Source organism: Oryx dammah, unplaced genomic scaffold (genome assembly GCF_014754425.2).
Source record: "Oryx dammah isolate SB20612 unplaced genomic scaffold, SCBI_Odam_1.1 HiC_scaffold_11077, whole genome shotgun sequence".
Taxonomy (NCBI): domain Eukaryota; kingdom Metazoa; phylum Chordata; class Mammalia; order Artiodactyla; family Bovidae; genus Oryx; species Oryx dammah.
Window position 1 is genome coordinate 4,316,424 of NW_024080471.1, and position 72,089 is coordinate 4,388,512.

The following is a 72,089-nucleotide window of genomic DNA, read 5'->3' on the forward strand; positions in this document are numbered from 1 at the left end:
ACTGAATCATACCATATATCATGAACCTACTAACTGGACACAAGTGATGGATGCCAGGATAGGCCCCTGAATCAAAGACTCTCCAACTTTGAGATGAGACTGTAATAAACTAGACTTGGTTTTTCTGCTCCCTTCAACAGAGCTGTTAACATCAGAGCTGTGTGATAAAGCCACTTTCTACCACATGGACTGAGAAAGACAGAAATAAAGTTGTGCTTCATAGCTTTAAGTAGCTTTACTACTTAAACACTTCTAATTTTGTTATCTTTTAGTTGTCTTCTAGCCAAGTAATGTCCATTTAGAAATGTACAATGTATAAATATTAGTATAAGCATCATTCTTTAGTGAGCAAGCAGTTCAGCATTGCCCTATTGGATATTGTAGAATAAACTAAAGTTATAGTCTTATATTGACCATTTGGCATAGCTCAGACATTGATAGGTCCCAAAGGACACTGACTCTAAAGATCCAGTGCCCTCACACTTATCCATGCTAGTTCAACAGCAGCCCCTATGAGCTGTATATTTTTCTTCTTTTATTGAAAATGGAACAAAAGGATGAGCAGCATTATTCCAGCTCAGTGATAAGCTGTGCTTAGATTTGCAAGTTATTCAGTGTGAGGTGGTGGGTTTTGTTTCTTCATTTTTAGTTTCACTCCTGCTTTTAAAAGGTTGGTTCTGTGTGGAATTCAGTGTGTAAAACAGTGATCAAGCTACTGAAGAAATAAGAAAAATATGAGAGACAAATTTTATTATCCTCAAGGAATTTACACCTTAATGAGGGAAATCAACAAGTAATTCAACCATAAATTAGAACAAAATAAAGGCTAAGGCTGTACAAGGAAACTTTACATATTTGGTACTGGTGATTTGATTCTAGTAAATAATTTAAATTAATTATGCCATGTTCTATTGCACCAATGAAATTAACCAACCTTGTTTGATTTGCTGAACTGTGTAAGAGATAAAATGTAGAATAAATATTTGATAAGGAAGACTATATAGCTTTCTGATTTCTGCCTTTTTGAGTCATGCATACTTTATGAAGGTAAACCTTCTGGGTAGTCAAAATACAGTGTTGAAAGATTTCAATATGACAGAGTATACTAGACTACTCAAAATTTAGTCTGTTTTGTTAGGAAACTCTGAATAGGCATTTACTGCAAAGAATCAGCCACCTAAGAAGCCTCCTGCAATGAAATTTAGGTCTGTGTAGGAAGCCTAATTAGAGTTAATGAGGCTTGATTTCATTATGTGCTGACATTCTTCAAGAATCTACAATTTTAAACTTTCTAGTTCTGCAAGCTTGGCATATTTTGTCCCTGCTTTGCTTTGTTTTTTAACACATAATCCATTTTACAATTTGAGAGTAGTAGGGCCATTTTTTAGTAGTAAATGTCATTGTCCCAAAGTTATGCAGAAAACTGAATTTATCTACAAATTTACACTTGTTCTTATAATTGATGTATTATTTTTTAATTGGTGGAAGATGTACCATTCAGTTTTTCCCCAAATAGTAGCAGTTGCTATTCACTTACAAGGACATAAGAGTGAATTTATCCTATTTCCTATTCACAGGGAATCTGGAGAATGATAAATTCTAGGAAAATGTTCAAGAATAACATGAAAACTCTACAAAATTCTGAAATGTAAGTTTCTGAACAGAGGTACCACTTTTCACTCCTCTTTTGAAGGCCAGTCCCAGTTTTGTTTTTCTGGCCTGGTATGTTAGAAATAGTTTTGGCTAGAAATGACTGACATTTTCAAATCGTGTGTCTCATGTAAGATACAAACATAGTTATCACTCTTACAAAAGTCTGGTTGGGCAAAACAGAGCTGGTTTAGCTATTGGTGATTTCAAAGGCATAGGGTGTTTTTGTTTTGTTTTTAGTTATCATAAGTTTAATTATGGTGTGCCTTAGTAGGATTTCTTTGAGTTAATCTTTTCTGATTGAAGATAACTTAACTTTTTGGATGTGTAGGTTTGTATCTTTCATAAAGATGAACATCTTTCAGTTATTAATTCCTCAAATATTTTTATTTTTTCTTTCTTCTCTCCTTCTGGAATGCTAGTGTTAACAATATTGGATATTTTATTACTGTCCAAGAGATGCCTGAAGCTCTATTTATTTTTTTAAGTTTCTTTTTTCCTATTTTTTTATTTTTTGAACTTTTGCACACCATTTTTTTAACATGTTCTGATAATTTGAGGGATTTGAAGAACCTGACATTTAAACTCCTAGTAATCTCTGAAAAATGCTGTCAGCAAATTAGGTTTTCTTCCTAATAATTGTTAATAGTCCTATGAAACAATGTTATAACTCAATAGCCACAAATTTTAAAATTCTAAATCACATTTAAGAGGTAATTCATTAACCAAAACAATGATTCCAAGGTCACTGTCTTTTTCTAATGTTGTTATGTTTGGGCAGAGCATGAAATATAGCTTCTAATATTTAAAATACCACATATCTTGTTTAACAATACTTTTGAAGAATAAATCAGATTTCACACATTTCAGTTTGCTAGAAATGCTCATTCTCAAAGCAGTAGTGTCATTTCCTCTGAGGTTTGTTTCAGAACTCTGATGTCTTCCATAAAATCATTTGAAATCAGTCTTGTGTATTGGGAAATAATTAAATCAACTACCAAGAGATGGGTGACTTTGTACTTTATAGTAATAAAAAATGTTATATCTCAATAATTCGACAACTACTGGTAGCTATTTTTTCCTGAATCACTTAATATAAGTATATATTTTGATCCACTTAATTTGTAACAAACATTTTATTTTGAAATAATTTTAGCTTTACAGAAAAGTACCAGAGATAGTGCAGCTAGATCTCACTCAGTTCTGATCATCCAGGTAGTTTCCCTTAATGTTTATACCTTACGTGTCCTTGTTACATTTGTCAAACTAAGAACTTGATATTGGTACTTTAGCTAAACTACAGACTTTATTTGGATTTCATTAATTTTTATAATGCCTTTTTTTCTATTCTAGGCCCAAGAAGGATACCATATTGCTTTTAATTGCTACAGCTTCTGTGGTCCATGACAGTTTCTCAGTCTTTCCTCATTTTTCATGACCTTAAAAGTACCAGTCAGGTGTTTTGCAGAAATTCATTTAATCTGACTTTTTCTAATACTTTCTCATGATTAGATTGAGTTTTGAGAAAAATTAACAGAGAGGCTAGATATCTCATTATCATATCACATCCAGGGTGTGTAATGTCATGATGACATCTTTCTAATGCTGATTTTGATATTTCATTAAGGCAGTGCTTGTCAAATTTCTCCACATTAAAGTTGCTGTTTCCTTCCCTTTCTATATTCTATTGTTTAGAAGTAAGCCACTAAATACAGCATATACTTGAAGGGTGCAAGAGAGTGGATTAAGCTCTCCATCTCAGAGAAGGGTATCTGTATATATTAACTGGAATTCTAATTTAAGGAAAATTTGTTTGTTTTCTCTCTTTCATTTATTTATTTAATCATTTTTTTTTCAGTATGGACTCATGTATATTTTATGTTTTGAGTTATAACATTTTGTTACCCAAATTGCCTAGGTTTGATTATTGGAACCTTTTTTAATTTGTCTGTGGCCTTTCCAAGATTCCTTTTGTTGCACAATGGTATTTAAGATCAAGACCTAGATGCCACTTGTGCTTATTACTGAGGTGTAATTTCTTCTAAACACTCTCGGTGTAAATTTCTGACATTATTTCTCTAAATATTTCTTCTGTCCTACTCTCATTTTTCTCATTCTGAGAGTCCAATTATATTCCTGTTAGAATGTTTAATATCACCCGCAGGTCTTGAATGCTCTGGTCTCTTTCCTTCCACTTCCCCCCACCATTTCTCTCTTTGTAATTTCTTTCAGCTTATCTTCAAATTAATTCATTCTTTCCTTGGCAATGTCTACTGATGTGCTTGTCAAAAACAGTCTTCATTTCTGAAGAATGTTGTTCAGTTGCTCAGCCGAGTCCAACTCTCTGCAACTCCATGGACTGCAACATGCCAGGCTTTCTTGTTCTTCACTATCTCCCGGAGCTTGCTCAAACTCATATCCATTGAATCAGTGATGCCATCCCACCATCTTGTGCTCTGTCGTCCACTTCTCCCCCGCCTTCAATCTTTCCCAGCATCAGGGTCTTTTCTAATGAGTCAGCTCTTCACATCTGGTGGCCAAAGTACTGAAGCTTCAGCTTCAGCATCAGTCCTTCTGATGAATATTCAGGGTCGATTTGCATTAGGCTTGACTGGTTTGATCTCCTTGCTGTCCAAGGGACTATCAAGAGTCTTCTCCAACACTGCAGTTTGAAGCATCAATTCCTCAGCATTCAGCCTTCTTTGTGGTCCCACTCTCACAACTGTACAAACTACTGGAAAAAACACAGCTTTGACTATATGGACCTTTGATGACAAAGTAATCTCTCTGCTTTTTAATATGCTGCCTAGATTGGTCATAGCTTTTCTTGCAAGAAGCAAGCGTCTTTGAATTTCATGGCTGCAGTCACCATCTGCAGTGATTTTGGAGCCCCCCAAAATAAAGTCTCTCACTGTTTCAATTGTTTCTCTATCTATTTGCCATGAAGTGATAGGACCAGATGCCATGATCTTAGTTTTTTGAATGTTGAGTTTTATGCCAGTTTTTTAACTCTCCTTTTTCACCTTCATCAAGAGGCTCTTTAGTTCCTCTTTATTTTCTGCCATGAGGGTGGTGTTTGCATATCTGAGGTTGTTGATATTTCTCCTAGCAATCTTGATTCCAGCTTGTGCTTCATCCAGCCCAGCATTTCACCCAATGTACTCTGTATATAAGTTAAATAAGCAGTTACTGTGTTTTAGTTTCAATATTTCTGTTTGACTCTTTTTTATAATTTCTGACTTTCAATCAAATTTATCTATCTAATATTGCATGCCATCTACCTATGCCATTAAAGACTTTAGCATATTCATCATAATTATAAATTGCATATTTAGAATTGTCAAGTCATTATTGTGTTGTATTTGAGAGTAGCTCCAGTGATTGTTTATTTCTTTTAGCTACATTGTATATTGTTTTTTGTTATGCTATGTTTGGATTTTTCTTGTTGAAACTTTTATATAATATTTATGACCATGGAATACTAAGGAAAGTGTATTTTAGATTTGGAGATGAGTACACTTCCTTCTACTAGGGCTTTTGTATGCAGTTTATGTTAATTTGGCCAGGATTTTGGATGTATTTGACTTCTGTTGTGCTGTGGTTACCAGAGATAGCACTTGTTGCTAAGAGAACCAGAGACTTCAAACCCTTACAGTGATACTTCATGTTTGTTTCCTTGCTTGATTTGGGTCTTTCCTTTGTTTTAATCCTCAGAGTCTTTTTTTGCCTCTCTTCATCTGTATTCCTTTGTCATTTGAGGGGAGGCTTGTTAGCATGATGTTGAAGGCGAGAGAGGATAAGTATTCCCTGATATTCTGATTAACTTCAGTCATAGACACACACTGTGGACATGTGTCTCAAGGGTGTGACCTTCAAAGTTGTCCCTGTCCATCCTCCAGGGCTGGAGCTTCTATATTTTTCCCCTTGTTCCTCTCCTTTGACTGCAGTAGGTAGCCACCATTATCCTTAGGCTACAGCTTTGATGTCCTTCTTCCTGCAGATTAAGCTGCTTTTTATTTGTGTGTTTGTTTTTAGGAAAAGAGGAGATAAGTCTAGATGAAATTCTGGTTATGATCTCTGCTCCCCTCCCCTACATGCAATGGAATTATACCAGTGTCAACCCCTGAAGGTTAAGTCTACTTTCTCTAGTGGAGATGAATGAAGGGAGAGGGCAGGAGAGGACAGGTTGACTATATTATGACAGTGGCTGCTCTTTTCCTGCACTATGTGATAAATTTCCTCCAGATACTCTCCAAACATCCCCTTGAAAATCTAGTGGGTTTCCTGGAGGAAAGCACTGCACAGGGATGGGACAACATCTATGTCTGCATTTCCCAAGGGCTTCATACTCTCACAAAAATCCCTATTCTACCTGTAGCAGTTTAGTATTTCTGGTTTAATCTTTCAACTGACTTATAGCATTTAAGGCACCTCTCCTGCCTGTTTCTCCTTGCTGATGCCTTACTCTCTTAGGGTGCCTAACTAATGGTCTGCCTTGTAACCTCAGATCTTCTATGGGTTTACTAAAAGTCCTTCACTCAAAGTTTGTGCACATTTACTCCTAAGATAGTTGGACCAAAGCTCTTTCCAGCTCTCTACATCTCAGTGCTGACACTAGGTATCTTAAAAACTTCACAGTTTAGTAAAACTGGTAAAAATATTAATATACATATATATCATTAAAATACTAATATTATTATTAATAATAAAGTTTCATTTAAATGTTCTGAGAGTTCTGAGTGAACCAGGACTGCTTGTAAATGGGCCCAATTACGTCACAGCTTCATATGAAATTTACATACTTAATAAAGGCTGGAGATAAAAAGTTTTGCAGAAATAAGTATTTATGATAATTTTGCTTATTTTCTCTCAGCACATTGTGCTCTTTATGCTCTTTTCTTCTAGTTACACTTATCTTAATGTCTATTTTTGCATTGTCCTAAAAGCATTACTTAATAAGCCAATATAAAAAATGATGGGAGTAGTGAAATAGATTGTGTGTTATCTAATCTTAATTCAATTAATAAAGGCTCATTTTTTAACTGACATATAGTTGATTCTGAGATTCCCAGGTAGCACTAGGGTAAAGAACCCACCTGCCTATGCAGGAGACTTAAGCAACACAGGTTCAGTCCTTGGGTCAGGAAGGTTTCATGGAAGAGGGTGTGGTAATCCACTCCAGTATTCTTGCTTGGAGAATCCCCATAGACAGAGGAGCCTGGCAGGCTACATTCCATAGGGTCACAGAATCAGGCCCATCTGAAGCAATTTAACATTCACACACACATAGCTGATTTGCAATATTGTGTCAATTTCTGCTGTAAATCAGTGATTTAGTCACCCATGTACATATTACTGTGTTCTTTTTCATGTCCTTTTCCATCACAGTTTATCACAGGATATTGGGCATAGCTCCCTGTGTTATACAGTAGGACCTGATTGTTTATCCATTCTATATAATAGTTTGCATCTGCTAATCCCAAACTCTCAATCCATTCCTCTCTTTAGCAACCACAAGTCTGTTTTCTGTGTTCGTGAGTCTGTTTCTGTTTCATATATAAGTTCATTTGTGTTATATTTTAGATTTCACATATAAATGATATCATAGGGTATTTGCCTTTTTTTTTTTTTTTTTTTTAACTTACTTCACTTAGTATGGGCTTCCCTGGTGACTCAGAAGGTAAAGAGACTGCCTGCAGTGCAGGAGATTCAGGTTCAGTCCTTGGGTTGGGAAGATCCCTGGAGAAGGGAATGGCAACCCACTCCAATATTCTTGCCTGGAGAATTCCATGGACAAAAGAGTCGGTCAAGATACAGTCCATGGTGTCGCAAAGAGTCGGACATGAGTGAGCAACTACCATTTTCATTTTCAACACTTTCTCACTTAGTATGATAATATCTAGGGTCCATCCGTGTTGTTGCAAATGGCATTACTCCATCCTTTTTATGGATGAATAGTATTCCCTTGTATATATGTAGTGCATATGATTTATACATTCATCTATTGATGGACATTTAGACTGCTTCCAAGTCTAGGCTATTGTGAACAGTGCTGCTATGAACATAGAGGTGCATGTATCTTTTTGAATTAGAGTTTTTTTTGTCCCCCCCACCCCAACTCCTCAGGATATATGCCCAGGAGCAGGATTATTGAATCATATGGCAACTCTAGTTTTAGTTTCCTGAGGAACCACCATACTGTTTTGCATACTGGCTGTGACAGTTTACATTCCCATCAACAGTGTAGGAAGGTTCCCTTTTCTCCACATCCTCTCCAGCATTGGTTCTTTGTAGACTTTTTAGTAATGGCCATTCTGACTGATGTGAGGTGGTACCGTTTTGATTTGCATCTCTCTAATAATTAGTGACTCATTGGAAAAGACTCTGATGCTGGGAGGGATTGGGGGCAGGAGGAGAAGGGGACGACAGAGGATGAGATGGCTGGATGGCATCACCGACTCTATGGACATGAGGTTGGGTGAACTCTGGGAGTTGGTGATGGACAGGAAGGTCTGGCATGCTGCGATTCACAGGGTCACAAAGAGTCAGACACGACTGAGCAACTGAACTGAGCTGAATAATTAGGGATGTGGAGCATCTTTTCATGTACCTGTTGGCCATATGTATGTAAAAACTCATTCTTAAAATTAATTTATATCTGAATCAAGCATTGATGGAAACTTCAGTGAAAGATAATGGTGAAATTGAATTTTGGTTTAAATCAAAGTTTTCTCTAACATACATATACTCACACAGACATATACACACTCTCACAGTCATGCTATGACTTGCAAAATGAAAATAAATCCATAGAAATTGTCCTTTTATTTGAAAAAAACATTTTAGTTTTAAGGTTTCAATTTTTTACAGTAATAGCTTTAGAAAGGCCAGCTCACACACATTCCATTGGACTAACCATTTATTTTCAGTGCTTAATGTGCCCAATTTCCTTTGATGCTTAATTTTTCCAGAGAAAACAATGTATGCATAATTTTATTAAAATATTTTATTATAGAATACATACTTTAATTTAAAAATTTTTTTAGATCACAGCCATTCTGACTGGTGTGAAATGGTACCTCATTGTGGTCTTGATTTGCATTTCTCTGATAATGAGTGATGTTGAGCATCTTTTCTTTTGTTAGCCATCTGTATGTCTTCTTTAGAGAAATGTCTATTTAGTTCTTTGGCCCATTTTTTGATTGGGTCGTTTATTTTTCTGGAATTGAGCTACATAAGTTGCTTGTATATTTTTGAGATAAGTTGCTTGTGAGTTGCTTCATTTGCTATTGTTTTCTCCCATTCAGAAGGCTGTCTTTTCACCTTGCTTATAGTTTCCTTTGTTATGCAGAAGCTTTTAATTTTAATTAGATCCCATTTGTTTATTTTTGCTTTTATTACTCAGCCATTAAAAAGAATACATTTGAATCAGTTCTGATGAGATGGATGAAACTAGAGCCAATTATACAGAGTGAAGTAAGCCAGAAAGAAAAACACCAATACAGTATACTAACACATCTATATGGAATTTAGAAAGATGGTAATGATAACCCTGTATGCGAGACAGCAAAAGAGACACAGATGTATAGAACAGACTTTTGGACTCTGTGGGAGAGGGAGAGGGTGGGATGATTTGGGAGAATGGCATTGAAACATGTATACTATCATGTAAGAAATGAATCGCCAGTCTGTGTTCGATACAGGATACAGGATGCTTGGGGCTGGTGCATGGGGATGATCCAGAGAGATGATACGGGGTGGGAGGTGGGAGGGGGTTTCAGGATTGGGAACTCATGTACACCCGTGGTGGATTCATATCAATGTATGGCAAAACCAAAAAAAAAAAGGAAACTCCCGTTAGAGACATAGTGGCATAAACTGGTTGTTAAGTGAGTTTCCTTAATCAGTTGTTCCATATAAGAGCACATTACTAGGAGATAATTTGAGTAGACTTGGATCAATAAAGTTTTAGACAGTTAAATAAAATAAAAAATAATTTTTTTAGGAGATTAGAAAATGTCAATCAGATATCAAAAATTACCTATAATATTATAACTCACTAATATACATATGGAGAACTATCAGATTTCCTGCTCCTTTGAGTTTACATTGACACACTTGCTCCATGTTTTTAAGGACTAACTCACTCTTATTAAATGTGTTCTTTGAATCAGAAATTCTGAAAACAGAATATCCTGACTGAAATGGCTAAAATCATAGAGCAAAAGAACTTTGCAGTACCTCTCTGGTCTGTCAACCAAGTTTACTGTTGATAATCTATACTTTTATTCATTTCTCCTATAAATCTGCTTTAATTCCTCATTCTGTATTTGAATGTTGACCCTATTCCAGCTACCTGAAAAAAATATTTAATCTCTTTCAGTTTTAATCTTAGAAGAAATTTCAGCACAACAATAATACATATAATACATATGCTGTTTTCTATCTTCATTACATATGTATATATGTTAACAGATATGAAGAATATACACTATATAATTATTTGTGTATATATTTATATATGTATATGTCATATACATATACTATATTTTTTAACAACAGTGTAATATAAATAGATTTTTGTAAACTATTCTTTTCTGGGCTTCCCTGGTGGCTCAGTTGGTAAAGAATCCACCTGCAATGCAGGAGACCTGTATTCATTCCCTGGGTCAAAAAAATAGCCTAGAGAAGAAAATGGCAACCCACTGCAGTATTCTTGTCTGAGAAGTTCTATGGACTTAGGAGCCTGGTGGACTACAGTCCATGAGTTTGCCATGAGTTGGTCATGACTTAGCTACTAAAGCACCACCATCAACTCTACAGATTGAACATCTTTCTGCATATGTGCATGTGTGTATTTGTATATCCATATCACAAATTTTAAAGCAAATAATTTGCATATTATTTGCATGCACCATAACTTTTAAAGTTAAAATTTATTTTATATTCATAAACATTTGGGTTGCTTTCTTCATGATGGAGGAGGTAGAGGTGGAAGGAACTAATTATAAACCACTTACTAATGAATATGTTGAAATTTGCTTGATCATTTTCTTAGAACATATTTTAAGAAATCAGATTAATATAATACATATGCTTTCTTCTGAAGTATTTGTTATATATTATTAATATCTGCTCAAAATGTACTATGCTTATTAATAATAAAATTACAGAGATGAAGGGGGAATAAAGAGATAGCAGAAAAACAATAAACATTTTCTAATATTGGTTAATTTCTAGTAATTTACTAGATGAGTAACTGGAAACATAGGTACTAAGAGTAAATATGAATGAATCAAGGAAAGCAAGGTTCTGCAAACCATTTTTAAAGTAAAAGGCAAAATGAAAGAAAGATTATAGCAGTATTTGTTGAACCATTTTGTCTGCTGCTATTCCACCACAGTTTTAGATTCTTTCATGGAAAACATTTTTTACTTTGACAGTTTCATTTTGGTGAGCAGTAATTTACTAAACTGTGAATCAGGAAACACTCGCTGTGAAGCCAAGAAGTATAAGTGGCAAAGGAAAGCAGCAAGTGAAAAGACAGAGATGTAAGATATTTCAATCCACAGGAGGACAACTTTTCCAGTAAAAATCAACAAGAAACTATTGCATTGCAGCAAAATTAGTATTGATTCCAGAAAAATGCGAAAGGCACAAATGTTATAATTACTACAACAGAATTTGAAAGATGGATAGTAATATTATAAAAAAACAGGTGTGTCCTTATACAAAAATAGACATATAAGAAACATTTGTGAAAATATGAATATATTATTTTGAGATAAAATTATGTACAGACAAAATATATTTCTCAAGAAATCCCAAAGCAAATGCTAGGCTTCTTTGGCCCACATATGTGTGTGTTGTCACTTCAGTCGTGTCCAACTCTGTGTGACCCTATGGACTCTAGCCACCAGGCTCTTCTGTCCACAAAATTCTCCAAGCAAGAATGCTGCAGTGGGTTGTCATTTCTTTCTCCAAATGATCATCTCCATCCAGGGTTCGAACTAAATCTCTTATGTCTCCTGTATTGGTGTGAATGTTCTTTTCCACTAGCTCCACAAGGGAAGCCTTCTATACCCACAGAACTAGTCAATTCATTTCCTTAGATCACCATTATTACTCATTTTTCTTTATCTAAATAGCTATGATGAAGTTTTATGAATGTTTACATAACATGATTAAACAGTAAATTCTTGATAAGTGCTGTTCAGTAATGTTTATGGGACTCTCATAGAATTCAGTTGGAGAGCTAAATTTGAGTTACAAACCAAGAACTGCTTCCTCCTTCCCAATATTAGAGTAAGGAATAATTTTATTTCACTTGGAGCACAGAAAATGCTTGAGAAAAAGTGTACTGCATGACCGTCTTGCAGAAATATAAAGATGTTCATCCTGTACACAGAAATAATTGCAAATAACATCAGAGAAAAGCAAACTTTTTCCAAGCAGAATTGATGGTATTGCAATAAAAGTGTGATAGTTGAAAACTTAAAAAAGGAAAATTGTGACTTATTTGCATATACTCACTAAATTATTCTGAAAAGGACTACTGTGGGTTCTGTAATACAGACAAGGTTGTTAAGTGTAGTATGATGATAACATGAGAAAAAAGACATGGCACAATCTTGAATACAAATATTTTCCTTACACCATTTTGAAATGCTAATGAGAAGTATTTATAAGGTTTTATTAATTTTACTGGGCTTCCCAGGTGGCTCAGAGGTGAAGAATTTGCCTGCCAATGCATGAGATACAGTTCAATCTCTGAGTTGGGAAGATACCTTAGAGAAGGAAATGGCAACCCACACCAGTATTCTTGCTTGGAAAATCCCATGGACAGAGGATACTAGTGGGTTACATCTATGGGGTTGCAAAAAAAGGTTAGACATGACTTAGCAACTAAACAACAACACTAATTTTACTAATTTGCTGGATTATTATATAATTATATGATAACCATATAAATCTTTTAGTTACATTAATTAGCATGTAAACTTTTTTACTATTTTTGTTTTATCTTTTAAATCCAACCACAAATATCTCATAATATTATAAGTAGAAGTAGCACTGTGTTCACCCATAAATTTGTCAGCTATAGGTCTGACAGACTTCATAGCTGCAACTTCAATCCTTCAGTTGAAACTGCTAGGTTGCCTTTCAGGGGGCTCTGAGAAGCTCTGGTCCTTTGTGTCTCAGTGCAGAAAGAATTCAACAAGAGGCAAAGTGATAGATAAGAAGTGGTTTATTAGAATAGGATTCTTGTGAAGATAAGTGAGTGGGTGGAGGGCACTGTGCCCTGAGAACTTAGTGGGCTACAGTTTTAATATCAAAGGAAAAGTGGAGGGGAGGGAAGACCACCTTCTTCCTCATTCTTGTGTAGACATCAAGCTTCCATCATCAGTTCCTCCTTTACATTGAGTAGAGAAGATTTTTGGCCTTATATGGTCAAGCCAGGACTGTCATGGCATGATGGAAATGAGAAAAAAATGTGATAATATATACTAAGGATGGTAAATCATCTCATATTTCAGTATAATATGACATTTTCCTTATGTTATTGTATTTAGTGTGCTCAGAGTGTTGCAGAAACCAATACTTGAGAAACGAAGCACCACACTCAGAGAGTTGGAGAACTCAGCTTTATTATGCCGGTGTGACCAGAGGAATTAACACTCCAAGCTCTGAGCCCTGAACAAAGGAATTACAGCATTTTTATAGACAGAAGGCAGTGGGCAACACTAGCTATTAATAGGCTGGTTTAAATTAAGGGGTTTTGAGAGTGCAGTAATAGCAGTCAAGATGGGGAGGGGCATAATTAAGCAGGTTTACAGGGGCTGGGTGATTGCAAAGAGCAGGACAAGTGTGAGTGAGATAAACCCCAGTTCCTAGTATTACAAGAGCCGAATTTCTGAGATTAGGTGACTTACATGATCTAGGCTTTGAAAAGAGCAAGCTGAGTTACAGAGGCAGAAAGAGAAGGAGGTTATGTAAAATTTAACAACAAATAACACACAAGGGGATTCCCATAAGGATAACAACTGATCTTTCAATAGAAACTCTTCAGGGCAGAAAGGAATGGCAAGACATACTTAAAGTGATGAAAGAGAAAAACTTACAACCAGATTATTGTACCCAGAAAGGATCTCATTCAAATATGAAGGAAAAATCAAAAGCTTTACAGACAAGCACAAGCTGAGAGAGTTCAGCACCACCAAACCAGCTCTTCAACAAATGTTAAAGGATCTTCTCTAGACAGGAAACACAGAAAAGGTTTATAAACTCGAACCTAAAACAACAAAGTAAATGGCAATGGGATCATACTTATCAATAATTACCTTTAAATGTAAATGGGTTAATGCCCCCAACCAAAAGACAAGACTGGCTGAACTGATATAAAAACAAGATCCCTATATATGCTGTCTACAAGAGACCCACCTCAAAACAAGAGACACATACAGACTGAAAGTGAAGGGCTAGAAAAAGATATTTCACACAAATGGAGACCAAAAAAAAGCAGGAGTAGCAATACTCATTTCAGATAAAGTAGTCTTTGAAACAAATGCCATGAAAAGAGACAAAGAAGGATACTATATAATGATCAAAGGATCAATCCAAGAAGAAGATATAACAATGATAAATATATATACACCCAACATAGGTTGTGGTGCAATATGTAAGGCAAATGCTAACAAGTATGAAAGGGGAAATTAACAGTAACACAACAATAGTGGGAGATTTTAATACCCCACTCACACCTATGGATAGATCAACTAAACAGAAAACTAGCAAAGAAACACAAACTTTAAATGATACAACAGACCAGTTAAACCTAATTGATATCTATAGGACATTTCAACCCAAAACAATGAATTTCACCTTTTTCTCAAATGTACATGGAACCTTCTCCAGGACAGATCACATCCTGGGCCATAAATCTAGCCTTTGTAAATTCAAAAAAAAAAAAAAAAAGAGAGAGAGAGAGAGAAATCATTTCAAGGATCTTTTCTAATCACAATGCAGTAAGATTAGATGTCAACTACAGGAAAAAAAAAAAAAAAACTATTAAAAATACAAACATATGGAGGCTAAACAACATGCTTCTGAACAACCAACAAATCACAGAAGAAATAAAAAAGGAAATAAAAATATGCATAGAAATGAATGAAAATGAAAACACGACCACCCCAAACCTATGAGATTCAGTAAAAGCAGTGCTAAGGGGAAGATATAGAGCAATACAAGCTTACCTCAAGAAACAAGAGAAAAATCAAATAAATAACCTAACTCTACACCTAAAGAAACTAGAAAAAGAAGAAATGAAGAACCCCAGGGTTAGTAGAAGGAAAGAAATCATAAAAATTAAGACAGAAATAAATGAAAAATAAACAAAGGAAACCATAGCAAAAATCAAGAAAGCTAAAAGCTGGTTCTTTGAGAAGATAAATAAAACAGACAAACCATTAGTCAGACTAATTAAGAAAAAAAGGAAGAAGAATCAAATCAACAACATCAGAAATGAAAATGGAGAAATCACGACAGACAACACAGAAATACAAAGGATCATAAGAGACTACTATCTGCAATTATATGCCAATAAAATGGACAATTTAGAAGAAATGGACAAATTCTTAGAAAAATATAACTTTTCAAAATTGAACCAGGAAGAAATAGAAAATCTTAACAGACCCATCACAAGCACAGAAATCGAAACTATGATCAGAAATCTCCCAACAAAAGCCCAGGATCAGATGGCTTCACAGGTGAATTCTACCAAAAATTTAGAGAAGAGCTAACACCTATCCTACTCAAACTCTTCCAGAAAGTTGCAGAGGAAGGTAAACTTCCAAACTCAATCTATGAGGCTACCACCACCCTAGTACCAAAACCTGACAAAGATGCCACAAAAAAAGAAAATTACAGGTCAATATCACTGATGGCTCAGAGGTAAAAGCATCTGCCAGCAATGCGGGAGACCTGGGTTCAGTCCCTGGATCGGGAAGATTCCCCTGGAGAAGGAAATGGCAACCCACTCCAGTATTCTTGCCTGGAGAATCCCATGGACAGAGGAGCCTGGTGGGCTACAGTCCACGGGGTCGCAAAGAGTTGGACACGACTGAGCAACTTCACATATTCACCTATTCACCTATCACTGATGAACATAGATGCAAAAATTCCCAATAAAATTCTATCAAACAGAATCCAAAAACATATTTAAAAGATCATACATCATGACCAAGTGAGCTTTATCCCAGGGATGCAAGGATTCTTCAATATTTGCAAATCAATCACATTAACCACAATAACAAATTGAAAAATAAAAGCCATATGATTAACTCAATACATGCAGAGAAAGCCTTTGACAAAATTCAACATCCATTTATGATAAAAGCCCTCCAGAAAGCAGACATAGAAGGAACATACATTAACATTAACATAATAAAAGCCATATGTGATAAACCCACAGCAAACATTATCCTCAATGGTGAAAAATTGAAAGCATTTCCCCTAAAGTCAGGAACAAGACAAGGGTTCCCACTCTCATCACTACTATTCAACATAGTTTTGGAAGTTTTAGACACAGCAATCAGAGAAGAAAAGGAAATGAAAGGAATCCAGATTGGAAAATAAGAAGCAAAACTTTTCCTGTTTGCAGATGACATGATGCTCTACATACAAAACCTGAAAGACACCACCAGAAAATTACTAGAGCTACTCAACGAATATTGTAAAATGGAAGGATATAAAATTAACACACAGAAATCTCTTGCATTCCTATACACTACCAATGAGAAAACAGAAAGAGAAATTAAGGAAACAATTCCATTCACCACTGTGATGAAAAGAATAAAATACATAGGAATAAATTTACCTAAAGAAACAAAAGACCTATATATAGAAAACTATAAAACAGTGATGAAAGAAATCAAACAAGACACAAGTAGATGGAGAAATATACCACGTTCATGAATCAGAAGAATCAATATAGTGAAAATGAGTATACTACCCAAAGGAATTTACAGATTCAATGCAATCCCTATCAAGCTACCGACAGTATTTTGCAGAGAACTAGAACAAAGAATTTCACAATGTGTATGGAAATACAAAAAACCTTGAATAGCCAAAACAATCTTGAGAAAGAATGGAACTGGAGTTCAACCTACCTGACTTCAGATTATACTACAAAGCTCCAGTCATCAAGACAGTATGGTACTGGCACAAAGACAGAAATATAGAACAATGGAACAAAATAGAAAGCCCAGAGATCAATCCATGCACCTATGGACACCTTACCTTTGACAAATGAGGCAAGAATATACAATGGAGGAAAGACAATCTCTTTAAGAAATGGTGCTGGGAAAACTGGTCAACCACTTGTAAAAGAATGAAACTTGAACACTTTCTAACACCATACACAAAAACAAACTCAAAATGGATTAAAGATCTAAATGTAAGACCAGAAAATACAAAACTCCTAGAGGAAAACATAGGCAAACCCTCCCTGACATAAATCACAGCAGGACCCTCTATGACCCTCCTCCTAGAGTAATGGAAATTAAAGCAAAAGTAAACAAATAGGACCTAATTAAACTTAAAAGCTTTTTCACAATGAAGGAAACTATAAACATGGTGAAAAGACAGCCTTCAGAATGGGAGAAAATAATAGCAAATTAAGCTACTGACAAAGAATCTCAAAAATATACAAGCAGCTCCTGCAGCTCAATTCCAGAAAAATAATCAACCCAATCAAAAAATGGGCCAAGAACTAAACAGACATTTCTCCAAAGAAGACATACAGATGGCTAACAAACACATGAAAAAATGTGCAACATCACTGAATATCAGAGAAATGCAAATCAAAACCACAATGAGGTACCATCCCATGCCGGTCAGAATGGCTGCTATCCAAAAGTCTACAAACAAGAAATGTTGGAGAGGATGGAGAGAAAAGGGAAACCTCCTACACTGTTGGTGGGAATGCAAGCTAGTACAGCCACTATGGAGAACAGTGTGGAGATTCCTTAAAAAAACTAGAAATAGAACTGCCATATGATCCAGCAATCCCGCTGCTGGGCGTACATACCAAGGAAACGAGAGTTGAAAGAGACGTGTACCTCAATGTTCATCACAGAACTATTTACAATAGCTATGATGTGGAAGCAACCTAGATGCCCATTGGCAGATAAATGGATAAGAAAGCTGTGGTACATATACATAATGAAATATTACTCAGCTATTAAAAAGAATTCATTTTATTCAGTTCAAATAAGGTTGATGAAACTGGAGCCTATTATACTGAGTGAAGTAAGTCAGAAAGAAAAACACCAATACAATATATTAACACATATGTGTGGAATTTAGAAATATGGTAATGATGACCCTATATGCAAGACAGCAAAAGAGATACAGATGTAAAGAACAGACTTTTGGACTCTGTGGGAGAAGGCAATGGTGGAATGATTTGAGAGAATAGCATTGAAACATGTATATTATCACATGTGAATTAGATTGTTAGTCCATGTTTGATGCATGAGACAGGATGCTCAGGGCTGGTGCACTGGGATGACCCTGAGGGATGGGATGGGGAGGGAGGTGGGAAAGGAGTTCAGGATGGGGAACACATGTACACCCATGGCTGATAAGCCCAATAAAATAAAATAAATCTGTACATAAATGAAAAAAATTTTTTAATTTTTCCTCTTCAAGTGGAGCATGTCCTAGGATCATTAATTTACTCAGCTCACTCAGTAGGATGTGGGTAGCATGGCACCACTGTTGTATTGTTTGGGGGGCATGTCTTATGCTTCTATTGCATGGTTTTGTGGTTAAGCAAACCTGCTCTCTTGATTGATCATTAACTTACTCATACTTTTTTCTTTGCTTCCAATCCCCCAGTGGAATTAACTATTTAATCTCTACTCTGTCCCTTTCACAGTTACTCTGGAAGGTCAAAAGTTTGTAGTCACCTCTTGCTAACACACAACATCCAGTCTTGGGAAAGCTCTTCCTCCAAAATATGTACTGGTTATTAGGAAAAGAAGAAATAAAAATTTCCTCTCACACCTAGGCTTTTGTGAATTTCTTCCAGACATGGAAGAAGTTTTTCTCTACACATCTAAATTCTTCCGATTGGTCTAATAATTAAATTGGCAGAACTGTGGTGTTGGAGAAGACTCTTGAGAATTCCTCAGACTGCAAGGAGATCAAACCAGTCAATCCTAAAGGAAATCAACCCTGAATATTCATTAGAAAGAATATGTTGAAGCTGAAACTCCAACACTTTGGCCACCTGATGTGAAGAGTCAACTCACTGGAAAAGAGCCTGATGGAGGAGGAGAAGGGGCTGACAGAGGACAAGATGGTTGGATGGCATCACCGACTCAATGGACATGAGTTTGAGCAAATTCCAGGAGATGGTGAAGGACAGTGAAGCCTGGCGTGCTGCAGTCCTTGGGGTCACAAACAGTCAGACACGACTGAGTGACTGAACAGCAACAAAGACAGATTAACAGGAGAAAATAAAACAGAAGTTTAAAATCATGTGTACACAGGAGAGACTCAGGAGAAAAGAGTATTTCACCAAAATAATGAAACCTTCAATTAAATATTACTTTCAGCTAAAGTCAAAGGAGGATGTTGAGGACAGTAGTCTGTGACTTCAAAGGGAAGGAAGGAAATTTACATGGAGATGGAAGGGAAGTGGTTGGTAAACAAATGTTTGCTGGGTCATGCAGACTGGAGCAAAGATTGTTATCTCTAGGTCCCAATTCTATGCAGATTACTCTGGTGATAGCTCTAATCTGGGAATAGGTCCTCTATCCAAATTCTTTTAGGTATTTAAGGGAAAGATCAATGTTTCTTCTTGAGTATATTGGGCCTTGATTGTTTTTGAAAACAAACAATCCACATGGCAAAGAGACATTTTGGAGAAGAACTTTTTGCTCCTCTGCATGACAATTGCCTATCACTGTTCTTGCTTCCATCCTCTTATGAGCCACAAACAGCTCTCCTTTGGATCTTTCTGTCACCCCTAACTGGTATCCTTGCTTCCTCCTCTCTGGTCCTCTACAATCTTTCTCAAAATAAGGATGGGAAAAAATGCAAATGGCAACATTCTTTTGCTTAAAATCTTCTAAGATTCTTCATTTTCTTCAGAGTAAAAGCAAAGTCTCCACAATGTCCTATTCTTCCCAGTGTGATCTGGATCCTCCATCAACTCTTCTAGCTCATGGCCAACAACTCCTACCATTGTACTTTCAGTTCCACTCCCATGGACCTACTTATATTGGATGTGCTAAACACTCAGTCATTGCTGGGGTTTGCACTGTGCAGTTTCTAACTCTGAGAAGTCTCCAAAGATTACTTCTGAACTACTCCTTCAAATCTTCTAAGAAATGGCACCTCTGCAGTGAGGCTTCCCCTGACACCTATGCAAAATTGCAAAAGGCATCACCTTCCCCTTAGAAGAACCTTCTCCCTTGTTTACTTTTCCACTTTGCACCATGTGATTTGTCATTATACTTACTGTGATGATTTTTGTCTCTTCCTGCATTGGAATGTAACTTTGTGAGGCCGCTGATATTTTTTCTGCATTATTTCCTGGGGTATACCTGTTGAACTTGAATCATTGCCTGGAATATAGCAGAGGTTCAGTAAATATTTCTTGTATTATTGCAGTTTTAAAGATTATTTGTAGGGACTTAAATTCAGACTCAAATTGAAGAAAGTAGGGAAAACCACTAGACCATTCAGGTATGACCTAAATCAAATCCCTTATGATTATACAGTGGAAGTGAGAAATAGATTTAAGGGCCTAGATCTGATAGATAGAGTGCCTGATGAACTATGGAAAGAGGTTCGTGACATTGTACATGAGACAGGGATCGAGACCATCCCCATGGAAAAGAAATGCAAAAAAGCAAAATGGCTGTCTGGGGAGGCCTTACAAATAGCTGTGAAAAGAAGAGAGGCGAAAAGCAAAGGAGAAAAGGGAAGATATAAGCATCTGAATGCAGAGTTCCAGAGAATAGCAAGACGAGATAAGAAAGCCTTCTTCAGTGATCAATGCAAAGAAATAGAGGAAAACAACAGAATGGGAAAGACTAGAGATTTCTTCAAGAAAATGAGAGCTACCAAGGGAACATTTCATGCAAAGATGGGCTCGATAAAGGACAGAAATGGTCTGGACCTAACAGAAGCAGAAGATATTAAGAAGAGGTGGCAAGAATACACAGAATAACTGTACAAAAGAGATCTTCATGACCCAGAAAATCATGATGGTGTGATCACTCATCTAAAGTCAGACATCCTGGAATGTGAAGTCAAGTGGGCCTTAAAAAGCATCATTATGAACAGAGCTAGTGGGGGTGGTGGAATTCCAGTTGAGCTGTTTCAAATCCTGAAAGATGATGCTGTGAAAGTGCTGCACTCAATATGCCAGCAAATTTGGAAAACTCAGCAGTGGCCACAGGACTGGAAAAGGTCAGTTTTCATTCCAATTTCAAAGAAAGGCAATGCCAAAGAATGCTCAAACGACCCCACAATTGCACTCATCTCACATGCTAGTAAAGCAATGCTTAAAATTTTCCAAGCCAGGCTTCAGCAATACGTGAACCATGAACTTCCTGATGTTCAAGCTGGTTTTAGATAAGGCAGAGGAACCAAAAATCAAATTGCCAACATCCGCTGGATCATGGAAAAAGCAAGAGAGCTCCAGAAAAACATCTCTTTCTGCTTTATTGACTATGCCAAAGCCATTGACTCTGTGGATCACAATAAACTGTGGAAAATTCTGAAAGAGATGGGAGTACCAGACCACCTGATCTGCCTCTTGAGAAATCTGTATGCAAGTCAGGAAGCAGCACATAGAACTGGACATGGAACAACAGACTGGTTCCAAATAGGAAAGGAGTACGTCAAGGCTGTATATTGTCACCCTGCTTATTTAACTTCTATGCAGAGTACATCATGAGAAACGCTGGGCTGGAAAAACGCAAGCTGGAATCAAGATTGCCGGGAGAAATATCAATCACCTCAGATATGCAGATGACACCAGCCTTATGGCAGAAAGTGAAGAGGAACTAAAAAGCCTCTTGATGAAAGTGAAAGTGGAGAGTGAAAAAGTTGGCCTAAAGCTGCACATTCAGAAAACGAAGATCATGGCATCCGGTCCCATCACTTCATGGAAAATAGATAGGGAAACAGTGGAAACAGTGTCAGACTTTATTTTTTTGGGCTCCAAAATCACTGCAGATGGTAATTGCAGCCATGAAATTAAAAGATGCTTATTCCTTGGAAGAAAAGTTATGACCAACCTAGATAGCATATTGAAAAGCAGAGACATTACTTTGCCAACTAAAGCCCGTCTAGTCAAGGCTATGGTTTTTCCATTAGTCATGTATGGATGTGAGAGTTGGACTATGAAGAAGGCTGAGCACTGAAGAATTGGTGCTTTTGAACTGTGGTGTTGGAGAAGACTCTTGAGAGTCCCTTGGACTGCAAGGAGATCCAACCGGTCCATTCTGAAGGAGATCAACCCTGGGATTTCTTTGGAAGGAATGATGCTGAAGCTGAACCTCCAGTACTTTGGCCACCTCATGCGAAGAGTTGACTCATTGGAAAAGACTTTGATGCTGGGAGGGATTGGGGGCAGGAGGAGAAGGGGACAACAGAGGATGAGATGGCTGGATGGCATCACGGACTCGATGGACGTGAGTCTGAGTGAACTCTGGGAGATGGTGATGGACAGGGAGGCCTGGTGTGCTGCGATTCACGGGGTCGCAAAGAGTTGGACACGACTGAGCGACTGAACTGAACTGAACTGAATTTCCCTGGTGGTGTAGTTGTTAAGACTCCACACTTGTCATTCGGAGTACTCAAGTTTGATCCCTGGTTTTGTAATTAAGGTCCCACATGATGAGCTTCATGGCAAAAAAAAAAAAAAGAAAAAGAAGAATTGAAAGTTAATTCATTTGTAAATCAAAGAGAAAATTACAAATACCAAAAAAATTTGGCAAAGTTAGTTAACTGTTATGTTACAAACACTATATGCAATTTCATTAGGAATTAAGGAAGTAAAATTCTAATTCATGATGAAATAATACCTACCAGACTGGCAAAAATGAAAAACATGTAACAATCTCAAGTATCAGTCTCAGAATAAAGCAGACATACATATTTTATACACTCTCATTTGTACTTATTTTATTTCAAAAATGATTATTTTGGACCTGGAATAAATGAGCTTAAATTGTTCACAAAATTTGTTGAAATACTTTTATGCATTTCTGGAATTTTGCTACTTAAGGTGTTACCATCAAATACACTTTAATCACGTCATGACTCAATGTGAGAATTACTATGGACAAAGGGAAATGAGGAAAATTAAGTAGGTGTAATAAAATAAATACCAACAAATTCTCAACTTTTAAAATGCTTTTAAATATGAACAGGTTAATTATACAAACTCATAACAGAAAAAAAAATCAGTAAAAACCTTCAACCAAAGAGGATACTTAATTCATTCACTAGTGACTTTTACAAAGTGAAAACATTATAAAGAGATGGATCAGTTCATTGTTTTATTCCTCTTTGATGGGTAAAGATGTAAAATGAAGTGTTCCTTCCATTGTTTGAATAATTTACATAAAATACTTTTTACTATTTTTATGAAAAGATCATATTTTGCATGTTTAACTCAGCATATATTTATTTCTGTATTCTCTTTCTGTTTGGGCACTAATTAGGGTCACTTGCATGCTTAATATAAAAACACTTACGGCTAAATTTATTAGTTTCATTAGCCTAGCATAACTAGTCAGTTCACTTCAGTCACTCAGTCCAGTCCAACTCTTTGCAATCCCATGAATCATAGCACACCAGGCCTCCCTGTTCATCACCAACTCCTTGAGTTTACCAAAGCTCATGTCCATCGAGTTGGTGACGCCATCCAACCATCTTATCCTCTGTCGTCCCCTTCTCCTCCTGCTCCCAATTCCTCCCAGATTCAGGGTTCTTTTTAGTAAGTCAACTCCTCGCATGAAGTGGCCAAAGTATTGGAGGTTCAGCTTTAGCACCAGTCCTTCCAGTGAACACCCAGGACTGGTCTCCTTTAGAATGGACTGGTTCCTTCTCCTTGCAGTCCAAGGGACTCTCAAGAGTCTTCTCCAACACCACAGTTCAAAAGCAGCAATTCTTTGGCACTCAGCTTTCTTCACATTCCAACTCTCACAACCATACATGACCACTGGAAAAACCATAGCCTTAATAGACAGACCTTTGTTGGCAAAGTAATATCTCTACTTTTAAATATGTTATCTAGGTTGGTGATGAGTTTTCTTCCAAGGAGTAAACGTCTTTTAATTTCATGGCTGCAATCACCATCTGTAGTGATTTTGGAGCGCCCCCCCGCCCCCCCAAAAAAAAAGTCTGACACTGTTTCCACTGTTTCTCCATCTAGTTCCCATGATGTGATGGGACCAGATGCCATGATCTCAGTTTTCTGAATGTTGAGCTTTAAGCCAACTTTTTCACTCTCCACTTTCACTTTCATCAAGAGACTTTTTAGTTCCTCTTCACTTTCTGCCATAAGGCTGGTATCATCTGCATATCTGTGGTTATTGATATTTCTCCTAGCAATCTTGATTCCAGCTTGTGCTTCTTCCAGCCCAGCGTTTCTCATGATGTACTCTGCATAGAAGTTAAATAAGCAGGGTGACAATATACAGCCTTTACATACTTCTTTTCTTATTTGGAACCAATCTGCTGTTCCATGTCCAGTTCTAACTGTTGCTTCCTTACCTGCATATAGGTTTCTCAAGAGGCAGGTCAGGTGCTCTGGTATTCCCATCTCTTTCAGAATTTTCCACAGTTTATTGTGATCCACACAGTCAATGGCTTTGGCATAGTCAATAAAACAGAAATAGATGTTTTTATGGAGCTCTCTTGCTTTTTCGATGATCCAGCAGATGTTGGCAATTTGATTTCTGGTTCCTCTGCCTTTTCTAAAACCAACTTGAACATCAGGAAGTTCACAGTTCACGTATTGCTGAAGCCTGGCTTGGAGAATTTTGAGCATTACTTTACTAGCATGCGAGATGAGTGCAATTGTGCACTAGTTTGAGCATTCTTTGGCATTGGAATGAAGACTGACTTTTTCCAGTCCTGTTGCCACTGCTGAGTTTTCCAAATTTGCTGGCATATTGAGTGCAGCACTTTCACAGCATCATCTTTCAGGATTTGAAACAGCCTAACTGGAATTCCATCACATCCACTAGCTTTGTTCATAGTGATGCTTTCTAAGGCCCACTTGACTTCACATTCCAGGATGTCTGGCTCTAGGTGAGTGATCACACCATAGTGATTATCTGGGTCATGAGGATCTTTTTTGTACAGTTCTTCTGTGTATTCCTGCCACCTCTTCTTAATATCTTCTGCTTCTGTTAGGTCCATACAATTTCTGTCCTTTATCGAGCCCAGCTTTGCATGAAATGTTCCCTTTGCATCTCTAATTTTCTTGAAGAGGTCTCTAGTCTTTCCCATTCTGTTGTTTTCCTCTATTTCCTTGCATTTTTCACTGAGGAAGACTTTCTTATCTCTCCTTGCTAGTCTTTGGAACTCTGCATTCAGATGCTTATATCTTTCCTTTTCTTCTTTGCTTTTCACTTTTCTTTTCACAGCTATTTGTAAGGCCTCCTCAGACAGCCATTTTACTTTTCTGCATTTCTTTTCCATGAGGATGATCTTTTCCCTTTCTCCTGTACAGCATCACGAACCTCTATCCATAGTTCATCAGGCACTCTATCTATCAGATCTAGTCCCTTAAATCTATTTCTCACTTCCACTCTAAGAGATTTGAATTAGGTCATACCTGAATGGTCTAGTGGTTTTCCCTCCTTCCTTCAACTTAAGTCTGAGTTTGGCAATAAGGATTTCATGATCTGAGCCACATTTCTGCTCCTGATCTTGTTTTTGCTGGAAGAGGGTGTTTGGAAGTCTTTGAGAGTGTTGAGAGAGTGTCGTTGGAAGAGGGTGTTTGCTATAACCAGTGTGTTCTCTTAGCAAAACTCTATTAGCCTTTGCCCTGCTTTGTTCTGTACTTCAAGGCCAAATCTGCCTGTTACTCCAGGTGTTTCTTGACTTCCTACTTTTGCATTCCAGTCCCCTATAAGGAAAAGGACATCTTTCTGGGGTGTTAGTTCTAAAAGGTCTTGAAGGTCTTCATAGTTAAGGAAGAAATAATAAATCAAGTTAATGTTACTTATTCACCACTCTTCCCCAGTGTAGTTGTGAAATATTAGCTTCACATGTGTATTTGAATATTTAGCTTTAAGACTACTTTGGCCAGGATCCCATTCCACGTTCACTGCCTCAGTTCCACGACTGAGTTTCTTCCCCAAGGCCTAGGCTTTGATTCTAGTGCATCTCCTTCAACAACAGCTTCATTGCACATATTTGTAGTTCTAGTCTTCCTTCTACTTTTCTCTTCAAATTCCAAATTTATCCTTTCTTCATCAAAAAGGAAACCATCAACAAAATGAAACGACAACCTGTTAAATGGGAAAAGATATTTTCAGATCATATATTTAATAAAGAGTTAATATACAAAACACACAAAGAATTCATACATCTCTCCAACCAAAAACAACAACAACAACAACAAATAACCTGGGTAAGAATTGGACAAAGGAGCTGAATAGACATTTCTCCAAAGATGTACAGATGACCAGCAGGCATGTTAAAAGATGCCCAACAATACTAATCATCAGGGAAAAATAAATCAAAACCACAATGACATGTTATCTCACACCTGTAGAATGGCTGTTATCCAAATGACAAGTGTTGGCGAGGATATGGAAAGAAAGGAAATCCTCATGTGCTGTCAGTAGGAATGTAAATTGATACAGTCACTATGGGGAAAAGATATGGAGATTCCTCAAAAAATTAAGACTCAAACTACCATATTATCCAACTATTCCACTTCTGAGTGTCTATCTGAAAAGGGCTCTTCAAATTTAGTAAGTGATTAGGAGAATCATTATTTCATTATTTTTATTTTCTACCCAGTTTAAAATGATGTGTCTGCATAGTGAAAAAGCACATGATCTTGGAATTACCCACTATGATGTTTCTTCACAACCACTTCCTTGTGGAGAACAAGGTCTTCAGTTCTTTTGACTGGCATCAGGTGGTCAGGATTTCCAGATAAAAATTTGGGTTATTTCCTTTACCCATATCTTAAGTTTTGAACTAAAATATAAAGGTACACTGACTGAATACTGTGCTTCTGTTTGGGGTGATGGCTTTTTTTCATGATGGGCAGATGCTAATCTCAGGGATTGCTTACTGATGATCTAGTTTCTCACAGTCTGACAAAACAAGGTCTAGTGGAAAAGGGGATGGTAAACTATTTCAGTATTCTTGCCTTGAGAACCCCATAAACAATATGAAAATTATATGACTCTGAAAGAGGAACTACCTAGGTTTGTAGGTGCCTAATATGCTACTGGAAAGATGCTACTGGAAAGGAGCAGAGAAATAGCTCCAGGAGGAATGAAGAGCTTGAGCCTAACTGAAAACAATGCCCATTTATGAATATGTCTGGTGGTGGAAGCAAAGTCCAGTGCTATAAAGCTCAGTATTGAATAGGAACCTGGAATGTTAGGTCCATGAATCAAGGCAAATTGGAAGTGGTCAAAAGGAGTTGGCAAGAGTGAGCCCTGATATATTAGGAGAGAATGAACTAAAATGGACTGGAAGAAGTGAATTTAATTCAGATGGTCATATCTACTACTGTGGGCAAAAATCTCTTAGAAGAAATAAAACAGCCCTCAGAGTCAACAAATGAGTCTGAAATGCAGGACTCATGTGCAATTTAAAAACTACAGAATGATCTCTGTTCATTTCCAAGGGAAACCATTCAATATCACAGTAATCCAAGTCTATGCCAAAACCATTAATGATGAAAAAGCTGAAGTTGAATAGTTCTATGAAGACACACAGACCTTCTAGAACTCACACCAAAAAAAAAAGATGTCCTTTTCATCACAGAGGACTGGAATTTAAAAGTAGAAGTCAAGAGATACCTGGAGTATCAGGCAAGTTTGGCCTTGGAGTACAAAATGAAGCAGGGCAAATGCTAACAGAGTTTTGCCAACAGAACACTCTGGTCATACCAAACACACTCTTCCAACAACACAAGAGACAACTCTATACATGCCCATCACCAGATGGTCAATACTAAAATCATATTGATTATATTCATTGCAGCTAAAGATGGAGAAGCTCTATACAGTCAGCAAAAATGAGACCAGGAGCTGACTGTGGCTCAGATCATGAACTCTTTTTTTTTTTTTTGAAAGTGCTGCACTCAATATGCCAGCAAATTTGGAAAACTCAGCAGTGGATCATGAACTCTTTATTGCCAAGTTCAGACTTAAATTGAAGAAAATAGGGAAAACAACCAGGCCATTCAGGTATAAACTAAATCCTTTATGATTATACAGTGGAAATGACAAATAGATTCAAGGGATTAGATCTGATATTGTGCATGAGGAACTATGGACAGAGGTTCATAACATTGTACAGGAGAGAGTGATCAAAACCATCCTCAATAAAAAGAAATGCAAAAATGCAAAATGGTTGTCTGAGGAGGCCTTACAAATAGCTGAGAAAAGAGAAGTGAAGGGAAAGGAGAAAAGGAATGCAGAGTTCCAAAGAATGGCAAGGAGAGATAAGAAAGCCTTCCTAGGTGATAACTGCAAATAAATAGATGAAAACAATAGAATAGGAAAGAATAGAGCTCTCCTCAAGAAAACTAGAGATGCCAAGGGAACATTTCATGTGAAGATGGACACAATAAAGGACAGAAGTGGAATGGACCTAACAGAACCAAAAGATATCAAGAAAATGTGGCAAGAATACACAGGAAAACTATACAAGAAAGATCTTCATGACCCAGATAACCATGATGGTGTGATTGCTCACCTGGAGCCAGACATTCCAGAATGTGAAGTCAAATGGGTCTTAGGAAGCATCACAACAAAGCTAGTGGACATGATGGAATTCCAACTGAGTTCTTTCAAATCCTAAAAGCTGATGCAGTGAAAGTGCTCAATATGCCAGTAAATTTGGAAAACTCAGCAGGGGCCATAGGACTGGAAAAGGTAAGTTTTCATTCCAACCCCAAAGAAAGGCAATGCCAAAGAATGTTCAAACTACAGCACAAATGCACTCACTTCATATGCAAGCAAAGTAGTGCTCAAAAATTCTCCAAACCAGGCTTCAGCAATATGTGAACTGTGAACTTCCAGATGTTCAAGCTGGTTTTAGACAAAGGCAGAGGAACCAGAGATCTTTGAACTGTGGTGTTGGAGAAGACTCTTGAGAGCCTCTTGGGCTGCAAAGAGATCAAACCAGTCAATCCTAAAGGAAATCAATCTTGAATATTTACTGTAAGGACTGATGCTGAAGCTGAAGCTCCAATCATTTGGCCATCTGATGGTAAGAGCTGATTCATTGGCAAAGACCCCAAGGCTGGGAAAGATTGAAGGCAGGAGGAAAAGGGTCTGACATAGGATGAGATAGCTTGATGGCATAACCGACTCAATGGACATGAGTTTGAGCAAGCTCCAGGATATGGTGAAGGACAGGGAAGCCTGGCTTGCTGTAGTCCATAGGGTGGCAAAGAGTCAGACATGACTGTGTGACTGAACAGAAGCCCAGTTTAATGACAACAAACCTATAAAACATCAATGGTGATTCACATCATTCCTAAGTACAGTTTACTTGAAGTAAAAAATTCTATTTCACCTCACATGCATTTTTTTAGTGAGTGTATTTGAAAGTCACTCAGTCATGTCAAGTCTTGCGACCTCTGCCAGCCTCCTCTGTCCATGCAATTCTCACAAAATACTAGAGTGGGTAATTATTCCCTTCTCCAGAGGATCTTCCCAACCCAGGGACTGAACCCAGGTCTCCAACACTGCAGGTGGATTATTTACCCTCGGAGCCACCAGGTAAGCCTATATGAGACATATTAATTCCCCTGCTGAGAGGTCGCCACCCAGATAGTAAGTACCCTCTTTCCCAATTTAATGCAAAAGTCCATTTCAAAACAAATCAGTATATTAATAGAAAAATTGTTTGTTTGAAAATCCCTCTTAAACGATAATCCCTGAAGAATTTCAGAAAAAATATATTTTTCTAACAATGAGTAATATAAATACATTTTTAAATGGATTAATACAAATTTTCTCCATGTTAATAAGAGAATAAGAAATAAGGCCAACTGATTCATAAAATATTTTGGCAAGTGTCAGCTGAGATCTTGAAGTAAATATATGAAACAAATATTATACCACAGTGGGAAAATACTAGGTAATATTAAAAAAAAAAAAAAGACTGTCAATTCTTTCCACCAGCAGACTTGCTTTGTTACTTGGAAATTTCATATACAATGCACATATTTTGGTTATACCAAGAATAAGAGAAAATGTATCAAAATTTTGCACCTTATGCTGAAGTTATGTCCTATTAAAAGAAAAAGATTAATAGGCAAAACTATGGAGACAGCAAAAAGATCAGTAGTTGCAAAGTTAAGAGGGAGAGAGAATGAATATGAAGAGCACATAGAATTTTTAGGGCAATGGAAATACTCCAAATGATACTATAATGGTGAATACATGTCAGTATAAATTTGTTTCAACCCAGAGAATATTCAAAACCAAGGGGAGACCCTAATTTAAAGTATGATATTGAGTGATCACAGTATATCAATATAAGCTCATAAATTTTAGGAAATGTAACACTCTGGAGGGGGATCTTGAAATTGAAAGAACTATGCATATGTATACTTTGCCAACAAAGGTCTATCTAGTCAAGGCTATGGTTTTTTCCAGTAATCATGTTTGGATGTGAGAGTTGGACAATAAAGAAAGCTGAGTGCCAAAGAATTGATGTTTTGTTGGAGAAGACTCTTGAGAGTCCCTTGGACAGCAAGGAGATCCAACCAGTACATCCTAAAGGAAATCAGTCCTGAATATTCATTGGAAGGACTGCTGCTGAAACTGAAATGCCAATACTTTGGTCACTTGATGCGAAGAACTGACTCATTTGAAAAGACCCTGATGCTAGGAGAGATTGAAGGTGGGAGGAGAAGAGGATGAAAAAGGATAAGATGATTGGATGGCATTGCTGACTCAACGGACATGAGTTTGAGTATACTCGGGCAGTTGGAGATGGACAGGGAGGCCTGTCAAATAGTGCAGGCCTGTCCAATAGTACATAAGGTCACAAAGAGTCAGACACGACTGAGTGACTGAACTGAACTGATGCACATGTATAGGCAAGGGGTGTATGGAAAACTTACCTCCTTCTCTTTTTGCTTGAACACAAAGTTGTTCTTAAAAAAAGTCTAAAAACTAGTTTTAAAATATTTTTAATTTAGTTAATTTAACATTTCTATATATATTTATATTATACTATAGATGCTATTTTTGAAGTGATGCTTAAAACAAAAATATGACTTTTAGAAATTTAAATAGAAATATACCCATTTCAACAAAGTCTTTATATATAAAAATGAAATTTGTATAAGTACAAAATATAATTACAGGATTCACTATTATCAAAGTAAAAGTTAATGTCATATCTAAGTAGCAGTTTTACATTTAATTAAGCAGTTTAAATTGTTCTCAGTATTATCAGTGTATTATATTTCTTCATCATAGTTATAACATAAGTAAATCTCATTGATCTATATTCTCCAACTTCCAGTATCTAGTATTGATACTTTCCTTTCTGGTGGAGAGAAACATTAAAATACCTTTTAATCATCCATCCTGTTCTCCCAGGTGTATTATGCCTGGTGGAGGAAGAAAACAGAGTTAGGAAAAGTGGAGGTGGAGTTTTTAAAGATTGTGAAGGCTTAGGCGCTGCTGATAACCTCCAAGTAAGCACACACAAACCTAAACTTGGGTGCCACTCCAGAGTCAGATACCATCTCTAGACAGTGTTGCATCTCTTCATTGACTCAGCACTGACCAGTGGACGGTGCTGTGATGGGAATAGAGCTGCTCAGGAAACCCAAGCCACCATAGCAGGGCAGTCACATTTGCAACAAAGCACTGAATTGGATGCCTGTGGTTATTTTGTGCCTGTGAATGTGTTTATTTCAAGTGTGCTTTCAGATGATTGTATATCTGACTGGAACACTAAAACTTAACGAGGAAAGATTCAGGACCTGGAAAATATTGGCTTCCATTATTCCATCAGTAGTAGTTTTCTTAGAACACAGAAGAATTTTAAGTAAGATTCTTTTCTCTTTTGTTGTAGTATATATAAATTCCCCTTAAATATAGTACTCTGCATGATATTAGGTTAAACTTATTAATATTATTTGCATGTCTTCAATTACTTTTATTATAATGTAATGAGTAGATAATTTACAGGAAGAAAATAGTTAGAGATCATAGATTGTCAAATATGAAATCTTTCAGTATGAAAAATATTTTAAAACATTTTGGTAAGTATGTCTATATGGCAAATACTAATAATAATGTCAAATAATGGCAAAAATGTAAGTATTAACTCTCAACTGCTGTCTGGTAAATATCAGTAACTTGTTTTTTTTTTTTTCTCTCACATTATCAGACAGTGGTTAAAAATCAATGGCAAAAGCACGAAGTGGTGGGCACCTGACTCTTTTGCATCTTTTTAGAGGAAAATTATCTGAAATTATTCTATTAAAGCACCCAGCTGCTTTCTGTTTTAGCATGTAAAAATTTGACCCATCTGCAAAACTTGGCATTCATCCCAATCTTTTTTGAGGACAGTGAAGCTTCTTGAAACTCAAAAATATCAGTTCTTTACCCAGGGAAATCAGCAAACTCAGATCACTTTCATTCTGAACCGTAACAGACAGACTCAGTACTAGGTGCCCCTTGCTTCATTTTATTTTTGTTTAAAAACTGCCAACTGTCATTGATTGTCATTTCACTGTGAAAATTTGACTAAGATCTTGTGACAATACAAAACAAACAAACAAACAAACAAAAAACCTTGTAAATGTCAGGACTGGGAATGATTTTGTAAGATTTTGCAAAGTGCCAATCGTTCACTTAACTAATTTTGAAGTTATAGTCTCTTATACCAAGAAAACCTCTTAGATATTAGGCCAGTAAGAGAACAAGACCCTGGGGTACAGTACTTGCCCAAGGTTGCTTACTTGGTGATAAAGTAGAGTCTCTACTCAGTCTAGTGCTTGTTTCAAAAGGCCTCATCAGTGTTGCTGGCCCAAAACTTGGCTTTCTTTGCCCATCGAAGTCAAATAAAAATTTCAGAGACAAAATTTGGAGAAAACAGGAAGCTAGCTTTAATTCTTAGCCTGCGAAGAGAGGGACACAATAGGCATATGCCACAGGAAGTGTGCCTCGCCTTGATGAGGAGTCTAGGGACTTCTATCAGATGAGGGCTCACAGTCAGGAGTTGGTGATGAGGAACAAAGGCATTATGATCTTGATTTCTTACTCTTGCATTGTCATAGGCTGGCATCAGTAACTCAGTAATTGAGTCTAGCAGTTTGGCGGTTCTGTGCCCTTCTTTCTGATCTGTAAAAAGAAGAACTATGAGGGGAAGAGTGCTGTACAAGTAAACACTAGATACAGGATGTATTTAGCACAGAGTCAAAGGAAAATAGGTGCCAAGTGTAGCACATGCAGAGTTAGGGGGCAGAAAGGCAAACTTAGTTACAGACATTCAGAGTTATGATGATGTTCAAGCTGGTTTTAGAAAAGGCAGAGGAACAAGAGATCAAATTGCCAACATCCGCTGGATCATCGAAAAAGCAAGAGTTCCAGAAAAACATCTATTTCTGCTTTATTGACTATGCCAAAGTCTTTGACTGTGTGGATCACAATAAACTGTGGAAAATTCTGAAAGAGATGGGAATACCAGACCACCTGATCTGCCTCTTGAGAAATCTGTATGCATGTCAGGAAGCAGCAGATAGAACTGGACATGGAACAACAGACTGGTTTCAAATAGGAAAGGAGTATGTCAAGGCTGTATATTGTCACCCTGCTTATTTAGCTTCTATGCAGAGTACATCATGAGAAACGCTGGACTGGAAGAAACACAAGCTGGAATCAAGATTGCCGGGAGAAATATCAATAACCTCAGATATGCAGATGACACCAGCCTTATGGCAGAAAGTGAAGAGGAACTAAAAAGCCTCTTGATGAAAGTGAAAGAGGAGAGTGAAAAAGTTGGCCTAAAGCTCAACATTCAGAAAACGAAGATCATGGCATCTGGTCCCATCACTTTATGGGAAATAGATGGGGAAACAGTGGAATCAGTGTCAGACTTTATTTTTTGGGCTCCAAAATCACTACAGATGGTGATTGCAGTCATGAAATTAAATGACACTTACTCCTTGGAAGAAAAGTTATGACCAACCTAGATAGTATATTCAAAAGCAGAGACATTACTGTGCCGACTAAGGTCCGTCTAGTCAAGGCTGTGGTTTTTCCTGTGGTCATGTATGGATGTGAGAGTTGGACTGTGAAGAAGGCTGAGCGCCGAAGAATTGATGCTTTTGAACTGTGGTGTTGGAGAAGACTCTTGAGAGTCCCTTGAACTGCAAGGAGATCCAACCGGTCCATTCTGAAGGAGATCAGCCCTGGGATTTCTTTGGAAGGAATGATGCTGAAGCTGAAGCTCCAGTACTTTGACCACCTCATGCGAAGAGTTGACTCATTGGAAAAGACCCTGATGCTGGGAGGGATTTGGGGCAGGAGGAGAATGGGACGACAGAGCATGAGATGGCTGGATGGCATCACAGACTCGATGGACATGAGTCTGAGTGAACTCCGGGAGTTGGTGATGGACAGGGAGGCCTGGCGTGCTGCGATTCATGGGGTCTCAAAGAGTCGGACACGAATGAGTGACTGAACTGAACTGAACTGAAAGTAAAAAACAAAGAAAAGAAAAGAAAAAAAACCTAGGAATGTTCAGACCTGCTCACTATTCTCTGTCTTCTTTGTCCTCAGGAAAGGGAAAAAAAAAACTCATTCCTTTTTTTTTTTCTTTTTCACTGCAACATCATCCATCATTTTTTGGAAATCCAACAATGCATGTGATTATCTCCATATCTCTAAAAACATTTAACTAACAGCACGTATTGACTAAAGAATTAAATAGAATTTTGTTTGGATCACAAGGAAATATCCATCTTGGTTGTGTTTTGACAAAGTTTAATGGATGTTCAATTTACTTGGACTGTTTTTCCAGTATACACTTATGAAGGGAATAGTAAAAATATAGTTGTAAAAAGTATAACCATACCACATGGATATTTTCTGCTTTTTTGTATGCTTATTTGCTTTTCAAATTAAATAAGGTATATAATACTTAGAGCTTAGAAAAGTGTCAGGCACATTAAAAACACCCAATATTTTAGTTGCATCTGTTTCTTCTTCTTTTCAAGCTATGCTTATCTGTGAAACCATTATTATAATGATTGTGCTTACCATTATTGTCTGCCATTTATATATTTTTATTATTTTTTTTCCTTAAAGTCCCATTTATTTACAATGGGATGTTAGTTTCAGGTATAGAGCCAAACACCTATTTACATATATGTATATGTGTGTATATATATACACATATATTGGAGAAGGAAATGGCATACATACATATACATATATATGTGTGTGTATGAGGCAATGGCACCCCACTCCAGTACTCTTGCCTGGAAAATCCCATGGACGGAGGAGCCTGGTAGGCTACAGTCCATGGGGTTGCGAGAGTCGGACACGACTGAGCGACTTCACTTTCACTTTTCAATTTCACGCATTGAAGAAGGAAATGACAACCCACTCCAGTGTTCTTGCCTGGAGAATCCCAGGGACGGGGGAGCCTGGTGGGCTGCTGTCTATGGGGTCACACAGAGTCGGACATGACTGAAGCGACTTAGCAGCAGCAGTATACTTATATATATATATATATATATATATATATATATATATATACATACACATATATATAATTGGAGAAGAAAATGGCAAAATGGACAGAGGAGGCTGGTGGGCTAGTCTGTGGGTTCACAAAGAGTTGGACAAGACTTAGAGACTACAACATATATAAAGTAACATATATAACAACAACATATACAACAACAATATATAAAAAAGCTGGCCAAGAAAAACATACTGTATAGCACAGAAGAAAATTGCTTCTATCACCAGTCACATCCACAGCTGGGTATTGTGTTTGCTTTGGCTCCATCCCTTCATTCTTTCTGGAGTTATTTCTCCACTGATCTCCAGTAGCATACTGGGCACTTACCGACCTGGAAGTTCCTCTTTCAGTATCCTATCATTTTGCCTTTTCATACTGTTCATGGGGTTCTCAAGGCAAGAATACTGAAGTGCTTTGCCATTCCTTCTCCAGTGGACCACATTCTGTCAGACCTCTCCACCATGACCCGTCCATCTTGGGGAGCCCCACACGGCATGGCTTAGTTTCACTGAGTTAGACAAGGCTGTGGTCGATGTGATCAGATTGGCTAGTTTTCTGTGATTATGGTTTCAATGGGTCTGTCCCCTGATGCCCTCTTGCAACACCTACCATCTTACTTGGGTTTCTCATACCTTGGTCATGGGGTATGTCTTCGTGGCTGCTCCGGCAAAGTGCAGCTGCTGCTCCTTACCTTGGACAAGGGGTATCTCCTCAGGGCCGCCCCTCCTGACCCTGAATGTGGAATAGCTCCTCTCAGCCCTCTTGCACCTGTGCAGCCACTGCTCCTTGGCCAGAATCAAGGCAAATTAGAAATGATCAAACAGGAGATGGCAAGAGTGAACATCAACATGATAGGAATAAACAAACTAAAATGGACTGGAATGGGTGAATTTAACTCAGATGACCATTATATCTACTACTGCAGGCAGGAATCCTTTAGAACAAATGGAGTAGCCATCATGGTCAACAAAAGAGTCCAAAATGCAGTACTTGGATGCAATCTCAAAAACGACAGAATGATCTATGTTTGTTTCCAAGGTAAAACATTCAATATCACAGTAATCCAAGCCTATGCCCCAACCAGTAATGCTGAAGAAGCTGAAGTTGAACGGTTCTGTGAAGACCTACAAGACCTTTTAGAACTACCACGCCCCAAAGATGTCTTTTTCATTATAGGGGACTGGAATGCAAAAGTAGGAAGAAACACATAGAGTAACAGGCAAATTTGGCCTTGGAGTATGGAATGAAGCAGGGCAAAGGCTAATAGAGTTTTGACAAGAGAACACACTGGTCATAGCAAATACCCTCTCCCAACAACACAAGAGAAGACTCTACACATGGACATAACCACATGGTCAACACCAAAATCAGATTGATTATACTCTTTGCAGCCAAAGATGGAGAAGCTCTATACAGTCACCAAAAACAAGGCTGGGAACTGACTGTGGCTCACATCATGAACTCCTTATTGCCAAATTCAGACTTAAATTGAAGAAAGTAAGGAAAACTAGTAGACCATTTAGGTATGACCTAAATCAAATCCTTTATGATTATGCAGTGAAACTGAGAAATAGATTTAAGGGACTAGATCTGATAGACAGAGTGCCTGATGAACTATGGAATGAGGTTCGTGACATTGTACAGGAGAAAGGGATAAAGAACATTCCCATGGAAAAGAAATGCAAAAAAGCAAAATGGCTGTCTGAGGAGGCCTTACAAATAGCTGTGAAAAGAAGAGAAGTGAAAAGCAAAGGGGAAAAGGAAAGATATAAGCATCTGATTGCAAAGTTCCAAAAAATAGCAAGGAGAGGGAAGAAAGTCTTCCTTAGCAATCAATGCAAGGAAATAGAGGAAAACAACAGAAGGGGAAAGACTAGAGATCTCTTCAACAAAATGAGAGATAACAAGGGAATATTTCATGAAAAGATGGGCTCCATAAAGGATAGAAATGGCAGGGACATAACAGAAGCAGAAGATATTAAGAAGAGGTAACAAGAATACACAGAAGAACTGTACAAAAAAGATCTTCATGACCAAGATAATCATGATGGTGTGATCACTCACCTAGAGCCAGGCATCCTGGATGTGAAGTCAAGTGGGCCTTAGAAAGCATCACTATGAACAAAGCTAGTGGAGGTGATGGAATTCCAGCTGAGCTATTTCAAGTCCTGAAAGATGATGCTGTGAAAGTGCTGCACTCAATAGCCAGCAAATTTGGAAAACTCAGCAATAGCCACAGGACTGGAAAAGGTCAGTCTTCATTCCAATGCCAAAGAAAGGCAATGCCAAAGAATGTTCAAACTACTGCACAATTGCACTCATCTCACATGCTAGTAAAGTAATGTTCAAAATTCTCCAAGCCAGGCTTCAGCAATACGTAAACTTCCTGATGTTCAAGCTGGTTTTAGACAAGGCAGAGGAACCAGAGATCAAATTGCCAACATCCGCTGGATCATCAAAAAAGCAAGAGAGTTCCAGAAATCTATTTCTGCTTTATTGACTATGCCAAAGCCTTTGACTGTGTGGATCACAATAAACTGTGAAAAATTCTGAAAGAGATGGGAATACCAGACCACCTGATCTGCCTCTTGAGAAACCTATATGCAAGTCAGGAAGCAACAGTTAGAACTGGACATGGAACAACAGACGGGTTCCAAATAGGAAAAGGAGTATGTCAACTTCTATTTAACTTCTATGCAAAATACATCATGAGAAACACTGGACTGGAAGAAGCACAAGCTGGAATCAAGATTGCTGAGAGAAATATCAATAACCACAGATATGCAGATGACACCACCCTTATGGCAGAAAGTGAAGAGGAACTAAAAAGCCTCTTGATGAAAGTGAAAGAGGAGAGTGAAAAAGTTGGCCTAAAGCTCAACATTCAGAAAATGAAGATCATGGCATCTGGTCCCATCACTTCATGGGAACTAGATGGGGAAACAGTGGAAACAGTGCCAGACTTTATTTTTAGGGGCTCCAAAATCACTACAGATGGTGATTGCAGCCATGAAATTAAAAAACACTTACTCCTTGGAAGAAAAGTTATGACCAACCTAGATAACTTATTCAGAAGCAGAACATTACTTTTGAACAAAGGTCCATCTAATCAAGGCTATGGTTTTTCCAGTGGTCACGTATGGATGTGAGAGTTGGACTGTGAAGAAAGCTGAGCGCTGAAGAATTGATGCTTTTGAATTGTGGTGTTGGAGAAGACTCTTGAGAATCCCTTGGGCTGCAAGGAGATCCAACCAGTCCATTCTGAAGGAGATCAGTCCTGGGTGTTCATTGGAAGGACTAATGTTGAAGCTCAAACTCCAATACTTTGGCCACCTGATGCAAAGTGTGGACTCATTGGAACAGACCCTGATGCTGGAAAGGATTGGGGGCAGGACAAGAAGGGGATGACAGAGGGTGAGAAGGCTGGATGGCATCATTGACTCGATGGATATGAAATGAGTAAACTCCAGGAGTTGGTGATGGACAGGGAGGCCTGGCATGCTGTGCTTCATGGGGTCTCAAAGAGTCGGACATGACTGAGCAACTGAACTGAACTTCACTTAGTATGATAATCTCTAGATCCATAAATGCTGCTGCAAATGGAATTATTTCATTGTTTTATGGCTGAGTAATATTCCATTCCAGAGTGCATGTGTGTGTATGTGTATATATATATACACATGCACACACAATCCTCTTTATACATTCTTCTGTCTATAAACATTTAGGTTGCTTCCATATCTTGACTATTTAAATAGGGCTTCTATTAACATAAGGTGCATGTATTTTTTTTTTTTTTTGACTTATAGTTTTTCCAGATATATGCCCAGGAGTAGGACTGAGGAATCATATAATAACCCTATTTTTGGTTTTCTAAGGAACCTCCATACTGTTCTAGCTAGTGTCTGTACAAATTTACATTCCCACCAACAGTGTAAGAAGGTTCCCTTTTCTTTCCACCATTTTTAATTTGTAGACTTGCTTCCTTCCCAGTAGTCCACACATTACACTACTGTTGCTCAACATTCTTACATGTTTCAGAAACATTTAAAAATATAGTTTATGTTTGACTACTTCCCTGCTGCTGCTGCTGCTGCTGCTGCTAAGTCTCTTCAGTCATGTCTGACTCTGTGACCCCATAGACGGCAGCCCCCCAGGCTCCCCCAGCACTGGGATTATCCAGGCAAGAATACTGGAGTGGCTTGCCATTTCCTTCTTCAATGCATGAAAGTGAAAGTGAAGTCACTCAGTCATGTCGCTCAGTCATGTCCAACTGGTAGTGACCCCATGAACTGCAGCCTACCAGGGGATCCTCCATCCAGGGAATTTTCCAAGCAAGAGTACTGGAGTGGGGTGCCATTGCCTTTTTCACTTCCCTGTCAAAGACAAATTTGCATACTATAAATTCAAAATTATTGACCTAAAATATAATGAGTGTGTCAAAAATCATTAGACTTTTCCCACAATTTTAAGTACAAGTTTTCTATTACTTGCATTTGTATGCCTTATCTATTTATGAAAGCCACAGTTTTACTTCTCAGGAATAGTCTGTTATTTTGAAAGCAATTTATCAACTATGTAAAATCATTCCCTAATTCAGATTTTTATAATTATTTCAGCCTGACAACTGCTCAAGAGAGCAGCAAAAATTAGTACATTATTAAAGTTACATATTTATCTCATAATAGAAGCATAATATATAAAAGAAAACATTTAAGTAGCACCATGTTACCTATGAATTTTGAGTGTGAAATGAATTTGTTACTGAGGCTCTGGAATGCAAGACATTTTTTTTTTCAGTAAGTTGTTCTCACTCAGATTTTATCTTAATTTGAATTTAGAATAGGTCCATTTAGAGAATATAATTACTATTATTTCCATAAAAACTTACCATTATCAGCTAATTTAAAAATTTAAATAAATTGAATCAGTCTCCAGGAGCTGTTGTTACAAAAATAGAATACCCATGCAAACTATTAATATGCATGAAATAATACATTTTAGAAAAGGGTAATATGATATTGTGATTTATAATAAGAAATATACATTCAGTCTTCATCCCCTTCTGCCACAGAACTCTAAAATTCTTGAAATTTCCTAAGTGATAAGAGCCATAAAACTTTATTTTGTTATTCACAATAAGCTCCTTCAACTGCACTTGAATTTATGTGAATAAGGTGACTTTTAGATATTCCCTAAAAATGGAGGCTGGTTGCCAGGGGAACCACTTGTATTAGAGGATGGGAACATCCCATCTCCTGACCCCTTGACCTCTAAGGAGGAGAAAGGCACTACAAATTGAGTCAACCACCAAGGCCAATGATTAAATCAAGTTGCCTATGTAATGAAGACTCCAAAAAGCCCCACAAGAATGGGGTTCAGAGAACTTCTAAGTTCATGGACACTTGGAGGAGCTGGGAGAGTGGAACTCAGAAAGGGTATAGAAGCTGTGTTCCCCTTTCTGTGTATCTTTCCCTCTACATCTCTTCCATCAGCAGTTTCATGAGCTACTTTAACAGATAGTTCATGATCAGAAGCGAGTGTGGGAACCTCCAATTTGTGAATCAGAGATATAGGTAAAAAATTGGACTTGGCTGCTGGCCACTGGCAAAAATAATAAGCACAGTTCATTACTTCGTGGTTTTATTGTACTTTGTACTTGTATTTGCTTAAACAAAATGACTGGCTTATGAGATACATTGAATGAACTTTATTACCCATGGGATATGTGGTGTACATCCTTCAGAAAAATTAAAAAGAAACAAAGGGACTGGTTTGGGGAGAGGGATTAGATGAGGATTGGTGGGTAGTAGTCTGTGGGACTAAACCTTTCACCTATGGGATCTGATATTATCTCTAGGTAGACTGAATCAGAACCAAATTGACTTGACATTCAGCTACTGTTGCAGAATTGCTTTGTACTCGAAAAATCCTCACAAATTTGGTAATCAGAAGTGAATTAGTTAATTGGAAATAGAGGAATTGCACAAAGGAGAGTCTTTCCTTTACAGATACTAAAAGATAAACTGAGGTATATTAAATTTTTGAAGAGTATATTTCAGAAACATCAGTGTGATTTGGACACAGCCAAAAAAAGTGATTGAGGTGCTCCATGAGTAGGGGATACATGAAAAGCTTTTTAAAATAAAGCAAACTGGGAAGCAAAGCAAGGGAGTTATTTGGTTGGCTCTAGCTTCACCAATTGCCTTTCTTGGGAAAATCTAGTTGGCTGTTTATGATTAGTTCTATTAGTTCTTCTTAAGTTTTGACTTCTTATCCTTAAGACATTTAGAAAAATTGACTCTAGCTTAGGTTGCATTTAGCTTAAGTAGCCTGAAACTCATGGCCTTGTTCAACTATTTTTTAACTCAGGCAAATAAATGTATGTAATATTGCTGAAACTTTACCCATGTTTCAGAAATATTTAAAAACAGAAAATGCTTTTATGTCTTATTTTCTCAACATCATATACCATTATAAAGATGATGCATGAAGCTATTCACGTGGAGATGTATGGATTCATGCCTTGATTTGTGTACTAATGTTTAATAACATGCTTTTATGAAATTACAAAAAGATTCATCATGCCTTTGGCATTATAGCTTCTTCTGAAATCTGTCCAAACTTTGTATATGTTGAATACATACACAAATTCATAAATGATATGCTTGAATTTGGACATTAGGAATTGAAATTTATGTAGCTAAATATGGCAGAGACAAGTAGCCTGGGCCATTTGGATGGTTTTTTCCCAAGCAGTAGATCCTAGGAAATTTAATTTCCCATCTAATGTAAAAGCATATCATCTACTCTTCCTAACACACTATGGATGATCTCTTGTTGGGAGGATGCCCAATTATGCTGCAGCATAATTAACTTAAGCTGTGATCTACAGAAATAAATAAAAAGGGATTCCTGAGCTCATTTCCGGTTTGGCATCAGGTATTCAAGAGCCTCTGCTTGCTGATGCTCATGACAGCATTCATGAAGGTCTCTTAGAGCAATCAACCTCCTGACTTTCCCAGGGCACCCAAAAGACTATGTACATGGATGATGTGTAGGGAGCTGCAGCCGAGTCATTGATATCTAAGATTTTATCCACATTTGATCACTATGGATCTGATCTGAGCCCTGGTGAGAGATCTTACATTGTCTTAACCTGTAAACTGGAGCTGGGATAAAGGGATCAGAGTCAAGTGTACCCTACAGTATTGCACAGGCAAGCTATACACAGACAACAACTGCAACATCATCAACAACAACTATAACTTTTCCAATGAAATTTGTTCTTTTGTTTTTATAGAAATTTAAATATTGCTTTTGCAGTAGACACTTATCAGTCAAATCAAGAAAGATATTTAGCTACTACCATACATACCAGTGTATGGTATGCAAGTAAAGTCCCTTACTTTGCTTAACTATAGTGGCTCACATTTTAATAAGTTTTTCTGTATAGTAACATTTCTGACAGCACGAGCATCTAGAGGGGGAAATTTCCTTTGGTGAGTGAAATTATACCAGAAGTAGGTAGGAATAGAGGTGGAGAAGGAGTTTGTACCCAGTACAATCACCTGAGAATTGAGTGCATGTCACACTATATTACACAGTACATTTATTTCACCCACTAGGGAAATACTTAACAAAATTTAAGATTCCATCCCCTAGTGAGCAATTCATGTAAACTTATTTCTTTTAATGGGATTTTATGTTTGAGCACTACAAAATGCAAGTGCTCTCTCATTCATTGTTCTTATTCATTGTCCACATCCTATTCATCATGAAATTCTATTATCCTGCCTTTGAATATTTATTATCCAGTCTCCTACTAGCCATCTTCACTGCCACTGCCTTAACTGAGACAGTTGTTTCTAATCTGCATTTCTACAGTGTTCCAGGCATTGTACAAAGCCCTGGAGATAAAAACAAATGGTTAAAGCTGTTGTTCGTGCCCTCAAGAAGATCACCATAGAACTCATATTTTAAAGCCTCCACCTTGCATAAAAGCCTATACTCTTAAAATCAGTCTCTCATGTCAAGAAGAATGAGTCTATAATTATGTTTGTACTATGTATAACCCTGCTGCTCTGGGCAAGGAAGAAGGGCTCAGGCCTGGAGTCTTAACCTCACTGGAAACAAAACCCTCAGTCCCAGGAACCCAGATATAGGACAGAGTGATTTCTTGTAAGGTCTGTTGGAACATGGACCAACACAACTCTTCTATACCAGGTATGAACAAAGAATATCTGATACATCAGTTTGCAGAAGATATCATAGTAAAGCACAGGCAAGCAAAGAGAAGCAAGCCTATGGACCTAAAAGTAGATTTGTCTTGGTTCGTGGAGTCCCATCCTTGGTCCCAGTCCTCAAAAGACCCAGAGGACTCTCAGTCTCTGTTTTCAATTTTGAAAAAATTTCCCTTTTATTCCCTTTCTCATTAAATTTTCCCTTTTATTACACAAGTTTGAGGTTTTTTTTTTTTTGTTGTTGTTGTTGTTATTTAGAACTTACTAGATCTTATAACCAAGGACATAATGGTCTTTTGGAGAAGGAAAGAAGAATATGTTTCAAGCTGAAGGAAAGACAAGTATGTAAAACAATAAGTCATAGTTTATGTGGTAACTGCCATAGAATAAATATAAATAAGGTGTAACAAAGACTATTTTACACATAAAAGTAAAATATACAAAAAGATAATTCCAAAGCAAAAAATACTGTGTCTTCAGTTAATAAAAAACAAGCAACTACTGTAAGTTTAGGGATTGTAACTAAAGGGAGAATTTCATTTAAATGTAATTCATTGCAAATCTAGAAATCTTATCTAAGGGGTTGTTTGTGTAGACTACATACATATGTTGATATTTTGTAGCTGCATTGCCTGAGTGGATTCTCATACTATATACTAGGTTCTTAAGTCAAGTGGAAACATAGAGAGGGTAGGTTTACCTATTGGAGTTTCCCAGTTGGTACAACGGTAAAGTGGAGAGAGCAACGGCAAACCACTCCAGTGCTCTTGCCTGGAAAATACCATGGATGGAGAAGCCTGGTAGGCTGCAGTCCATGAGGTCACAAAGAGTCAGGCATGACTGAGCGACTTCACTTTGACTTTTCACTTTCATGCATTGGAGAAGGAAATCGCAACCCACTTCAGTGTTCTTGATGGAGAATCTCAGGGATGGAGGAGCCTATAGGCTGCTGTTTACGGGGTCGCACGGAGTCAGACACGACTGAAGCGACTTAGCAGCAGCAGCAGCAATGGTAAAGAATCTGCCTGCCAATGTAGGAGATGCAAGAGATGCAGGTTTGATCTCTAAGTCCGGAAGATCCCCTAGAGTAGGAAAGGACAATCTGATCTTGCCTGGGAAATTCCACAGGCAGAGGAGACTAGTGGGTTACAGTCCATGGGGGTCTCAAAGCATCAGACACGACTGAGCAACTGACCACATATGCACAGATTCATCTATTAACTCATCACAGGACTTGAAAATATTTTTTTTTTCCCTCGCCTCATCTTCTGACCAGTTGATTTCATCATACAGAAGATGGCTAGAAGCTGTTTCTTCCCGGTTCAACTCTGTATCCTGGGCTTTATCACTCTCTTCTTTCAGTTCAGTTCAGTTGCTCAGTCGTGTCCGACTCTCTGCGATCCCATGAATAGCAGCACGCCAGGCCTCCCTGTCCATCACCATCTCCCGGAGTTCACTCAGACTCACGTCCATCGAGTCCGTGCTGACATCCAGCCATCTCATCCTCTGTCGTCCCCTTGTCCTCCTGCCCCCAAACTTTCCCAGCATCAGAGTCTTTTCCAATGAGTCAACTCTTCGCATGAGGTGGCCAGAGTACTGGAGCTTCAGCTTTAGCATCATTCCTTCCAAAGAAATCCCAGGGCTCATCTCCTTCAGAATGGACTGGTTGGATCTCCTTGCAGTCCAAAGGACTCTCAAAAGTCTCCTCCAACACCACAGTTCAAAAGCATCAATTCTTCGGCGCTCAGCCTTCTTCACAGTCCAACTCTCACATCCATACATGACCACAGGAAAAACCACAGCCTTGACTAGATGGACCTTAGTTGGCAAAATAATGTCTCTGCTTTTGAATATACTATCTAAGTTGGTCATAACTTTTCTTCCAAGGAGTAAGCGTCTTTTAATTTCATGGCTGCAGTCACCATCTGCAGTGATTTTGGACCCCTCAAAAATAAAGTCTGACACTGTTTCCACTGTTTTCCCGTCTATTTCCCATGAAGTGATGGGACCGGATGCCATGATCTTCGTTTTCTGAATGTTGAGCTTTAAGCCAACTTTTCCCTCTGCACTTTCACTTTCATCAAGAGGCTTTTTAGTTCCTCTTCACTTTCTGCCATAAGGGTGGTGTCATCTGCATATTTGAGGTTATTGATATTTCTCCCGGCAATCTTGAATCCAGCTTGTGCTTCCTCCAGTCCAGTGTTTCTCATGATGTACACTGCATATAAGTTAAATAAGCAAATATACAGCCCTGACGTACTCCTTTTCCTATTTGGAACCAGTCTGCTGTTCCCCAGTTCTAACTGTTGCTTCCTGACCTGCATACAGATTTCTCAAGAGGCAGCTCAGGTGGTCTGGTATTCCCACCTCTTTCAGAATTTTACACAGTTTATTGTGATCCACACAGTCAAAGGCTTTGGCATAGTCAATAAAACAGAAATAGATGTTTTTTTCTGGAACTCTCTTGCTTTTTCCATGATCCAGCGGATGTTGGCAATTTGATTTCTGGTTCCTCTGCCTTTTCTCAAACCAGCTTGAACATCAGGGAGTTCACGGTTCACGTATTGCTGAGGCATGGCTTGGAGAATTTTCAGCATTACTTTACTAGTAGGTGAGATGAGTGCAATTGTTTGGTAGGTTGAGCATTCTTTGGCATTGCCTTTCTTTGAAATTGGAATGAAGACTGACCTTTTCCAGTCCTGTGGCCACTGCTGAGTTTTCCAAATTTGCTGGCATATTGAGTGCAGCACTTTTGCAGCATCATCTTTCAGGATTTGAAACAGCTCAACTGGAATTCCATCACCTCCACTAGCTTGTTCGTAGTGATGCTTTCTAAGGCCCAACTGACCTCACATTCCAAGATGTCTGGCTCTAGATTAGTGATCACATCCTTGTGATTATCTGAGTCATGAAGATATTGTTTGTACAGTTCTTCCGTGTATTCTTGCCATCTCGTCTTAATACCTTCTGCTTCTGTTAGGTCCAGACCATTTCTGTCCTTTATCGAGCCCATCTTTGCATGAAATGTTCCCTTGGTAGCTCTCATTTTCTTGAAGAGATCTCTAGTCTTTCCCATTCTGTTGTTTTCCTCTATTTCTTTGCATTGATCACTGAGAAAGGCTTTCCTATCTCTTCTTGCTATTCTTTGGAATTCTGCATTCAGATGCTTATGTCTTTCCTTTTCTCCTTTGCTTTTTGCTTCTCTTCTTTTCACAGCTATTTGTAAGGTCTCCCCAGACAGCCATTTTGCTTTTTTGCATTTCTTTTCCATGGGGATGGTCTTGATCCCTGTCACCTGTACAATGTCATGAACCTCATTCCATAGTTCATCAGGCACTCTATCTATCAGATCTAGGCCCTTAAATCTATTTCTCACTTCCACTGTATAATCATAAGGGATTTGATTTAGGTCATACCTGAATGGTTTAGTGGTTTTCCCTATTTTCTTCAATTTGAGTCTGAATTTGGTAATGAGTTCATGTTCTGAGCCACAGTCAGGTCCTGGTCTTGTTTTTGTTGACGCTATAGAGCTTCTCCATCTTTGGCTGCAAATAATATAATCAATCCGATTTCGGTGTTGACCATCTGGTGATGTCCATGTGTAGAGTCTTCTCTTGTGTTTTTGGAAGAGGGTGTTTGCTGTGACCAGGGCATTTTCTTGGAAAAACTCTATTAGTCTTTGCCTTGCTTCATTCCGCATTCCAAGGCCAAATCTGCCTGTTACTCCAGGTGTTTCTTGACTCCTACTTTTGCATTCCAGTCCCCTATAATGAAAAGAACATCTTTTTGGGGTGATAGTTCTAAAAGGTCTTGTAGGTCTTCATAAAACCGTTCAACTTCAGTTTCTTCAGTGTTACTGGTTGAGGCATAGACTTGGATAACTGTGATATTGAATAGTTTGCCTTGGAGACAAACAGAGATCATTCTGTCATTTTTGAGATTGCATTCAAGTACTGCATTTCGGACTCTTTTGTTGACCATGATGGCTACTCCATTTCTTCTGAGGGATTCGTGCCCACAGTAGTAGACATAATGGTCATCTGAGTTAAAGTCACCCATTCCAGTCCATTTTAGTTTGCTGATTCCTAGAATGTCAACATTTACTCTTGTCATCTCTTATTTGACCACTTCCAATTTTTCTTGATTCATGGACTTGATATTCCAGGTTCCTATGCAATATTGCTCTTTACAGCATTGGACCTTGCTTCTATCACCAGTCACATCCACAACTGGGCACTGTTTTTGCTTTGGCTCCATCCCTTCACTCTTTCTGGAGTTATTTCTCCACTGATCTCCAGTAGCATATTGGGCACCTAATGACCTGGGGAGTTCCTCTTTCGGTATCCTATCATTTTGCCTTTTCCTACTGTTCATGGGGTTCTCAAGGCAAGAATACTGAAGTGGCTTGCCATTCCCTTCTCCAGTGGACCACATTCTGTCAGACCTCTCCACCATGACCCGCCCTTCTTGGGTTGCCCTGCAGGCACGGCTTGGTTTCATTGAGTTAGACAAGGCTGTGGTCCTAGTGTGTTTAGATTGACTAGTTTTCTGTGAGTATGGTTTCAGTGTGTCTGCCCTCTGATGCCCTCTTGCAACACCTACCATCTTACTTGGGTTTCTCTTACCTTGTGTGTGGGGTATCTCTTCATGGCTGTTCCAGCAAAGCACAGCCGCTGCTCCTTACCTTGGATGAGGGGTATCTCCTTACTGCCACCGTTCCTGACCTTCAATGTTGGATAGCTTCTCTAAGCCCTCCTGTGCCTGCTCAGCCACCACTCCTCAGATTGCTCCTCCTGGCCGCTGGCCTTGGCCTCGGGCATGGGTGGCTCCTCCCAGCTGCCACCCCTGGCCTCAGGCTCGGGATAGCTCCTCAGGGTGACTTCCCCTGGCCTCAGGCATGAGGTGTCTCCTCCCGGCCGCCACTGACCTCGGATGCAGGGTAGCTCCTCTCGGCCGCCGCCCCTGACCTTGGACCCGGGGTGGCTCCTCCCGGCTGTTCCTGCGCCCGTTGCAGCCTGGCACTCTGGGCCGCTGTCCCTGACTTCGGATGTGGGGTAGCTCTCGGCCGCACTTAGTGTGCCAGCCCGCCGCTGCCACCTGCGTTGGCTCAGTCGTGTCCAACTCTTGGTGACCCCATGACTATAGCTCACCAGCCTCCTCCATCCATGGAATTTTGTAGGCAAGAGTACTGCAGTGGGTTGTTATTTCCTTCTCCAGGAGATCTTCCCGACCCAGGGATCAAACCCCGGTCTCCGACATTGCAGGTAACACTTTATCCTCTGAGCCACCAGGGAATCCTTAATCACAGGTATTTAACCTTACCTGTGTATTTTATACCAAAATGTAATGAATTTAAAATTTGAAATGTTTCACATATTTTCATCATTTTCATCTTCTTAGGATCTAATTCCTATTTTGGCATATAATAGGTGTTCACTAGATGTTTGTTGAATGAATACGTGCAAAATGAATAAATACTTTACATCAGGGATCAGCAAAACATGGTGTTCGGGTCAAATTCTAGCTACCATCTGCTTGTGTAATAAAGTTTTGCTGTTACTCAATTCAGGTCACTGATATGTGTATTGTCTACGTTTCCTTTATTGCTACTACAGCAGAGCTGAGTAACTGAGACAGAGACCATATATTTTGCAATGCCTGGAAATTTTGACTATTTGGTCTTTTACAGAAAAAGTGTGCTAACTTCTAAGTTTTTGTTTCCATTTAAATATTCCAGCACCTTTTGGTAGTTGAAAGCTTTCCTAGGTTGATATGGAGTCTATAAACTAAGATGATATCCTTGTCATTTGCATTGGTTCATGGGTTAGCTTGCATAAACATTAAGTGACAATTGCAGAATTAGATTGGAAATTATAAAAATAATAAAGAATAAAATGCAATTAGAATATTAATATTTCTTAAGAACTATGTTCTTTAAACAATGTTAATAATTATAATAATTAATGTATTTACACTGCTGACCAACTTGATATCTCAAATATACTTTGCATAAAAAAATTTTGAAGTAATTTATTTATTAGTCATTCAATGATTGCCAATTCAGCTTCAAAAATAGTATTCAAATGTCAAAATCATGGCTACATTAACTTAGTTTAGTGTAAATCAATATCTTTTACTCTAGATCTTTACTAGATTTTATCAGGAACATTTTAAATGCCTAGGAAACTTCTTCCCATATTTGGCTACTCAAAAAGTATTTATCCATTATGGTAAGAATACAACACTACTGTTTTTAATGAGCACTCTATATATTTCCTTGGGCAGTCTTGTCTCTTGTGGTCTTGTTAGTAAGGTTGAGAACACCTGCAAAGAAGTTCAAAGGGAAAAGATTAGACTCTCATTCTTTATATAAGTTTTGACCTCATAAAAAATAAAAGCAATACAAGTGTAAAGTATTTTGCAATATTCGGTAAAAGAATTCTGGAATTAAAATATTTCTGGTTCATTTTTTAATGTTTGTATATTTTCCAAAAAAATTATTTTCACTTTAATCATCTTGTAGACCTACAGCAAAGGCTTTCAAACAGAGCCCTTTGGAGCCCAAGGATTCCTCAGGGAAGCCTCAGGGTGTGATGTTACGTTAGAAATGAGAAGACCGTCTGGCAGGGTTTCCACCACTTTCTTCAACTTAAACCAGAGAACTCTGCATTAAAGTCCCAGATATTGAGATGCTGTATATAATTTTCTTTGGAAAATATTTTACATGCTAAAACAAAATATTGTCATTTAAAGTTCTTGGATTTGTTAACTATTTATTCCTCAGCATTGAAAGATTTGTGTTGTGATAAGCTACATACATAACCACACACATAAAAACATTCCTCACACAATGTTTTCAACTTGTCTCCATGTAAGCATCCCAATTATTGTTGCTGTCCTTCAGTCACTAATTCATGTCAGACTCTTTTGCTACCCCAAGGACTGCAGCATGCCTGGCTTCTCTGTCCATGGGATTTCCCAGGCAAGAATAATGGAGTGGATTTTCATTTCTTTCTCCAAGAGATCTCTTGACCCAGTGATTGAACCTAGGTCTCCTGCATTGGCAGACAGATTCTTCACCACTGAGCTACCAGAGAAGCCTGTCCTAATTATGCTTTTTAACTAAAAGTAGATTTTCTAGGTATAGTCTGTAAACTAAATTTATATTGTCTCTCATACCACAACAAATAATAATAAATTAAACATATACACACTGAACACACACAACAATCCTAAATAATATAATAATTAAAAAAAAAACTCCTAAACAAGCTGGGTAATAAGAATAGAAGTATCAGGAATGAGAAATTTTGAGATATACCCAGAAAATTGACATCAGAAGAGATTAAGGAATAAACCCTTGAACAGTTTCCCATTGGAAAATATTGGTGGTAGACAGGGAATGGCAGTGAGAGTACTTATATATGTGCTTCATGTACCCAGAAGTACCAGAGAGAAAGGAAAAAGGGAAGAATTGAAACAGAGGGCAGATGATTAGCTGAAGGGCAAGAGAAGATGCAAATAAGTGATCACCCTATCTCCAGAACTCACACCATACACTTGGATCCAACTTGTCCAACTAACTAGCAGGACATTCTACCTCCAGGCAGGTACAGGGGGTGTGTATATGAGCTTAAGTCAGAGAGATAGGGCAGTTCTCCTTATACTTGGTAACACCCAGGAGAGAGAGATTGAGCTCTAGCAACCAAAGTACCAAGCCAGATCCTAAGCAAACACTCTCAGATATGTGCTCATTCTCATTAAAATAGGATGGAATAGAAGATTCCATCTCATTCTCTTCAAATAGGATGGAATAAGAGAATGCATGTATATGGCACCTTCTCTAAATGGATGTATAATTCCCCAAATTATTTTCTAAGAATAAGGACATAATCAAAAAAAATGACACCCCAGTAAACAAGCAGGTGACATGACATCCTACGAAAATGTTAACAGGGTAAGCAGGAAAAGACTTTAAAATAAGTCTTAGATTCAAGAAACAGCATTATTATGATTTCACTAAAGATAAAATTATGGTTATTGGATTTAAAAGATTTCAACATATGGACTGATTTACCAAATGTACAAAAAGAAATACAAATTAACATTAGGAAGACTGGGTGGAGGAATTCTTCCTAAACAGAAAACAATAAAATGTAAATAAGAATAGCAAATATAAATTTTAAAAGTTTGGAGGTAAGATCCCACTTGGGCAGATTTCTTTTAGGTACTCTGGGACAAATGAGTTAATGGAGGAAAGATACACATTGATGCAAACTCAGTAAATTAGATTATCTACCATGTAATTGGGCTTCCCTCGTAGCTCCGTTGATAAAGAATCTGCCTGCATTACAGGCGACCAGGGTACAATTCCTGGGTCGGAAAGATTCCCTGGAGAAGGAAATGGCAGTCCATTCCAGTATTCTTGCCTGGAGAATCCCATGGACAGAGGAGACTGGCAGACTACAGCCCATGGGGTCGAAAGAGTCTAACACGACTTAGCAACTAAACTACCACCACTACCATGTAATTAGCAAGATTGTTTTTAATAAAAATTATATATGTGTTTAGATGAATTATAATGATATTTAGGGACATTAAGGATAACAAGTCATTCTGAGAGCTTCTAAGAATAAAAGAACAGACTCAATAAAAAGGTGATTTAAAAAAACACAAAGGAATACCTATTTGAAAGTGAAAGTCACTCACTCTTTGTGACATCATGGACTGTAGCCTACTGGGCTCATCTGTCCATGGTCTTCTTCAGGCCAGAATGTTGGAGTGGGTAGCTATTCTCTTCTCCAGGGGATCTTTCCAACCCAGGGATCGAATCTAGGTCTCCTGCACTGCAGGCGGATTCTTTACCAGCTGAGCCACCAGGGATATATCTTAAATGACTGGAGAAGAAATCTAGTAGATGATGCTGCTAAAAACTTTTATTTTCTAAAGAAATTACATTTTTATTATTGCTTTGGGCTGAATTGTGACCCTCCAAATTCTTGCTCAGTTGGTAAAGAATTCACCTGTAATGCAGGAGATCCAGCTTGGATTCCTGGGTTGGAAAGATCCCGTGGGGAAGGGAAAGGCTAGCCATTCCAGTGTTCCGGCCTGGAGAATTCCATGAACTGTATAATCCATGGGGTCACAAAGAGTCAGACATGACTGAATGACTTTCACTCCTCACTCACTCCCTCAAATTCATATGTTGAAGTCCTAACTCTCAGTAACTCACAATGTGACTTATATTGGGAAATAGGGTTTTTAAAGACATAATTAAGGCTAAATGAAGCCATTAGGGCAGATCCTTGGAGAAGGCAATGGCACCCCCACTCCAGTACTCTTGCCGGGAAAATCCCATGGACGGAGGAGCCTGGTAGGCTGCAGTCCATGGGGTCTGGAAGAGTTGGAAATGACTGAGTGACTTCACTTTCACTTTTCACTTTCATGCATTGGAGAAGGAAATGGCAACCCACTCCAGTGTTCTTGCCTGGAGAATCCCAGGGACAGTGGAGACTGGTGGGCTGTCTATGGGGTCGCACAGAGTCGGACACGACTGAAGCAACTTAGCAGCCACAGCAGCAGGGCAGATCCTAATCCAATATGACAGATGTCTACATAAAACATGAAGAGAGAAGACAATTGTGTGGGAAAATAGAGAAGGTGGCCATTTGCAAGGAAGAAGAGAAGCCTCAGAAAACAGCAAACCTATCCATATCTTGAGCTTAATTTTCTAGTCTCCAGACTAGAAGCAAATATATTTCTCTTGTTTATCTCATCCAATCTGTGGTATTTTGTCATGGCAGCCTAGCATAACAATATTATAACTAATTTAAAAATTAAATTATAATAATTTCAAATAAAAATACATATTTGCTTAAAAAGGTAACTTTAATAAAATCTAAAGGAATACAGAGCTAAATTACATAAAAATTATCAATGATGTGTCATGAAAGAAAAATATAATGAATAAATGAATGTTGATGAATGAATATAAATGAATGTTGGAATGTTAGAATAAATCACTGAATTTTATATTACATTTAAGCAAAAAAGTATTAGTACTCTATGCAAAACTAAGAATTTTCTTTTTTCTACAACTAGAATGCCAAATCAACATTTAAAACTTTTCTTCTTTACCAGATCATGTATGCCAATGGTAATTAATAATGAAAAATGTGATCTATTTAAATGATATTTTATAATGAGAAATGATATTTAGTTTTATATATTAATTACTAGAAGTAACCTTGCATGTAAGTTATTTTCTTTATAAATTAGCCCTATTCATTTATTTATATTTTATTTAATTAACAATGAATTTAACACCAACCAGAGAAAATAATTAAATTCACAATTCTTTGCAGATATATAGTTTATTTTGGAATATTTTCAAGTCTCAAATTGGGAAAATCAAACACATCAAAATTCCAGATTCCAAATTCTTAACCAGATGTAAGGTTAAAACAAATAATAAAAGAAAACACCAACCACAGGAGCAAAATGAAAGCACATAAACCAAGACATGGTCAAATTATTTATCTGAGTAAGAAGAAACTCCAACTCATCCCTAGAAAGCATTTACCTTTTTAATATAAATTTATTGATTTTTTAAATTGAAGGCAAAAAGGTCTTCTCTCTTCATGTTTTATATAGATGTCTGTGATATTGGATTAGGATCTGCCCTAATGGCCTCATTTAGCCTTCACAGAATTTTGTTGTTTTCTGTCAAACCTCAACATGAATCAACCATAGGTATACATATATCCCCTCCCTTTTGAACTTCCCTCCCATCTCCATCCCCATACCACCCCTCTATGTTGATACAGAGCTCACTGTTTGAGTTTCCTGAGCCACAGAGCAAATTCTCATTGGCTATCTATTTTAAATATTGCAATGTAAGTTTCCATATTACTCGTTCCACACATCTCAACCTCTCCTCCCCTGTCCCCATGTCCATAAGTATATTCTCTATGCCTGTTTCTCCACTGTTGCCCTGTAAATGAAGTTTTCAATACCATTTTTCTAGATTCCTTATATATGTGTTAGAATACAATATTTAGGGGCGGTCCTAAGATGGCAGAAGAATAGGACAGGGAGACCACTTTCTCCCTCACCAATTCATCAAAAGAACATTTCAACGCTGAGTAAACTTCACAAAACAACTTCTGAATGCTGGCAGAGGACATCAGGAACCCAGAAAACCAGATCATTGTCTTGAAAAACAGGTAGGAAAAAATATAAAAGACAGAAAAAAGAGACAAAAGAGGTATGGAGGGAGCTCCATCCCGGGAAGGGAGTCTTAAAAAGAGAGAAGTTTCCAAACACCAGGAAACACTCTTGCTGCCGAGTCTGTGGCGAGTCTTGGAAGCACAGAGGGCAACATAACAGGGAGGAAAAATAAATAAATAATTAAAAACAACAGATTACGAGCCCAACGGTAACTCCCCCAGCAGAGAAGCAGCACAGATGCCTGCATCCACCACTAGCAAGCAGGGGCTGGGCAGGGAGGCGCAGGCTGCAGTGCTTTTTAAGAATCCGGCCAGAATGCCCCGAGCGTAACCAGAGTGAACTAACTTGAGCTAGCAAATCAGACTGTGGAATAGCTACCACGCGAAAAGCTCTAACATAAGACACCACCAGGACCGCACAGAACAAAGGACGGAACAGAATTAGCCGGCTGCAGACCACCCCCCTCCGGTGACTGGCAGCCAGAGCCGGAAGGGCCGGAAGGGGGCAATCGCAGCCCCAGAGAAACATTAACTTCCAAACTGCAAGCAAGCTTCTTTGCTAACTAAGACTTCTTGAGATTCTGGACAGTCACCATCTGCCTAAGAAGGGGCAACAGTTGTACACCCAGAAAACTGAGCAGCAGGGATGGGAAAGGTGATAAGTCACAGTGACCGCGCTCGCCAAACACCCAAGCTTCTCAGACCTGGGAAGGGCACAAAACGCAGGCCCAACCGAGTCTACACCTCTGAGGACTACCTGAGTGCCTGAGCCTGAGCAGCTTAGACCGGGGAGGTGCATGCAGCCCAGGGTCAGCCTCAGAGGGATCTCGGCGAAGCACCTAGAGCCTGAGCAGTGTGCGCCATGAGCGGGGGTAGGCTGGGCGTGGCTGAGACAATACGAGCACATGCCAGTGTTATTTGTTTGAAGCATCCCTCCCTCCCCACAGCACGACTGAACCACTGAGCCTAAAAAAAAAAAGAAAATGTGTCCACCACCGTCCCCCTTGTGTCAGGGTGGAAAACAGACACTGAAGAGACCAGCAAACAGAAGAAGCTAAAACAGAGGAACCACCTTGGAAGTATAGGTCTTAAGAAATATAAGCAAGACCAAGGAACTATCTGAAAATGAACTGACCCCACACTGCCCACAACAACACCAGAGAAAGTCCCAGATATACCTTTACTATTTTTACGATCATTCTATTTTTTGTTCTGGTTTTTTCTTCTTTTCTTTTTCTTCTTTTTTTAAATTTTAACATGTTTTAATTTTTAAGTTCTTAAAGCAAACACCATATATATATATTTTTTGTGGTTGTTTTTTTTTTAAATAATTCTTGTGACTTTTTCTTTTCTTTCTTTTCTTCTTTTCTTTAATATTGTATTTTTGAAAATCCAACTCCTGCTCTAGATTTTTAATCTTTGCTTTTTGGTATTTGTTATCAATTTTGTACCTTTAAAAACCTAATATTCAGTATCCATTTTTACTTGGGAGTGAGATTACTGGCTTGACCTCTCTCTCCTCCTTTGGATTCTCCTTTTTTTCCACCAGATTGCCTGTGTCTGCTCCCTCCCCCTTCTCTTCTCTACCCAACTCTGTGAATCTCTGTGTGTTCCAGACAGTGGAGAACACTTAGGGAACTATTTACCGGCTGGATCTGTCTCTCTCCTTTTCATTTCCCTCTTTTACCCTCCTGGCCACCTCTGTCTCCTTCCTCCCTCTCCCCTTCTCTGTATAACTCCATGAACATCTCTGAGCAGTCCAGACAGTGGAGCACACATAGGAAGTGAGTACTGGCTATCTTGCTCTCTCCTCTTCTGATCCCACCTCATCTCATTCCAGTCACCTCTAACTCCCCCCTCCCTCTTCTCTTCTCCATGTAACTCAGTGAACCTCTCTGGGTGTCCCTCAATGGGGAGAAACTTTTCATCTCTAAACTAGATGTTTTATCATCAGTGCTGTATAGATGGAGAAGTCTTGAGGCTACTGTAAAAATAAAACTGAAAACCAGACGCAGGAGGCTTAAGTCCAAATCCTGAGAACATCAGAGAACTCCTGACTCCAGGGAACATTAATCGATAGGAGCTCATCAAACGCCTCCATACCTACACTGAAACCAAGCACCACCCAAGGGCCAACAAGTTGCAGAGCAAGACATACCACACAAATTCTCCAGCAATACAGGAACACACCCCTGAGCTTCAATATACAGGCAGCTCAAGTTACTCCAAAACCATTGACATCTGATAACTCATTACTGGACACTTCTTTACACTCAAGAGAGAAGAAATCCAGCTCCAGCCACCAGAACTCCTACACAAGCTTCCCTAACCAAGAAACCTTGACAAGCCACTGATACAACCCCATCCACAGTGAGGAAACTCCATAATAAAGAGAACTCCACAAACTGCCAGAATACAGAAAGGCCACCCCAAACACAGTAATATAACCAAGATGAAGAGACAGAGGAATACCCAGCAGGTAAAGGAACAGGATAAATGCCCACCAAACCAAACAAAAGAGGAAGAGATAGGGAATCTACCTGAGAAAGAATTCCAAATAATGATAGTGAAAATGATCCAACATCTTGAAATCAAAATGGAATCACAGATAAATAGTCTGGAGACAAGGATTGAGAAGATGCAAGAAAGGTTTAACAAGGATCTAGAAGAAATAAAAAAGAGTCAATATATAATGAATAATGCAATAAATGAGATCAGGAACACTCTGGAGGCAACAAATAGTAGAATAACAGAAGCAGAAGATAGGATTAGTGAAATAGAAGATAGAATGGTAGAAATAAATGAATCAGAGAGGAAAAAAGGAAAATGAATTAAAAGAAATGAGGACAATCTCAGAGACCTCCAGGACAATATGAAACGCTCCAACATCCGAATTATAGGAGTCCCAGAAGAAGAAGACAAAAAGAAAGACCATGAGAAAATAGTTGAGGAGATAATAGTTGAAAACTTCCCTAAAATGGGGAAGGAAATAATCACCCAAGTCCAAGAAACCCAGAGAGTCCCAAACAGGATAAACCCAAGGCGAAACACACCAAGACCCATATTAATCAAATTAACAAAGATCAAACATAAAGAACAAATATTAAAAGCAGCAAGGGAAAAACAACAAATAACACACAAGGGGATTCCCATAAGGATAACAGCTGATCTTTCAATAGAAACGCTTCAGGCCAGGAGGGAATGGCAAGACATACTTAAAGTGATGAAAGAAAATAACCTACAGCCCAGATTACTGTACCCAGCAAGGGTCTCATTCAAATATGAAAGAGAAATCAAAAGCTTTACATACAAGCAAAAGCTGAGAGAATTCAGCACCACCAAACCAGCTCTCCAACAATTGCTAAAGGATATTCCCTAGACAGGAAACACAAAAAGGGCGTATAAACCCAAATCCAAAACAATAAAGTAAATGGCAACAGGATCATACTTATCAATAATTACCTTAAACATAAATGGGTTGAATGCCCCAACCAAAAGACAAAGACTGGCTGAATGGATACAAAAACAAGACCCCTATATATGTTGCCTACAAGAGACCCACCGCAAAACAAGGGACACATGCAGACTGAAAGTGAAGGGCTGGAAAAAGATATTCCATGCAAATAGAGACCAAAAGAAAGCAGGAGTAGCTATACTCATATCAGATAAAATAGACTTTAAAACAAAGGCTGTGAAAAAAGACAAAGAAGGCCACTACATAATGATCAAAGGATCAATCCAAGAAGAAGATATAACAATTATAAATATATATGCACCCAACATAGGAGCACCGCAATACGTAAGACAAATGCTAACAAGTATGAAAGGGGAAATTAACAATAATACAATAATAGTGGGAGACTTTAATGCCCCACTCCCACCGTGGACAGATCAACTAAACAGAAAATTAACAAAGAAATGCAAACTTTAAATGATACAATAGACCAGTTGGACCTAATTGATATCTATAGGACATTTCATTCTAAAACAATGAATTTCACCTTTTTCTCAAGTGCTCACGGAAACTTCTCCAGGATAGATCACATCCTGAGCCATAAATCTAGCCTTGATATATTCAAAAAAAATTGAAATAATTCCAAGCATCTTTTCTGACCATAACACATTAAGATTAGATCTCAAATACAGGAGAAAAACTATTAAAAATTCCAACATATGGAGGCTGAGCAACACGCTTCTGAATAACCAACAAATCACAGAAGAAATAAAAAAAGAAATCAAAATATGCACAGAAACGAATGAAAATGAAAACACAACAACCCAAAACCTGTGGGACACTATAAAAGCAGTGCTAAGGGGAAAGTTCATAACAATACAGGCATACCTCAAGAAACAAGAAAAAAGTCAAATAAACAACCTAACTCTATACCTAAAGCAACTAGAAAAGGAAGAAATGGAGAACCCTGGGGTTAGTAGAAGGAAAGAAATCTTTAAAAACAGGGCAGAAATAAATGCAAAAGAAACAAAAGAGACCATAGCAAAAATCAACAAAGCCAAAAGCTGATTCTTTGAAAGGATAAATAAAATTGACCAACCATTAGCCAGACTCATCAAGAAACAAAGGGAGAAAAATCAAATCAATAAAATTAGAAATGAAAATGGAGAGATCACAACAGACAACACAGAAATACAAAGGCCCATAAGAGACTACTATCAGCAATTATATGCCAATAAAATGGACAACATGGAAGAAATGGACAAATTCTTAAAAAAGTACAACTTTCCAAAACTGAATCAGGAAGAAATAGAAAATCTTAACAGACCCATCACAAGCACGGAAATTGAAACTGTAATCAGAAATCTTTCAGCAAACAAAAGCCCGCATCAAGATGGCTTCACAGCTTAATTCTACCAAAAATTTCGAGAAGAGCTAACACTTATCCTACTCAAACTCTTCCAGAAAATTTCAGAGGAAGGTAAATTTCCAAACTCACTCTATCAGGCCACCATCACCCTAATACCAACACCTGACAAAGATGCCACAAGAAAAGAAAACTACAAGCCAATATCACTGATGAACATAGATGCAAAAATCCTTAACAAAATTCTAGCAATCAGAATCCAGCAACACATTAAAAAGATCATACACTATGACCAAGTGGGCTTTATCCCAGGGATGCAAGGATTCTTCAATATCCGCAAATCAATCAATGTAACTCACCACATTAACAAATTGAAAAATAAAAGCCATATGACTATCTCAATAGATGCAGAGAAAGCCTTTGACAAAATTCAATATCCTTTTATGATAAAAACTCTTCAGAAAGCAGGAATAGAAGGAACATACCTCAACATAATAAAAGCTATATATGGCAAACCCACAGCAAACATTATCCTCAATGGTGAAAAATTGAAAGCATTTCCCCTAAAGTCAGGAACAAGACAAGGGTGCCCACTTTCATTGCTACCATCACCCTAATACCAACATAGTTCTGGAAGTTTTGGCCACAGCAATCAGAGCAGAAAAGAAATAAAAGGAATCCAAATTGGAAAAGAAGAAGTAAAACTCTCACTGTTTGCAGATGACATGATCCTTTACATAGAAAACCCTAAAGACTCCCCCAGAAAATTATTAGAGGTAATCAATGAATATAGTAAAGTTGTGGGATATAAAATCAACACAGAGAAATCCCTTGCATTCCTATACACTAATAATGAGAAAGTAGAAAAAGAAATTAAGGAAACAATTCCATTCACCATTGCAACGAAAAGAATAAAATACTTGGGAATATATCTACCTGAAGAAACTAAAGACCTATATATAGAAAACTATAAAACACTAAAGAAAGAAATCAAAGAGGACACTAATAGATTGAGAAATATACCATGTTCATTGATTGGAAGAATCAATATACTGAAAATGAGTATACTACCCAAAGCAATCTACAGATTCAATGCAATCCCTATCAAGCTACCAGCGGTATTTTTCACAGAGCTAGAACAAATAATTTCAAGATTTGTATGGAAATACAAAAAAACCTCGAATAGCCAAAGCAATCTTGGGAAAGCAGAATAGAACTGGAGGAATCAACTTGCCTGATTTCAGTCTCTACTACAAAGGAACAGTCATCAAGACAGTATGGTACTGGCACAAACACAGAAATATAGATCAATGGAACAAAATAGAAAGCCCAGAGATGAATCCACACACCAATGGACACCTTATCTTTGACAAAGGAGGCAAGTATATACAATAGATTAAAGACAATCTCTTTAACAAGTGGTGCTGGGAAAACTGGTCAACCACTTGTAAAAGAATGAAACTAGAACACTTTCGAACACCATTCACAAAAATAAATTCAAAATGGATTAAAGATCTAAATGTAAGACCGAAACTATAAAACTCCTAGAGGAGAACATAGGCAAAACACTCTCTGACATAAATCACAGCAGGATCCTCTATGATCCACCTCCCAGAATACTGGAAATAAAAGCAAAAATAAACTAATGGGATCTAATTAAAATTAAAAGCTTCTGCACAATAAAGGAAACTATAAGCAAGGTTAAAAGACAATGTTCAGAATGGGAGAAAATAATAGCAAATGAAGCAACTGACAAACAACTAATCTCAAAAATATACAAGCAACTTATGCAGCTCAATTCCAGAAAAATAAATGACCCAATCAAAAAATGGGCCAAAGAACCAAATAGACATTTCTCCAAAGAAGACATACGGATGGCTAACAAACACATGGAAAGATGCTCAACATCACTCATTATCAGAGAAATGCAAATCAAAACCACAATGAGGTACCCTTTCACACCAGTCAGAATGGCTGTGATCCAAAAGTCTACAAGCAATAAATGCTGGAGAGGGTGTGGAGAAAAGGAAACTCTCTTACACTGTTGGTGGGAAAGCAAACTAGTATAGCCACTATGGAGAAGAGTGTGGAAATTCCTTAAAAAACTACAAATAGAACTGCCTTATGACCCAGCAATCCCACTGCTGGGCATACACACTGAGGGAACCAGAATGTTCATCACAGCACTGTTTATAATACCCAGGACATGGAAGCAACCTAGATGTCCATCAGCAGACAAATGGATAAGAAAGCTGTGGTACATATACATGCTGGAGTATTACTCAGCCATTAAAAAGAATACATTTGAATCAGTTCTAATGAGGTGGAAAAACTGGAGCCTATTATACAGAGTGAAGTAAGCCAGAAAGAAAAACACCAATACAGTATGCTAACACATATATATATATATATATATATATATATATATGGAATTTAGAAAGATGGTAATGATAACCCTGTATGTGAGACAGCAAAAGAGACACAAATGTAAAGAACAGACTTTTGGACTCTGTGGGAGAGGGAGAGGGTGGGATGATTTGGGAGATGGCATTGAAACATGTATACTATCATGTAAGAAATGAATCGCCAGTCTATGTTCGATACAGGATACAGGATGCTTGGGGGTGGTGCACTGGGATGACCCAGAGAGATCATATGGGGAGGGAGGTGGGAGGGGGTTTCAGGGTTGGGAACTCATGTACAACTGTGGTGGATTCATGTCAATGTATGGCAAAACCAATACAGTATTGTAAAGTAAAAAAAAAAAAATAATAATAATAAATAAATAAACCCGAACTGAAAAAAAAAATATATACAATATTTACCTTTCACTTTCTTACTTACTTCACTCTGTATAATAGGCTCTAGCTTCATCCATCTCATTAGAACTGATTCAAATGTGTTCCTTTTTATGTCTGACTAATTTCAAATCCTGAAAGATGATGCTGTGAAAGTGCTACACTCAATAAGCCAGCAAATTTGGAAAACTCAGCAGTGGCCACAGGACTGGAAAAGGTCAGTTTTCATTCCAAACCCAAAGAAAGGCAATGCCAATGAATGCTCAACCTACCAAACAATTGCACTTATCTCACATGCTAGTAAAGTAATGCTCAAAGTTCTCCAAGCCAGGCTTCAGCAACATGTGAACCTTGAACTTCCAGATGTTTAAGCTGGTTTTAGACAAGTCAGACGAACCAGAGATCAAATTGCAAACATCTGCTGGATCATCAAAAAAGCAAGAAAGTTCCAGAAAAACATCTATTTCTGCTTTATTGACTATGCCAAAGCCTTTGACTCTGTGGATCACAATAAGCTGTGGAAAATTCTTCAAGAGATGGGAATACCAGACCACCTGATCTGCCTCTTGAGAAACCTATATGCAGGTCAGGAAGCAACAGTTAAAATTGGACATGGAACAACAGACTGGTTCCAAATAGGAAAAGGAGTACGTCAAGCCTGTATATTGTCTCCCTGCTTATTTAACTTCTATGCAGAGTACATCATGAGAAACACTGGCATGGAAGAAGCACAAGCTGGAATCAAGATTGCTGGGAGACATATCAATAACCTCAGATATGCAGATGACACCACCCTGATGGCAGAAAGTGAAGAGGAACTAAAAAGCCTCTTAATGAAAGTGAAAGAGGAGAGTGAAAAAGTTGGCTTAAAGCTCAACATTCAGAAAACTGAGATCATGGCATATGGTCCCATCACTTCATGGGAAATAGATAGGGAAACAGTGGAAACGGTATCAGACTTTATTTTGAGGGCCTCCAAAATCACTACAGATGGTGACTAAAGCCATGAAATTAAATGACACTTACTCCTTGGAAGGAAAGTTATGACCAACCTAGATAGCATATTTAAGAGCAAAGACATTGCTTTGCCAACAAAGGTCCACCTAGTCAAGGCTATGCTTTTTCCAGTGGTCATGTATGGATGTGAGAGTTGGACTGTGAAGAAAGCTGAGCACTAAAGAATGGATGCTTTTGAACTGCGGTGTTGGAGAAGACTCTTGAGAGTCCCTTGGGCTGCAAGGAGGTCCAACCAGTCCATCCTAAAGGAGATCAGTCCTGGGTGTTCATTGGAAGGACTGATGCTGAAGCTGAAACTCCAATACTTTGGCCACTTCATGCGAAGAGTTGACTCATCAGAAAAACCCTGATGCTGGGAGTGATTGGGGGCAGGAGGAGAAGGGGATGACAGAGGATGAGATGGCTGGATGACATCACCGACTTGATGGCCATGAGCTGAGTAGACTCTGGGAGTTGGTAATGGACAGAAAGGCCTGGCATGCTGCATTTCATGGGGTCGCAAAGAGTCGGACACGACTGAGTGACTGAACTGAACTGAACTGAACTGAACTGAACTGAATGTTCCATTGTGTATATGCACAACAATCTCTTCATCCATTCATCTGTAGATGGACATCTATGTTGCTTCCATGTTCTAGCCATTGCAAACAGTGCTTCAATGAATAATGGGATACATGTGTCTTTTTCAATTGTGGCTTCTTCAGGATATATGCAGAAGTGGGATTGATGGGTCATATTGTGGTTTTATTCCTAGTATTTTTAACGAATCTCCATACCATCCTCCAGAGTTCTGTATCAATTTACATTCCCACTAAGAGTACAAGAGCATTCCATTTTATCTACACACTCTTCTGCACGTATTTTTTGTAGAAGATTTGAGGATGCCCATCCTGACCAGTGTGAGGTGATAACTCACTGTAGTTTTGATTTGCATTTCTCTAATAATGAGTGATGTTGAGCATCTTTTCATGTGTCTGTTAGCCATCTGTATGTCTTCTTTGGAGAAATGTCTGTTTAGGTCATTTTTGCACTTTTTGATTGGTTTGTCTTTCTGGTATTGAGTGGTATAAGCTGCTTGTATATTTTGGAAATTAATCCTCCGTCAGCTGTTTCATTTGGCCTTATTTTCTCCCATAATGAGGGTTTTCTTTTCACTTTGCTTCTAGTTTTCTTTGCCTTGCAAAAGCTTTTAAGTTTAATCAGGTCCCATTTGTTTACTTCTGTTTTTATGTCCAATACTCTAGATGGTGGATCATAGAGGCTCTTGCTTTGATTAATATGATTGACTATTCTCTCTGTTTTTTTTCTAAGAGTTTTATAGTTTCTGGGTACATTTAGGTCTTTAATCCATTTTGAGTTCATCTTTTTGTATGGTGTTAGGAAGTGTTCTAATTTCATTCTTTTACATATAGCTGTCCAGTTTTTGCACCACCATTTATTGAAGAGGCTGCCTTTGCCCCATTGTATATTCTTGTTTCCTTGGTCAACAGCAATGTACCCATAGGTGCATGGGTTTCTTTCTTGGCTCTCTATTTTGTTCCATTGGTCTATATTTCTCTTTTTGTGCCAGTACCATACTGTCTTGATGACTGTAACTTTATAGTATAATCTGAAGTTGGGAAGGTTGATTACTCCAGTTCCAATCTTCTTTCTCAAGACTGCTCTTGCTATTCGGGGTCTTTTGTGTTTCCATATGAATGGTGAAACTTTTTGTCTAGTTCGGTGAAAAATGCCATTGGTAATTTGATAGGGATCACATTGAATCTGTAGATTGCATCTTGTAGTATAGTCATTTTCAAAATATTGATTCTTCCCACCCAGGAACATGGAATAACTCTCCATCTGTTTATGTAATCTTTGATTTCTTTTATCAGTGTCTTATTTTATGTGTACAGTCCTTTTATCTCCTTAGGTGAGTTTGCTCCTAGATATTTTATTCTTTTTGCTGCAGTGGTGAGTCTGATTGATTCTTTAATTTCCCTTTCTGATTTTTCATTGTTAGTATGTAGAAATGCAAGTGATTTCTGTGTATTGATTGTGTATCCTGCAACTTTGCTAAATTCAATGATTAGCTCTAGTAATTTTCTGATACTGCTTTTAGGGTTTTCTACGTATCATGTCACTTGCAAACAGTGACAGCTTTACTTCTTTTCTGATCTGGATTACTTTTGTTTCTCTTTTTTTTTGATTGCTGTACCTAGGACTTCCTGTACTATGCTGAATAATACTGGTGAAAATGGACACCCTTGTCTTGTTCCTGACCTTAAGAGGGATGCTTTCAGTTTTTCACCATTGAAGATAATGTTTGCTCTAGGCTTATCATATATGGCCTTTGCTATGTTGAAGTAGGTTCCTTCTATGTCCATTTTTTGAAGAGTTTTAATCATAAATGGGTACTGAATTTTGTCAAAGGCTTTTTCTGTATCTATTGAGATAATCATATGGTTTTTATCTTTCAATTTTTAATATGCTGTATCACACAGATTTCTTTGCATATATTGAAGAATCCTTGCATTCCTGAAATGAACACAACTTGATCATGGTGTATGAGCTTTTTGAAGTGTTGCTGAATTCTGTTTGTTAAAATTTTGTTGAGGATTTTTGCATCTATGTTCGTCAGTGATGTTGGCCTATAGTTTTCTATTTTTGTGTTGTCTTTGTCTGGTTTTGGTATCAGGGTGATGGTGGCCTCATAGAATGGGTTTGGGAGTGTTCCTTCCTCTGCAATTTTTTGAAAAAGTTTTAGAAGAATAGGCATTAGTTCTTCTCTAAATTTTTGATAGAATTCTCCTGTGAATCCATCTGGTCCTGGGCTTTTGTTTTTTGGGAGATTTGTTTGATCACAACTTCAATTTCAGTGCTTGGGTGGTTCATAATTTCTATTTCCTTCTGGTTCAGTCTTGGAAGATTGAACTTTTCTAGGAATCTTTCCACTTCTTCCAGGTTATCCATTTTATTGCCATATAGTTGTTCACAATAGTCTCCCATAATCCTCTGCATTTCTGCAGTGTCTGTTGCAACCTCTCATCCCTCATTTCCAGTCCTGTTGATTTTATTTCTCTCTCCCTTCTTCCCAATGAGTCTGACCAGGGGCCCATCAATTCTGTCCATCCTCTCAAAGAACCAGCCTCTAGCTCCATTAATCCTTAGTATTGTTTCTTTCATCTTTCATTTATCTCTGCTCTGATCCTCATGATCTACTTCTCTCTACTAATTTTGGTTTTGTTGTTGTTGCTGCTGTCCTTTTTCCATTTGTCTTGGTTGCAAAGTCAAGCTGTCCATTGAATGTTTATCTTGTTTCCTGAGGTAGGATTGCACTGCTATAAGTCTCCCTCCAAGAACTGTCCCCGTCACATCCTATAGATACTGAGTTATCATATTTTCATTGTCATTTGTTTCTAGAAATTTCTTGTTTTCCCTTTTGATTTCTTCAGCAACCTGTTGGTTATTTCAAAAGGTAATGTTTATCTCCATGTGTTTGTGTTTTTTTTTACACTTCCCCCCATGTAATTGATATCGAGTCCCAGAGTGTTGTGTTCAAAAAAGATGTCCGATACAATTTCAACTCTCTCAAATTTACTGAGGCTTGATTTGTGACCCAGATGTGGTCTATCCTGGAGAATGTTCCATGTGCACTTGAGAAGAAGGTGTATTCTTCTGCATTTGGATGGAATGTCCTGAGGATATCAATGAGAGCCATCTCATCTAATGTATCATTTAAGACTTGTGTTCCTTTATTAACCCTGTGTCTTGATGATCTGTCCATTGGTATGAGAGGGAGAGGTGCTAAACTCTCCTACTATTATTTTGTTACTGTCAATATCTCCTTTTATGCCTGCTAGTGTTTGTCTTATGTACTGAGGTGCTCCTATGTTGGGTGCATAGATATTTACAATTGTTAGGTCTTCCTCTTGGATTGTTCCCTTGATCATTATGTAGTGTAATTCCTTATCTCTTGTAATCTTTATTTTAAGGTCTATCTTGTCTGATATGAGGATTGCTACTCCAGCTTTCTTTTGCTTCCCATTTGCATGGAATATATTTTTCCATCCTTTCACTTTCAGTCTGTATGTGTCTTTAGGTCTGAAGTGGGTTTCTTCTAGACAGCATATATATGAGTCTGGTTTTTGTATCCATTCAGCCAGTCTGTGTCTTTTGGTTGGAGCATTTAATCCATTTACATTTAAAGTAATTATTGATATATGTGTTCCTATTGCCATTTTCTTAATTGTTTGGGATTGATTTGTAGATCTTTTTCTTCTCTTGTATTTCTTGACTGTATAAGTCCCTTTAACATTCGTTGGAAAGCTGGTTTGGTGATATTGAATCCTCTTAACTTTGCTTGTCTGAAAAGCTTTTTACTCCTCCATCAATTTTGAATGAGATCCTTGCTGGCTACAGTGATCTTGGTTGTAGATTTTCCCCTTTCAGTACTTTAAATATACCCTACCATTCCCTTCTGGCCTGCAGAGTTTCTGCTGAAAGATCAGCTGTTAAACGTATGAGGTTTCCCTTGTATGTTACCTGTTGCTTTTCCTTTGCTGCTTTTAATATTCTTTCTTGGTGTTTAGTCTTTGTTTGTTTCATTAGTATGTGTCTTGGCATGTTTCTCCTTGGGTTTATCCTGTATGGGACTCTGGTCCTCTTGGACTTGATTGACTATTTCCTTTTCCACATTGGGAACATTTTCAACTATATTGTCTTCAAAAATTTTCTCATACCCTTTCTTTTTCCCTTCTTCTTCTGGGACCCCTATAATTCAAAGATTGGTGTGTTTGATATTGTCCCAGAGGTCTCTGAGAGTGTCCTCAGTTCTTTTCATTCTGTTTACTTTATTCTGCTCTTCAGAAGTGATTTCCACCATTTTATCTTCCAGCTCACTAATTCGTTCCTCTGCTTCAGATATTCTGCTATTGATTCCTTCCAGAGTATTTTTAATTTCAGTAATTGTGTTCTTTGTCTCTGTATGTTTATTCTTTGATTCTTCTTTGTTAATTGTTAATTGATTCTTGCATTTTCTCCATTCTGTTTTCAAGGTTTTCAATCATCTTTACTATCATTATTCTGAATTCTTTCCCAGGTAGTTTGCCTTTTTTTCTTCATTTATTCAGACTTCTGTGTTTCTAACTTATTCTTTCATTTTTGTAGTATTTTTCTGCCTTTTCATTACATTCTTTTTTTTAACTTGTTGGATTTGAGGTCTCCTTTTCCCAGGCATTGAGGCTGAATTCTTTCTTCCTTTTGGTTTCTGCCCTCCTAAGTTTGGTCCAGTGGTTTGTGTAAGCTTCATATAGGATGAGATTTGTGATGAGGGCTTCTTTTCTTTTTTCTTTTTTTCTGTTTGCTTGTTTTTCCTCTGATGGGGAAGGCTGAGTGAGCTGTTAATCCTGTCTGCTGATTGTTGGGTTAGTATTTTTGTTTTGTTTGTTGTTTAGAGGAGGTGTCCTGCACAGTGTGCTACTGGTGAGTTAGTGATGCCAGGTCTTGTGTTCAAGTGGTTTCCTTTGTGTTAATGCTCACTATTTGATACTCCCTTGAGTTAGTTCTCTGGCAGCCTAGGGTCTTGGAGTCAGTCCTCCACTCCAAAATCTCAGAGCCTGATCTCAATTTTTGTGTGGTTTTATATATTGTTTTCTGCTGGCCAGGTATTTCTGTCTGCTGTCAGCTGGTGTTCTGCATGCACTTCTGTGTCTGAAGGTGTATTCCAGATATATCTATGGAGAGACATGTACTCCACGTCCACCTACTAGTCTGCCATCTTCCTTACTTCCAATAAAGCATTTACCTTTATAAATTTAAGTCTAAACAGTAACTTCAACTTGTCCCAAATATGTCATTGTTTCACTGTTAATTGAATTATCTTTTTTATTAGTTGTTCAGATTAAATAGATCATTTGATTCATTATATTTAATAAGAAACAAATTGTTTTTTATAAATAAATGTTAGTTAGTTCAGTCACTCAGTCGTGTCCGACTCTTTGCAACTCCATGAATCGCAGCACACCAGCCCTCCCTGTCCATCACCGTCTCCCGGAGTTCACTCAGACTCATGTCCATCAAGTCTGTGATGCCATCCAGCAATCTCATCCTCGGTCATCCCCTTCTCCTCCTGCCCCCATCTCTCCCAGCATCAGAGTCTTTTCCAATGAGTCAACTCTTCGCGTGAGGTGGCCAAAGTACTGGAGTTTCAGCTTTAGCATCATTCCTTCCAAAGTAATCCCAGGGCTCATCTCCTTCAGAATGGACTGGTTGGATCTCCTTGCAGTCCAAGGGACTCTAGAGTCTTCTCCAATACCACAGTTCAAAAGCATCAATTCTTTGGTGCTCAGCCTTCTTCACAGTCCAACTCTCACATCCATACATGACCACAGGAAAAAACATAGCCTTGACCAGACGGACCTTAGTTGGCAAAGTAATGTCTCTGCTTTTTAATATACTATCTAGGTTGGTCATAACTTTTCTTCCAAGGAGTAAGCATCTTTTAATTTCATGGCTGCAGTCACCATCTGCAGTGATTTTTGGAGCCCCCCAAAATAAAGTCTGCCACTGTTTCCACTGTTTCCCCATCTATTTCCCATGAAGTGATGGGACCAGATGCCATGATCTTCGTTTTCTGAATGTTGAGCTTTAAGCCAACTTTTTCACTCTCCTCTTTCACTTTCATCAAGAGGCTTTTTAGCTTCTCTTCACTTTCTGCCATAAGGGTGGTGTCATCTGCATATCTGAGGTTATTGATATTTCTCCCGGCAATCTTGATTCCAGCTTGTGTTTCTTCCAGAATGAAGCAGGGCAAATACTAATAGAGTTTTGCCAAGAAAATGCACTGGTCATAGCAAACACCCTCTTCCAACAACACAAGAGAAGACTCTACACATGGACATCACCAGATGGTCAACACTGAAACCAGATTGATTATATTCTTTGCAGCAAAAAATGGAGAACCTCTAAACAGTCAACAAAAACAAGACTGGGAGCTGACTGTGGCTCAGATCATGAACTACTTATTGCCAAATTCAGACTTAATTTGAAGAAAGTAGGGAAAACCACTAAACCACTCAGGTATGACCTAAATCATATCCCTTATGATTATACAGTGGAAGTGAGAAATAGATTCAAGGGTCTAGATCTGATAGATAGAGTGCCTGATGAACTATGGAATGAGGTTCATGACATTGTACAAGAGACAGGGATGAAGACCATCCCCATGGAAAAGAAATGCAAAAAAGCAAAATGGCTGTCTGGGGAGACCTTACAAATAGCTGTGAAAAGAAGAGAAGCAAAAAGCAAAGGAGAAAAGGAAAGACATAAGCATCTGAATGCAGAATTCCAAAGAATAGCAAGAAGAGATAGGAAAGCCTTCTTCAGTGATCAGTGCAAAGAAATAGAGGAAAACAACAGAAGGGGGAAGACTAGAGATCTCTTCAAGAAAATGAGAGCTACCAAGGGAACATTTCATGCAAAGATGGGCTCGATAAAGGACAGAAATTGTCTGGACCTAACTGAAGCAGAAGATATTAAGACGAGGTGGCAAGAATACACTGAAGAACTGTACAAAAAATATCTTCATGACCCAGATAATCATGATGATGTGATCACTAATCTAGAGCCAGACATCTTAGCCACAAAGCTAGTGGAGGTGATGGAATTCCAGTTGATCTTTTTCAAATCCTGAAAGATGATGCTGTGAAAGTGCTGCATTCAATACACCAGCAAATTTGGAAAACTCAGCAGTGGCCACAGGACTGGAAAAGGTCAATTTTCATTCCAATCCCAAAGAAAGGCAATGCAAAAGAATGCTCAACCTACCAAACAATTGCACTCATCTTACATGCTAGTAAAGTAATGCTCAAAACTCTCCAAGCCAGGCTTCAGCAATACATGAACCGTGAACTGCCTGATGTTCAAGCTGGTTATATAAAAGGCAGAGGAACCAGAGATTAAATTGCCAACATCTGCTGGATCATGGAAAAAACAAGAGAGTTCCAGAAAAACATTTCTGCTTTATTGACTATGCCAAAGCCTTTGACTGTGTGGATCACAATAATCTGTGGAAATATATGTTATGTATATAAAATTGATTTTTTCTTAATACTGTTTTCTCTCAGTTCCTCTCACTATTTTATACAAAGACAATCTTTATTATCGTTTTCTATGACATGATAATGTTGTAATGTGTTTGTGTTTTTCTATGTGTATAGAAAAAAATGAGCTTTAGCTAGATACCGTTGTATATATAGCAGTTTATAATAGTGAACATGTTAAAGCATATTTATTATGCAAGTTATTTTTCCTTCTTTCCTTTTCTGTTTCATA

At 38.0% G+C, this 72,089-nt stretch overlaps 1 long non-coding RNA gene across 1 annotated transcript; it reads left to right on the forward strand.

Moving 5' to 3' along the window:
- Positions 1-27,237: 27,237 nt before the first annotated feature.
- LOC120860473 lies at positions 27,238-37,647 on the forward strand. Its single transcript, XR_005720333.1, has 3 exons — positions 27,238-27,341; positions 31,842-31,847; positions 37,637-37,647. It is a non-coding gene; the product is annotated as an uncharacterized LOC120860473 (long non-coding RNA).
- The last annotated feature ends 34,442 nt before the right edge of the window (positions 37,648-72,089 follow it).